The sequence below is a fragment of the Syzygium oleosum genome, unplaced genomic scaffold, assembly GCF_021117445.2.
Source record: "Syzygium oleosum isolate NSW1041296 unplaced genomic scaffold, Sole_v2.1 Sole_v2.02, whole genome shotgun sequence".
Lineage (NCBI taxonomy): Eukaryota > Viridiplantae > Streptophyta > Magnoliopsida > Myrtales > Myrtaceae > Syzygium > Syzygium oleosum.
In genome coordinates this window covers 3168193-3238240 of record NW_026607486.1, presented here as the reverse complement: position 1 = coordinate 3238240, position 70048 = coordinate 3168193, and the positions used below count along the sequence as shown (strand labels likewise).

Here is a 70048-nt window from a genome sequence, read left to right as displayed (position 1 = left end):
CTATAGATATGACCGATAGTTTGATTTGTATGCATAATCCGAGTTTGAAACAAATATGGCGGATCCCGTGGACGTTTTGAATGTGGTTGCTATCCTTGTTTATTTAATTGCTTTCCTTTTTCAAATAAACAGAAAATTCAAAAAAAATATTAATTAGATTTGAATTAGAATTTTTGCATGTCTAGGAATCCTAAATATATCTAGAAGATAGAGTAGTTATTTAATTTAAATTAGGACTTGAGATGATTTATTTCCTAGTTTAAATTAAGTAATATTCTAATCTTAATAGATTATTCAGGTTATTTTATTATTTCGAATTTCCATGAAAATCCCAAGAAAAGAAGAATGAATTGTTTTAGGATAGATTAGGATAGATTGTATTCTTAATTTAAGCAATTCATTATTTCGAATTTTAACAAAAATCCTAAAAAGAAATCATGCTAGGGTAGATTAAGTCATCATAGTTTGCATGTTAATTTAGGCATTTTTATTATTCCGAATTTAAATTGATAAAATACCAAAAATAATCATTCGTCCTGTCATTAGAAATAGGTCACGTCGTCGCACGACATATAGTTTGCATGCTAGGTTGCATTAATCGCATGTCATTTTCGCATGTCATTGCATATAGGCTAGATTTCATTTAAATAAGTGAAAATTCAAAAAAGAAATCGAGTGAATTGCTTGTTAATTAGAAATCATATTAGGATGTCAATGTGATTTTCTAGCTAACAATGTAGATGCTTACGTTGCTTCCAGGTAAGTAATTCTTCCAAACTTGCAATTTATTTAATGCTTTCTGGGTGTTAAATTGGTGGTTTGCGCACTCGCATGAACACCTCACATGTTAGTAACTAAGTTGAAATGGATCTAAACTGCCTGCTAAAACATTTTTGAAAAGAAAAGGTACCGAAAGGGCGTTAGACCAGATTTAGCGTAATCAAGTCCCCGGGCTTAGAATCTCTGGTTCGTAGGAATAAAACATATCTCCCTATGTTTTATTTAGGTTTCTAATCAACCTACCATAAATTGATTAGTGGCGACTCCGAGCATAAAAACTTTTGCATGTTAAAAACTTAAACCCTAAGTTGCGAATTGGTAGGGCTTGGGAGGGCCCGAGTTAGGCTTAGTCTTAACAATCCATTAGCCTGAGAGGAATTTTAGGTCGCGACACCGGCGAAGCTCGTTCTCGCCGATCTGGCGAGGCTCCAGCCTCGCCGATCTGGCGAGACTCGAGCTCGCCGGCCTCGGGCGAGCTCTACCTCGCCGGATCTGGCGAGGTGGAGCCTTGGCCGAGGCCGGCGAGCTCGAGTCTTGCCGGCCTCGGCCAAGGCTCCACCTCGCCAGATCCGGCGAGGTCGTCCCGCCCCGGTGGCCGGTCGCCGTGGCCGACCACCGGGCGGAATAAAAAAAAAAGAAAGAAAAAAGAAAAAAGAAAAAATAAAAGAAAAAGAGAAAAAAAATAATTAAATTTCGATTTTTTTTAAACATTTTTGTAAAGAGGGAGAGAGTGTGTGGATGGGTCTAGTAGGTGGGTTGGACATGGGTTCTAAACTCAACCCATTTAGATCAATTTATCTTTAAGCTTTAAAATTTAAAACCCATTTAAGGTTGACTCTTTAAAATTAAAGTGACCCATATATGACCCATTTATTTTTAAATGGGTCATATATGGGTTTAAGACTCATTTTGACACCTCTAGTGGCTGGCACCAAAAGAAAAGCCACCTCCATGAAAAAGACTCGACTGGGTGTGCACTAAGTAGTCAGGGGTGTATGTGGTGCACTAGGTGCGAAGTGCACGTGGTGCACTAGGGTTGTCTCCAGCTAGGAGACCGTGATACCAAGTTGAAGATAAGAATTGTAGAATTTTATGTATATTTCGATATATATATATATATATATTAATAAAGAATACATTAGCATAATTATTTTCTTTATTAGATAACTATTATAGGATAATATCTCGTTCAAGATATGCACAATTAAAGGAAGATATATGTGCAATATATGTGCAGTCGTGTAAATCATGTGCAATATACGTGCAATCTTGAGAGATACGGATAATCAATATAATTATCATAATATTTCTAATAATGAAAATTATCCTAGAGAAATCCATAATTATCTCTAACATCATATGACAAGTGGCGTATAAACGAAGTCACCACTCAATTCCTTATACTATGATGTTCACTGGGCCTAGGCATATATCTTATGCTTAAAAAAGGCATAAGCATCTTCACATGGCCGCCTTAATTAGGAATACGCGAAGGTCGTGGTCGATGAAGTTATAGTATATAATAATTCGTTTCTCGTTTTTTGCTGGTTCGTTCGGTAAAGATAAATGCATTTTCTTTTGACAAACCAATTGTCATTTAGTGATTGTATGTTAGGGTTATTAAATAAATTGCATGTCATGTAGATAATTGCATGTTAATTTTTGCCGGTCATTAGAGCTAGGTCATTTAATTAAAATCGCATGTCATATATCTTGCATGTTAGGTTTATTTAAGTAGAAATTTTATGTACGTCATTGTATTTGAAGTAATTGCATTACATGCATTGCATTTTAGCATTAGTTTTCATTTAAATATGAGAAAACCCTAAAAAGATTTGAGTGCAATCGTGTGTTAATTTGAAATCATATTTAGGATGTGATTTTTTAATTAACCTCACAGATGCTTATGTTGCTTAGAAGTAAGTAAATTGCTTCCTTACCCTTGCAATTTATTCATTGCTTTGATTATTGGTGTTTCATTAATGGTTACGCACTCGTATAATCACCTCACATGTCGACAAGTAAGTCTAAAATTAATTCAAGCTGTCTGCCAAATATTTTTTGAATAAAATAGAAAGGTACCAAAATGGCTTTAAAGTAATCTAGTGTAACAAAATCCCTAAATCCAAGTAAAGTAAATCTCTCAATACTTTACTTGAGTTTATAATCGACCTAGCAAAAAAAGAATTAGCGGTGACTCATAATTGAAAATCATTCTCATGTTAAACACTCGAACCTAAGTTGCGAATTGGTATGGGCTTGGGAGAGTCTAAGCTAAGTTGAGACTTGGTAATTCATTAGCCGAACCTTTAGTTAGTGCACCATTTCGAGGAGGTCGGAACACCCGTAAAAAAAAAAAGCTTTGACTTAACTAGTTCATGAGCCTTCACGTAGTAGGGCATCTACACTCGTGCCCTTGAATTATTGAATAAAAGAAAAGAAAAAAAAAAGAACTGGGATTAACTTTCTTTGACCATGTAGTGAGTACCGGCTCCTACCGTCCTGGTGCTCGTATCGTGTATTCCGTTGCTGAGCATTTAGAGGCACTAGGGAAGAGTACTTAAATACAAAATAACTTGCTTTGTTATTGTTGACACCAAAATATTGCCCAAGTCTCCTATTGTGGACTCCGACTACGAAAGATCGAGCAAGACGTGACGAAGTTAAAATTCGTTGTGTTGGGAGTTTTTAGTGAGCAAGTATAGATGGTCGACGGGATGATTAGTATTTGCTAAGAACAAATACAAAGGAAAATTACTAAGAGTGTGTTTGTTTCGGTTTGGGGGAAAGTCTCTTGGAAAATACAAAAGCCTTTAGCTTAAATGAGTTTTTTGAAATTCAAGTGGTGTTTGGCAAATTGCAATTATAAAATGCATTAGGAAACAACTTTGATTTAAATAGTGATTGAAAAAATCACACTCTGTAAAGGAATTTTATTTATTAAAAAAAAAAACTCAAAACTGACCAAGGACTCAGCTGTTGGCAGTGGCCGACGAGGCCAAATTTAGCTACCGGCGAGCCAAATCCGGTGTCGCCTGGGTCACGTGAACCAAGGCGACAGCCGCTTGGATTGTGCGAACCCATATGAAGCGACCTAGGTTCGCACGGCCCAAGCGAGGCGGCTGCTCGCCAGCAACGTTAGGATTTTTGAGAACATATCCTTAATTATGAAAGCCATAAGCCTTTTGGAAATGTAACTGCATCTTCTCTAAGCTTTCCAAAAAAATTGTTTAATGATATTTGCATTTACTCTAGGGACTTTGGAGCCCAAAGCCTCTTGGCAAAGCAGTTTCCAAATGCACCCTAAGCCCATGAAATTCAGTTTAGTCGACAAAAGGGCCACGGCTAATTAACACGAATGATGATGAGCTGGGTACTAGCCAATGACCTCAGTAATGGGATCAATAATTTCCATATGCAATTCGCCTGGGTAAATCGATATGGTATGGAGAAATGGAACCGACAAGATCGCGACGTAGTGGAGCCGTGGATTTTGGAAGCCAATAAGCATAAATGTTGAGAAACATAGGTTGTTGTCATAACCGTCGAAAAGTTGAGTCGCGGGTTGTAGAAGTAACTGTCGCTGTTGGGCACGAAAGAGGGAAGAAGCAATAATTGTCGAAGCATCGATCTGTTTAGTAACTGTTGGTAAATACATGTCGCTACATACATACATGAGGTGCAATTCCATCTTTTATTCTCCCTCCCTCCCTCCCTCCCAAGTAACTCAATGTTTAATGTCAAAGGAAACACATGCGGTTAAGCGGAAGAAGACAAGAAGAGCACAAAATGAAAGCGTGCGATTTCACTGAATCAGCATCTTCGGAATTTTAGTATTGCACGAGTTGCCCCAAGCATCTGGGAGACAGATTCCCAGACATTTTCCTGGGATACACTCCAGAAGCCTTTCAGCCAACCACCTAGTCGTCTGCTGTCGATATTTGTTTACAGTCCTTTCCTTTAGGCGGGCGCATGTGTTTGGGCAATTGAAAATGGCTGTGGAAATACAAAAGATCGACTTATGAAGGTGATTTACAGAACGACGCGATACCGTATGAATGGACATTTAAGCAACTGAGCTCCACCTAGAAAGGATGCTTTAAGAATTGAATCGAATCGTATTCAAACGCCCTTAGTATGCCTTTACTGTAAACCATTGAACGGATTGAATGTTTTTGACACTAACGTCATGATTGTTTTCGAACGATCTTATTGACTACAAACAATTATCGGCGAAAAAATGATGAAAGTTGAAATTTTCAATGCCTAAAGTCATTCAGTGTGTTCGATGATGTTTAAGTACACCTAAGTTAATTAATCTAACCGTGATCAATGGTGGAGGTGACGGCGATGATGGTTTTTGAAATGTTGGTGTTGCAATTGATGAAAGTGAAATTGACTACGATGCATAGCCATCGCTCGAATGATTAAATTCCGAATACTCGCAAGCACTTTTAGTAACTACAATCGATAGTTTTACGACGGACAACATCAAAAGAAAATTTCCTCTCTTCAAGCGTAGGTTATGATCACGGCATTTCGAGATTTCGCAATCATAATAAGAAGATTGGATTTGGAGGTTTTGCGATTGCGCTTTGACTTTTCAGGACTCAAACTACCTTGGTTTCAAATTTCACGAAGAAACGTTGAAGCTTAAAATTTTCAAAATTTAAAGGGTGGTATTTCATATTTTAATGGGAAAACAAAACAAAGAAAAGAACCTTTAATGATATCAGTAGCTCTAAAACGTTTGTCACTTAATTTCCAACTTTATGAAAGAGTATGAAATCCACTGTTCAAATAAAGAAAGAGTACGAAATTTACTGCGCCGGATGAGTCATCAATTAATGATATGGAGAATGGGAAAAAAGATCCAAACTTTTGAAGTCAGCGGGATCGTTCTATTGTTGCTCCTCCTCCTCCTCTCTCTGCTCTCACCTCGGCGCTCCCGCAAATTCCAGCAATCTCACTGGTTCTGTCTCTGTCTTCTCTCTCTGTCTCTCTCTGTCTCTGTGAAATATATGTAGATATATGTATGGATACAATATATGTTATTTACTTGGCTTGCTAATCTACGGCGTGGGACAACGTGTTTGTCGAAATGCTTCACCCACGTGCGATTCCAGCTTGAGATTTATCCCTCGCGCAAATTGGCATATATATACATCGTACGACCAGAAGGGTCTGCGAATTTTAACTGCCCTGAAAATATGGGATCCGTTTACTGGGGATGTAAGAGCATATGGCAGCTTCGCTAGATGGAACCCAACTGCGAAGAATGAAGATTCCCCTTGAACATCAAGGTTTGTCATCAAGCTCTCTGTTGCTTATGCCAAGATAGTAAATACATATTTCTTTCAGCTTGACTTCTCTATTGCCTACCACTATGTAACTGCTGGTCTGGCCTAATGAGTTGACATTGCAGCATTCGAGTGGCATGGTTAATCATCCATCTCCTCCTTAGCATGGTGTTTAGTGGCTTGACATTGCGGTCTCAGTTATGAATCACCACTCTATGTGGCTGGCTCCAGTACAAGGTAATTTAGGTCTTCTTGTTTTTGCTTCCTGATTACAGGTTGTCATTGTCAGCTACTTTTTCCCTGTCTCTAATTGTTAGCATCCTCTTTGTTTTCCTTGTCCCTAGCGGAGATTAACTTGCATTGGAGTTTGAGTTAAGAAGAAACTAGCGAATAAAGCTGGCGAGTTAGTTCTTCAATTATTGAACCTATAGAGTTTTCTGGCTTCATAAACCTAATTGTTTACTATGTGCGTCGTGCAGTTGTTATATCCGTATTTTGCAACTTTAGAAGGCATTTTGTGTCTCATTGTCTTTAAATCTGTTTGATACTCTCTCTCTCTCTCTCTCTCTCTCTCTCTCTCTCTCTCTCTCTCTCTCTCTCTCTTTGTGTGCGCGTGCGCGTGCACGTAAAACACTTTTATGAACAAATCGATGTAGTCTATATAATGGCTGATAAACTACATCTTAATGCAGGTGCTGCTGATTATTCTCATACTGTTCTACCATGACACTCTCACATTCCTATAATCTTGGGTTGTCTTCTCCTATGTCAGGTTTCTCTCTCTCTCTCTCTCTCTCTCTCTCTCTCTCAGACACACACACACGATATTAAAGATTTCTGGCTGCTCAGCTAATCGGGCTTTTGAGTGTATCAGCTTTATCTGATCCTTGCACATTCCACTGGATATGAGCAACATTAAAGTTTCTGCCACCTCTTCATTATGTGCTCATATATGAGCTTTCTGATATCATGTTTGAGTTTTGACAAATACCATCATTCAGTGATCGTATAAATAGAATGTGTCCACCAACGTAAGTAAGCATATGGAAAAGGGAAGTCATAAAGATTAACCTAGTTCTTGCTGCTTTGTGGGAGACCGGAGGATTGGGAGTGCCAATAAACTGGCTAACTTGCAGAGGATATCTTTATCTTGGAATCTTCTTCCTCTTACAGAGATTATTCTAGGTGTTTTTACACATAACTACCATCATATTTGAAGTTTCTAGCCCGTGAGGGATACCCAAGTGATACCTTGACTCTTGTTTTCCAACAGATTTTAAAATAAACTATCTACATAATGACGCATAATGAGCAAGATGTTTTCATTGATGAGGACAGAAGTTTCGGAAGTGTGTTGCTAGGCAGGGAAGCTACAAGTGAATATAGGTTCTTCTCAGAGCTAAATAGTGAAAATGCAACTTTTTTGTGTGTAGGCCTCATGTTGATGGGGTTAGGGTCGTGGCACTTCATTTGGTTCTGTGCATGATTGTTGTTTCGAGCCAGTACTTCATCAAGCAGTGGAGGGCATGGCATTCTTATTTAAGTATTGTATCTCCATTACTCATTCCATAAGCTCTGGAATTTATTTCTGTGCATCTTCCATGATCTCTGATGCTTACTTCCCTTATCAAGTATTGCCGACAGTCTAAACTATAAATCATTCAAGTTGCCCTTTCTGGGGTCCTTCAAAGTTTATTCTTTCGTTAATTCATTCAATCTTAATTCTTTGCCAGGAGCAGTTCCTTTGGACTTTGGATTAAAATCGGTTAAACAATCATCATCATGTGTTGCCATTGCGGTATGATGATCTTACTATTTGTTGTTTATAGCTTATATTCTTCCTAAGTCGATATCTAGTCAAGGATTTGCATGAAAATGTCTGTTTGTCCTTGCAGTTGGCCGAAGGAAGTAAAGAACAAATAAGTGATATGTTTAACAAGGTTGAACTCTCTCTTTCTTCATATGACACTGCTTGGGTGGCTATGGTCCCTTCGCCTTGTGCTCCACAAAGCCCCCATTTCCCTAGGTCTTTGAGTTGGTTGATGAATAATCAATTATGCGATGGTTCTTGGGGTCTCCCTGATCATCATCCATTATTAATCAAGGATGCTTTGTTATCGACTTTAGCATGTGTCCTTGCACTTAAGCAATGGGGAGTTGGTGAAAGGCAGATAAACAAAGGTAAACTAGATTTTTCTTCCCCATTATCTTTTTCATATGTATACCAATTAGTAAGGATGACACTATGATTGCAGGCCTTGAATATATCGCTTCAAATTCTGCTTCTGTAACTGATGACAGGCAACATACACCAATTGGATTCAATATTTTGCTTTCTGGCATGATTGAGCAGGCTGATTGCCTAAATTTAAACATTCCCTTGAGACCTACAGATGTAGATTATGTGTCTTCCAAGAGAAATTTGGAAGTGAAGAGGTAAAAGATATTACCGATCTTCCCCTTTTAGTTTTCTTTCAATTAAACAATGTGCAAAGCATCACCTAAGTTGTTCTCATAGTTGTTGATCAATGCTTATTCTTGTATCGCCTGTGAAATATTTTATGCCCAAAACTTATAAAATAGTGAAAGAAGTATAGGAAGTTCATTCATAGGCATCAATAAATTATGTGCTGCTTTGTCTTATTAGAGGTTTATCAGGGATTAGTGGAAGATACTTGTCTTATGTTGCGGAAGGAATGGGAAGTTCAGCAGACTGGGAAATGATTATGAAATATCAACGGAAAAATGGGTCAATATATAATTCACCAGCGACCACAGCTGCTGCTCTAACTCACCTTCAAAATGCCAGTTGTCTACACTACCTTGAATCAGTACTAGAGAAATTTGGTGATGCAGGTTACTCCTTTGCAGAAGTCTTCAAATGATTGTCTACTCTGTATAAACTATTGACATTTATGTATCTACTTATGGTCAGTTCCAACAATCTATCCTTTGGAAATATATGCTCGTCTATGCATGATAGAGAATTTGGAGAGATTGGGCATTGATCATCATTTCAGAAAGGAAATAATTCACGTATTGGATGACACGTACAGGTACTGTTCTTTTTTAGTGCAAACCCACTTGGTATGATTTATTTGCAACTAGTTCTGAGGATCAATTTCAGTCTAGTATTCAAAATTTATACCTGCCAAATAAGCAAAGCATTAGCTTTTTAATCTTATGGCATTAGACAACAAACAGATGCTGGCTGCAAGGCGAAGAAGAGTTATTTCTGGACATTGCCACCACCGCAATGGCATTTAGGATACTGCGATCCTATGGATATGATGTCTCTTCAGGTATGATACTATGCTGGACTTTAGATAATTATTTATGTTATGGATCGATGAAACGTTAATTTTGCTTTTACATGTGGTGTAGATGCATTGAGTCAATTTGCCGAAGAGGATCATTTTTGCAATACACTTGAAGGACATGTGAAGGATGCTGGCTCTGTCTTGGAATTGTATAGGGCTTCACAGCTGATCATCAATGATGATGAAATTATTCTGGATAAAATCAATTCTTGGACCAGTGAATTTCTTAGAAAGGGTTTACACACTGGTGAAATGCATGCCAATAGACTTAAGAGTTATTTAAGTCGAGAGGTACTTTTTCTCCTGAGGTTGTCACTATTATATTCCGATGTCACTTTCTTCATGCTGCTTTTTTTTATGGTTAGTTCCATTGGAGCAATTATTAGTAAACATTTCAGGTGGATGATGCTCTGAGATTTCCTCTCCATGCAAACTTGGAAAAGGTAGCGAACAGGAGAAATATAGAGCTCTACAACATAGACAGTACGAGAATTCTAAAATGTGGTCTCCGGTACTGCCCTCTTAATTGCTTTTATCTTTTTTAGTTTATCAATGTTCCATTATCTTTTATACTCGATTGATATGATACCTGTCTCCTATGCTAGGTCCCATAATTTTTGCAACAAAGATTTCCTGAATCTGGCAGTGAAGGACTTCAACAACTGTCAAGCAATATACCAAGAAGAACTCAAATATCTGGAAAGGTGTACATTTCTGAAACCATCATGGTAGATAGATGTAGAAACAGTCATTTTATGGGATTTTTTGGCATGGCAAAACTTGATTTTGATCACAGTTTCAAAAAAAAATGTTAAATTTGCTGGGGCTTCATGTCTGATAAGACTTTCGACATCACCATAACTGCTAATCGTATGTTATTTAAATGTGTATAATCTAACATTATGTTTGGTAGGGGTGACTAGAAAGGAAAATAAAGATTTAACTGATTAAGAGGAAAAAGAAGGGAAAGGATTTGAAGAGATTAAGTTGTTTGGATGAAACCTCTGAGATGGGTTTGTCATATTTATAAGGGAAGATATGAATAGGAATATATGGTCTAGGAGCACAGGAAATTCTACAAATGCTACGGATATTTGGGGTTTCTGGATCTTACGAAAAGAAGTGCAAACCATCATTTGGATCTGGCTCACTGGACCAGTCAGTATCACTGGTCTCCGGGAATGATTGAATGGCACAGATGATTGTTTTGAAAGGCTCATCTTCCATAGAGAAGACTGATTCAAAATCATCTTCTTGGAGGGATACTCCCGTCTTTTTTTTCAATTTTTTGCAGCATATGCATGCCTTTCCTTTTAGCCCAAGGACAGTTTTTGGCAAAGTGTCCTTTGCGTCCGCAGATGAAAAATCTGTCCTTTTTCTTCTTGCCCAGGCATCTCCTTTTGCGAAGAAATGTCCATTTTTATTTTCTCTGTCTGGAGGATTTTAAGTGAAATTTCTTATAGTGCCTCTTCTTCTTGCTGCGGAATGTACTAGAAGAATCATTATATGGGCACTTAATTTGCAGGCCGGGCTTTTGGCAGGCTTTGTCGAATTCCCTGTTATCATGCAAGTAATCCCTAATGGCTTTTCTTCAAAGGCATATATCTTCTATGGCAATATGTATTGAAATGTAAAATAAGGGTTTGAGTGAGAAAGAAGAATAAGTTGTTTATTAATACACAAATCATTCCAAATCCCTCCACCAATGGAGAGACTCGAAGGGTTTTAAACGTACATAAAAGTGAACGGACCGATTGCTCCTAATTCTCCTCTTTCTTTTCCCCTCCATCCAAATGCGATTGTGTTTGTAGCATCCTTTCTCTTCCCTCCCCTAACAAACATAGTGGAACTCTCCTAAAGGGCTCCGGCATCTAAGAAATTAGAATGGGAATCGGCACCTTTTGTATTATTATAGGTTCCATTTCCTTTCTGACAGATGGGTCAAAGAGAAAAGGTTAGACAAACTGAAATTTGCCCGACAGAAGCTGGCATATTGTTACTTTTCTGCTGCAGCAACCTTTTCAACCCCTCTACTAGCAGAGGCTCGCATTTCTTGGGCCAAAAATGGTGTCCTCACAACAGTGGTTGACGACTTCTATGATGTTGGTGGCTCCGCAGAGGAGCTTGAAAATCTTATACAGTTGGTTAAAAAGTAAGTTTGGCTCTCTCCATCTCTTTCTGTGTGCGCATGCGCCACAACTTGACTAACTGCATGGAGATGGATTAATTCAGGTGGAATGTAAACTTCAGTGCTGACTGCTGTTCTGAGCAAGTTCAAATCATATTTTCAGCACTTCATTCTACTATTTCTGAGATTGGAGACAAAGCAGTAACATGGCAAGGAAGAAACGTGACGGGTCATGTGGCTCAAATTGTGAGTGGACTTACTGATCATCTCTACTTTATCGTGTTTATTCTAAGATGTATGATGTTTTTCCTCGAATTTCTGCTTAATTAAGAGTTGCATATGGAAAGTGCAATTATAATTTAATGTCAGGTGACATTACGGACGACAACTTCATTATCCTTTTATGTTCTTTTTGTTTCCCAGTAAGCACCCTTTTCTGGATATGTTCACCCTAGGATTTTTCTCTGCAGTGGTTAGAATTGCTCGACTCTATGTTGATTGAGGCCGAGTGGACAAGAAAGAAGGCAGTGCCGACAATGGATGAATACATGGCAAATGGATTCGTCTCATTTGCTTTGGGACCTATTGTTCTCCCGGCTCTCTACCTTGTTGGTCCTAAACTTTCGGAGAAGCAGGTCGAAAGCCTTGAGTACCACAACTTATTCAGGCTGATGAGCACTTGTGGGCGCCTTCTGAATGATATGCATGGTTTCAAGGTCCGAGCTCTATTTCTTAGAAGGAACTAGATAGAGGACTTACCAGCCTCTTGATTAAATCAGTAGCTCTCGATATTCTCTTAGGTTTTGTCGTCGTTGCTTTGCAGAGGGAATCCAAGGAAGGGAAGTTGAACGCCGTGACATTGCAGATGCTTGATGGGAGCAGCACCAGCGAAGGAGAGGCCACGGAGAGTATCGCCAGTATCATCATCAGCAAGAGGAGGGAGCTCTTAAAGCTGGTTTTGCAAGAAAAGGATAGCATGGTTCCAAGAGCTTGCAAGGACTTATTTTGGAAAATGAGCACCGTGTTGCACTTCTTCTACATGGATGATGATGGCTTCACTTCAGATGAGAAGACTAGTGCTGTTAAAGCTCTCCTTGATCAACCAATCACTCTCAATGAACTGTAATTATCTTGAGAGAGCATGCCGAACTCTTATAATACTGCTGCTTATGTAAGTGTGAATATCGGTTGTGCTCGTCTATCGCGTGACGATATGAACTAACATTTCTGCACCTAATGACAAGGGCGCGATCATATCCTACTTCATGATCCTTGTTTTTCAGTTATTTGTGTTACGATGCTTTTCTAGTCTTCATATCCTACTCAGTTCTAACTCCATGATGGTAAAGAAGAATTTTACCTAAGGACAGGGACCCAAAATCTAATTCCCTATTTTTCCCCGCCTCCTATGTAAATGTTAAATTAAGTTGGTACCATTATTAATGCATAAATATGTGTTAGTCAAAAGAAAATTTTGATTTTTTTCTTTCAGAAATAAAAATATAAACTGATTGTTGTGATTTAAATTGGTGATGATATAACAAAAAAAAGTTGGTAGTATCTTCGATTTGACACCAATAGGTCTCAATAACCAATACTATATAGCTTTTGTCCCACAAAATTGGAGATTGTCTTTTTTGTTAATCAAATTGACATCGATAAATTCGAGCATTAATTGAACTTTTTGGTTGGTTAATAGCCAAGTAATCTATCATTTAGCTAATCTAATGAAAGTTTAGGGCTAATACCATAAAAAACCTTAAACTGATACACATGTGCCACATTTATTCCAAACTAATTTTTGTGTCACAAAAAACTCATAAACTAGTACACATGTACTACGTTTAACCCAAACTAATTTTTTAGTTACAAGAAATCCCAAATTAGTACATCCGCGCCGCACTTACCCCAAACTAGAGCACCCCATACCATATTTACCCCAAATATTGGTAAATCTGAGATTTGTGTAGAATAGGTGCATCGGTTTGGGGGTAAATGCGGCACATATATATCACTTTAGGATTTTTGGTGACATAAAAATTAGTTTGTGGCAAATGTGATGTGGGTATACCAATTCGAGAGTTTTTGTGACACAAAAATTAGTTTAGGATATACTAATTTGAGGTTTTTTTGTGGTATTAACCCTAAAGCATTCAACACCAGTACTTGTCGAAGATTTGAGTCACGGGCTTGTGGAATTTTGCAGACTCTTACTTTATTCCTTGTTGAATAGATTGACCAGAACTTTGTACACGTTAGTAATGTAATTCCAAAACCGTCAATTTTGCAGCGCAATCTCGTATGCACTCGACAACTTTATGACCCATACGATTGTCGACATCGACCTTTTTATATCAATGAGACCGAAGATGGTTAGTCGTTGGGTTAGTTGGTTTTACAGTCTTAAAGTCCAGATGCAGTCGAAGTACGACCCTAATTGAATGTAGCACACAATGCTTTGCTCAAAAAGCTCAAAGGTGACCAAGTTACACGTACGCTCGAAAATGGGATGATCTGCCCGGATTGCTTTTACTTTTTATGTATCGTTTAAGTTAAATCTTACGGCTCAAACACTTTTTCGAACCTTCATAAATTCTCGCAATACTAGAACATTTACACGTAAGTTTACATACATAATTATTTGAAATTTGATGGAGAAGTCAAATAAAAAAAGTACCTTTTGTGGTTGACTAAGCGTAAACAGATACGAACTGGCTTCATTTATATCGCAGAAAATGAATAATTTGGATATATTTTCCTGAAAATGGTCATTTGTATCGTTTGAAATAATTAATTGATGTTATCGACAATAATTTATATCCAAACATTTTCGTAAACGATGAAATATTTTTCATTCATTCATTTTTGTAATCGAACGAGTGATTATTTTTAGGAAAATATTTCTCAAATTATTCATTTTCCTTGAAACGCACGGACCGGGGTATGTTTGTTTGAGTGAATGAATTTTCTGCGAATAATTTACTAGACCTTCACGCATTAGGTTTGTTGAAAATGATTGGTTAATGGAAAACCATTTACTGTCAAAGAAAATAGGTATGCTTAAAATTAGGAAAATGAATTCTCTCTAATTCGAAAAAGGAAAATATAACACACCCTAAATGATTAAGATTGACAACTTTTCACGAGGTTCAGTTTTCGAATTTATTGTTGTACCAAACGTAATACAAAATTGTTTGTTGTAACTAATAAAATTAAACTGAAATAATAACTCCAAAAAAGCGATAACAAATTTAATAAAAACAAAGTAAAATTGTAACAGAATTAAATAGGAGGTGAGGTACAGATTACCGAATCTCCTTAAGGCGGTTAATTCCTGCTAACGGTGCTTAGTAGATTTACGAAACTGTCTCTCAAGATATAACACATCGAACCTGTTTGGACTAGCATCATGCAAATAGGACTCAATCGAACCTTTACTCAAACCGGCACACTTAGAAATTTAACCAAAGAGAACATTGAAAACGTTGTGTTTTGTTCTCTACTTCTTTAAATAAAGATAGTTGATTACAATTTATAGAGATTGAAAGGACATGATATGAAAAGACATATTCATGTCTATTAAAGACGAAGAAAACTACTGCAGGAAATGATGTGAAGTGACATGTTCGTGTCTATTAAAGACACATGTTCATGGGCAAAAGTACACAAGAAGTGCCATAATTTGTGTACGGCGATCACTTTGGTGTCATAACTTTTTTTTGGATCACTTTGGTGCCAAGTCGGAGGAAAATAGACCACTTTAGTGCCAATTTGGCCGGAAATTCGACGTGGCATTTTTTTATTCATTTTTTATATCGACGTGGCTCGTCGGAGGCTGAGTCAGCATGTACAGTCAGCATTTTTTATTTTAAATAAATTTTTTCAGCGTGTACAGTCAGCATTTTTAATTTTAAATATTTTTTTTCTTTTTTTTTTCTCTTCTTTCCTTTTTCTTTTCCTTTCTTTTTTTTCTTTTCTCCCCTCGCCGGCCGGTTGCCGGTGGCCGGCCGGCCACCGGCGAAGCCCGGGAAGTGCTGGGCGAGGGCGGCCTTGCCCATGGCCGGCGAGGGCGACCCTCGTCGGCGTCGGGCGAGGGAAGCCCTCGCCTGACGGGCGAGGGTCGCCACGCTCGACTCGGGCGAGGGCTTCCCTCGCCCGACGCCCGGCGAGGTCGCCCTCGCCGGATCCGGTGAGGGCGACCCTTGCCGACGTCGGGCGAGGGTTGCCCACGCCCGACTCCGGCGAGGGCGACCCTCGCCCGCCCAGGCGAGGGCTTCACTCGCCCGACGCCGCGAGGTCGCCGGCAGCCGGCGAGGGTCGCCCTCGCCGGATCTGGCGAGGCGACCCTCGCCGGCGTCGGGCGGGGACCGGCGAGGCGACCCTCGCCGGCGTCGGGCGAGGAAGCCCTCGCACAGGGCGGGCGAGGTCGCCCTCGCCCGAGTCGGGCGTGGGCGACCCTCGCCGCTCAGGCGAGGGCTTCCCTCGCCCGACGCCAGCGAGGGTCGCCCTCGCCAGATCTGGCGAGGGCAGCCCTCGCCTGGGCCGGCGAGGCCGCCCTTCGCCGGCCATGGGCAAGGCCGTCCTCACCCAGCCCTTCCCGGGCTTCGTCGGTGGCCGGCCGGCGAGGGGAGAAAAGAAAAAAAAGAAAAAAAAAGAAAAAGGAAAGAAGAGGAAAAAAAAAAAGGAAAAAAAATATTTAAATTAAAAATGCTGACTGTACACGCTGGAAAAATTATTTAAAATAAAAAATGCTGACTGTACACGCTGACTCAGCCTCCGGCGAGCTACATCGGCGTCAAAAATTAATAAAAAAATGCCACGTCGGATTTCCGGCCAAATTGACACTAAAGTGATCTCTTTTCCTCCGACTTGGCACCAAAGTGATCTGAAAAAAAGTTATGGCACCAAAGTGATCGCCGTACATAAGTTATGGCACTTATAATGTACTTTTGCCCATGTTCATGTCTATTAAAGACAAAGAAATTGCTACATGAAATGATCTAAAAGAGACATGTTGAGCGATTAAGCCACCATAATTACAACAATCCCCACATTAATGAATCAACAAAAAAAGTTTGATTCGAAGAATTGTAAGTGTTCCCGGGGAAGTACACTACATCAATATGGGTAGCTTTCGCTTTAAACCTTCTTTAGTGAAAATTTATCGAACTTACTTAACTTATCAATGGACGAAGCCTTGAATCGCTTGTGTAATCCTTGACAATAGACCTCACACAGAGTCTCCAATTTAAGATTGGTTCTTGGTTATGTTCATTTTTTCGGCCCTAAACCTCTCGAGATTTATTTATGTTTTAGAAAATCTAGCCTTTAAAGATCTTCATAGAGTTGGCCTATATCACACATATAGATGCAATCCTACCAAATGAATCATAACATTCCTTGCTAGGATGACGAATTCTAAGCTATAGCAATCCTTAAATGCATGACGTACCATGTTGCATCATAAGAATAGGAAACAACGCTTACACTAGAGTTTTTAAAATTTGCATTGTCGTATCAAACCTAGTCAATAGGAACTCCAATTGCTAGGTTAGATTTCCACATTGGAACCTCTTTATTGAGTTAAGGCTTTTAACCCTATTCCTTTATATACGCAATTCCCTGCTCTCTTAACAAACCTTTTATTAGCTGATTTGCAATGTTTTCCTTTGATTTCAAATAGTCTAAAGAAACTATTCCATTCAAGAGAAATGTCTTACATTATTATGTCGACGATGAATGTGTTTAGACTCATTGTTATATATCACACTCTATGCTATTGCAATCACTGATTGATTGTCATAGTGTATGCATACTATAGGCATAGATTTTGACCACAACGGAACACCCTCTAAAAAGTATCGAAACCACTCTATTTCTTCGGTAGCTTTATCCAAAGCAATAAACTCAGATTCTATCGTGGAGCATCAAAGTTTGCTTTGAGGATTTCCATGATACTGCGGCACCTCCTAGCGTGAACACATAATCGCTAGTCGATTTTGACTTGTCATAATCCAGTTGGCATCACTATAGCCTTCCAAAATAGCTAGATATTTGCCAGATTACAGAATATAGTCTTTGGTTCTTTTAAGATAACCTAACACCCACAACAGAGTATTCAAATGCCTATGACCAGGATTATTTATATATCTTCTCAGTTTTTCTACTGAGTACGCAATATCCAATGTAGTGCAGTTCATGATATACATGATGCTGCCGATTACTTAAGAGTACTCCAGCTGCTTAATTCTCTTTCTAGTATTCTTTCTTTAAATTAGGCGTGGAAGAAAAATGATTATTCATATCTATACCCTTTAAACCTCTCAATTACCTTTTCAATGTAACAAGAACATGCTAAACGTAAACCATCAAAACTCTTTAGAATGTTGATGCCAAGTATAACATTTGCAACACCTAAGTCTTTCATATCGAAGTTTTTCTTAAATTTTTTTTTTTGTGTTTTTGATAATCTCAATGTTATATCCAAGAATCAGCAAGTTATCGATATATAAATAAATAAGTACACATCCATTTGACGTGGATTTAGTGTACACACATTTGTTACACTCATTGATTCCATACCTATTTTGGATCATTGCATGGTCAAACACTTCATGCCATTGTTTAGGAGCTTGTTTAAATCTATACAATGATTTGACAAATTTACACGCTTTGTGTTATTGTCCTTTGACCATGAATCCTTTATGTTGTGCCATTGGCATGGATTTCCACATTTTCATATTTGTTAACAAAAAATATGTATGTGCCGCTATATTGATTATAACCAATTAATATGTAATCCCCCGTTTTAGGTTCTAACTGAGTTTGTATAGGAGGAGGAATTGCTACCTTGGCTAGTCACCCCACACTTTCAAAATTTGTAGGATGTGACCTTGTTGGTTCAATAGGACTTGGCCCATTGGCCATGGCGGGCCTAAGCAACAACGACCCGTTGTCCTTCCATTGTAGCTAGAGGGAGGTTTTCCCCCCTCGAGCGCTCTACTCTATTACACACAAGGTCTGACCCTTTGCCCTCGAGCCATTGCTCTAACCACGTGAACCAATTCCCGACTTGGAACAGGCGGGCTAGGAAAGAGCCACAGTAGGATTGATCCAGAGGATCCAAGCCCACGTCCTATCACCTTGTTGCCTCCACTAGGGTTACAAGCTCGTGGTACTGAGCTCGGCGGTGAAGTCTATTGAATCATCCCTAAAAAAATGGAACCATATGCCATATGGCCTTTATTGTTTTGAAAACCAGTGCCGGATTTATCAGCCATGCGACTTGTACTTGTACCACCATAGATGGTCTCGACCCGAAAGCCCATAACATTTGCTGCCACTGATTGAATCGACCATAGGAACGTCTCCAGAAACATCATGGATATTATTGGATACTTGATTGTTATTCGGCCATCTTTTTTTTTTTCTGATAAACCCAATAAATAGTTAGAATATAATCGTCTTATGATTATTTTATATTATTCTTAACATTTATTTGTAGTAGTAATTATAAGTGCGGACCTTCAACATGTGGGAATCATTCGAAATTCCTTATTAAAAAGTGAGAATAATAATTACAGGTTGAAAAAATTAGTGAACGGCTTCTATAATCTTCTCACACCAAAAGAAAAAAAAATAAAGAAAAAAGAAAATGAAAAGAAAAGGAAAGGAAACTCCGGATTCAAAGGAGACGTGGCGGGCCCGAATAAACCGCAATGGAGCTCAATGGCGTAAGCCAGCAGCAACTCTTTTTATAAAAGGCATCTCTCTTTTGGAAGATGCGAATGATTGTCAGCAAAACAGCGATTCCAGCTCAGCCAACTCCAAATCAGCCTAGCCAAGCCATCTTCCTTCTCTCGTCTCTTCTCTCGTTACCTCCTCTTCATCTCCATCCCCATCGCCTTCTCCTCTCCCGAATCCTCCAGATCGCGCTCCGACGATGGCGTCCGTCGCCGAATCGCTCTCCAGGCTCGACATCGGCGGCGATTGGGTCGCCTCCGCCCCTCCGGGCCTCCGGCGGAACCTCTTCGTCCTGTCTCCTGACCAGGTACGCTCGCTTCTGTGGAGTGGTGAGCGGTCGGTAGCTTCCTTCAGTTCGGTTCGGTTCGGTTCAGTTCAGTTCCGGTGAGCGCGAGCGTCGGTGGTGATTTTTTTTTTTTAATTTTAACGTGACGGTTTGGGCTTGGTTGCCGGTGGTTGTGTTGCTGGTCAGGTGGAACTGGCGAAGCTGCTTGTGGAGATGGGGCAGAATCACGTGTTCGAGCACTGGGCGGATCCTGGCGTCGATGATGATCGGAAGAACGCCTTCTTCGAGCAGGTACGTGAAGCGGTGGTTCGGTGGTGGATGATTTAATGTTTCCGGATCGAGTTTCGTGGAGGATTTAGATTGATTATCCTTCCTTTGGCTTGTGGTATATAGTGGACTTACGGTTTGTTTGTGTCTGTCTTCGGTCAGAGAGAGAAATGTGCGGCGTAATTTGCAATTTAGTTACGCCCTGTGTATTTAGATTATCTTCTTTTTTCAATTCAGATGATCTTTAATTAAGCGGAACTTATTTGTGTTTGTGTTTTTTTCTGTGCTTTTTTTTCTTTTGCTGATGTTGGGAAGTCATTTGGTTAGATGGTGATCTTTTGCCGCAACATTTGCCGTGTCAACTTTTGCAGTTTTATTGATTATCTTCTTTAACAGTAGAGCGCGCGGGATAGGGATACGCATCAATTATCTGATTTGTCCAATTAAATGAAGTTGTAGATACCAGACATGAAACTATGCTTGCTTCTTCTGATGCTGTCCTGCATTCCTGTTACTGTTATATATGTCGTGCTTTTAGGAGTGCTTGTCACCTTTCGGACCTGGTTTATGGTTTTACTACTTGATTTTCGGAATCTGTATTAACGATCCTGTATGCATCGAATATGGAAAAGTTTGAAGCCTGAACTTGCTTGTCCTTTTTAGAGAATGCTTTTATATTTCTTGAGTCTTTGTCATGTGGTTGTTTTCTCCAGGTGGCTAGGCTCGATACAAGTTATCCAGGAGGCTTGGCATCGTACATAAAAACCGCGAGGGAACTCTTAGAAGATTCAAAAGCAGGAAAGAACCCATTTGATGGCTTCACACCTTCAGTAAGTAATGATGATTTGATATTTTTTAGTACTGCTTAATTATATTCCTGGAAGCAAAGAGCTATAAAGAATGGATTTTGACTGAATGAAGACTTTCCACTAGATAGTTTGTTTGTTTCTTAAGTATGAAATGTTTGCTTACCGAACAGTCAATATTTACTTGTTATTTACTGAAAAGAAGACTGCTGCTGCATTTTCATTGGCTTCTTTAAGAGCTACAACGCGTGAAGTGCAGAGCAGTAGATTGATGTAACTGAATACCTTGATGACGAAGCTTCCATTTCTACAAGTTTGATTACATGAAGAGTTTCAGTGTTCTTGGTTTGGATTTAATGTAGTTACTGTGATCATAAGTGGCCAAGAGTTTTCTGGTCAAATGGTTTTCTCTTAAATAGATGAAGTTTCCTTCTTTGAGATGCATATTTACAATCTGCGGCCCCCCCAAAAAAAAAAAAGCCAATATGTATTCCAAGTAGCAGTTGCTTTTTGGGCTATAGAGGGTTGAACTACCATAGGGAGGTTGCTTTCTACTTTTCTACAAAACCCTTTCTTTTCTGGCTGTAAACTTGGATATAAGTCAAATTTCCCCATGTTCAAATGCACAAAGACACCTGTTCAAAAATACGACAGAGTTATATACTAGTGGTGTGATGTAGTAGAGGATTATAGCCGCATAGTATATCCATGTATGAGTTGTAGTTGTGATAGATACATGTGTGAGAGAGGCTTGTAAGATGTCAAACTCCGAGCTTATTTGATAAATGAAGTTCTTAGTTAGGTTCCAATCTTAATGGGTGAAACTGAGGCATTGACGAGTCAGGACCTTTTTGTTTGCAATTGTACTGGGCTGCTTTCATCTGATCCCTGATAGACCAAGACTGTGTACTTGGTTTAGAATTTGGACTGGTTTTTTGTTACATTTTTCTTTCCACATAATTAGGTTGGAACTTAATCATACCTTTGTGAAACTGTTTATGACTCTTGAGAGTAATTGCTTTGTAATCTAGTTTTGGTCTTTTGCAATATTTGTTTTTCCATACACAAGCTTCTTGGTTCTTACCACACGTTTTGAGTTGTCAAATTCAAGGTTTCATGTAACCTCAATACAGAGTAGTGGGTATATTTTGTTGCAGAGCTTTCTTTATGATTTTGCATAATCATTCTTTTCCATCAATAAATGGATGTTTTCCTCTTTGAAATTCGTGGATGATCTTTAGCATAACTTTTCTCTTTCCCGCTTGCGAAGTGCTCAAACTGTTTGAAATGATCAACTGAACATGACAGCTAAATTTTATTGCCCTCTTCTAGGTTCCAAATGGAGAGGTTTTAACTTTTGGCGATGACAGCTTCATCAATTTTGAGGAGACAGGGGTGAAGGAAGCGCGAAAAGCTGCATTCGTCCTTGTTGCCGGTGGACTTGGGGAACGCCTTGGATACAATGGAATCAAGGTCTTAACAAAGCTATGATCTTGCTAGTTCAGCTGCTTCTGTATTCCTTCTTGTTGGTTATACATAATTGTCTATATTATTCTTAGTATTGTCTACATCTTGCAGGTGGCTCTTCCAGCAGAGACTACTTCAGGGACATGTTTCCTACAGCATTACATTGAATCCATTCTTGCTTTACAAGAGGCTAGCTGTAGATTGGCTGAAGGTTTGCTTTGTTTTACTTCTCCTTTATACATAAGGGATTTTATTTATAGAGAAAACATTTAGTACGTCATCAATGTACAATGACAAAGATGAAGAAAAACAAACAAGCAAAAGGAAGACATTACATGACTATAAGGAATCAGAACAAGGAGACCAGAGCTGAATAAAAGAGGATGGCACAGAAGCCACTGAAGATTCTAAACATTCAAATTATTGTTTTTTGTGTTCTCTCCAAATCCACCACTTGAGACAAAGTGGTGCAGTGCTTCAGGAGTTTTTCAGAAATTGAGTGTCCTACATAGTTATTCCAACAGCTAAAAAGCTGGATGGCATGTCTTCGCTAGAAACTGAGTCTCCAGCTAACTTCATTTAGTGTTCTCTACAAATTATGGACTGTAATGCCAGTATTAATTAGGCTAATCAGAGGATGGGAACTGAACTACTACCTCATTTGGAATTGTTTGGACATTTGTTTTGAGCTACTCATCTTTAATAAGGGAGAAAAAATCAATTTCTTTGTTTTTTTTTTTGATAAGTTAGAGAGATTTTATTGCACAAGCCAAGCATGTGGATTAATCCTTAGAAAAAAAAACCTAAGTTTCATCAAAAGCAACCAAATAGCCTTGTCTGGGTTCATTGAATCTATCAATAACACGCTCTTCTTGTTATCTTCTATACCAGAAGGAAACTGTCGGTCTGTCGGATATGATCTTTTGAAAACGAGGTTCTAGAACTGGATAAATCCAAAAGTATTGCATGACAACTTTTCTATCTGGTTTATTAAAGTTCACTATAGAGACAGGCTGGCTAAGAGCATCTCTATCTAAAGAAATAACAATAGTTGTTTGAGTTTTCCCATCCTGAGTCTGCAGAATCCCTCAAATTATTCTCCTTGTTAACTTATGTGTCATCGTGAACCAAAATTGTTTCGGTATCAACATTTCCTTCCGAAGTTCGTCCGAATTTCTGTGAAATTGATGTGTCTTTGAAAAGGATTTGCTTCTATTTAGTAACATCATTATGCATGTGTATCTGTAGATGGATGTGGCACCCAGATTCCCTTTGTTATCATGACATCTGACGATACTCATGTACGGACCTTACAGCTGTTGGAATCAAATAATTATTTTGGAATGCAACCTTCTCAAGTTAAACTTTTGAAACAGGTAATTTTTTGCTCATTCACCACATCTGCCAGGATTTTCTAATATGCTTATGCATTCTAAAAGTTCGCAGTCTGATTGCTACTAATAATGCAGGAAAAAGTTGCATGCTTAGAGGATAATGATGCCAGGCTTGCACTGGATCCCCATGATAAGTACAAAATCCAGGTAAGGCTAAGTCATGAATTTGTAAGTGAAGATTCGACATAATTTGAACTTGAAGCTCTATGGCTGATTCCTTTCATTTATTCCCTTTTTAGACTAAACCTCATGGGCATGGTGATGTTCATGCACTTCTTTACTCCAGTGGACTTCTGAATTTGTGGTACACGATCAAACTATACCAGTGTATCTACTTTTATTTTCAAAACATTTGTTATCGATCGAACTATACCAGTTTACCTGCCTGCTGTCCTTCCACTAGCCTATCTTTTTACAAAGCATTTAAAATGCCATTCCATACTTTTAGTTATATGAACCCAGCAGTGGATGGTTTTTTGCTGGGAAAACAGAGAACTTGGCAGGAAAGAATGACGTGATCTTGCTTTCTTGCTTAAGTTGCTGTATTGATATCCTCAGTCATTGCTACAAGCAAAAACATCTCACCGGGGATTTTACCTAGCTTAAATATGCTTAGAAGATACAGAATGTTGTGGCAAGATGTCTCTTGAGAAGCTATTTGAGTTCACTCTTCCTAGACTTGAACTGTTTTTGGCATTTTTCCCAGGCATGATGCTGGTATGAAATGGGTTCTCTTTTTCCAAGATACAAATGGACTTCTGTTTAAGGTATAGTTTCTTTTAAGTGGATTAATTTAAGGTATGTTTCTTCAGGTTCAGGTTCAGGGTCAGGGTCAGGGTCAGAAATTAATAGATAGCTGACCGACTGGTTTTTTTACACATGTGGCAGTAAAACCGACTAATAAACTCCTCCATCATGTGTAATGCAGGCAATTCCAGCATCTTTGGGTGTCAGCGCCCTCCGACAATTTCATGTCAACTCTCTTGCCGTTCCCCGGAAAGCTAAAGAAGCTATTGGAGGAATTACCAAACTTACTCATGCGGATGGTACTTACTGTTGAAAGCAGTTATCTAATTGTTTATAAGAACCATCTAACTGAAAAAACTGTTTATAAGAACCCAGAAACATCCCAACACTCTGGCTTATAAAGACTATTCTGAAGGACTTTCACTCCTTGTTGATTTTTCTTGCTATCTAATCATCAGATATCTGTTTGTAGGCTAAGATTCATATGACTCTGGTTGAGTTGTATCAGTGCCATAGTGTTAACTGAGAATAATATGTGGAATTTAGTTATGAGCAACCTAGGCTTGAGCAGTTGTTTCGCTCTGATTCAACTGACAAAATTATTCATTGCATATTTTAGGGATGTGATATTATGAGATACTGTCATAAAGAACTGTTCTGAAGGACTTTCACTCCTTGTTGATTTTTCTTGCTGTCTAATCATCATCTATTACTGTGTATTGGCTAAGATTTTGGTGTTACTGGTTGAATTGTGTCAGTGCCATAGTGTTTGCTGAGACGTATCTGGAAATTTAGTTATCAGCAACGTAGGCTTGAGCAGTTGTTTCGCTCGATGTCAACTGACAAAGTTATTCGTTGTAAATTTTAGGAATGTGATAGTATGAGATACTGGTATTGCATTGATATCTCAATTGTCAGTGAACGATGAAAACAGTTTGCTGAACTAGATGCAAGAATGTACAATATATTCTGAAGATGTACGCTTGAGATGTTCAGATGCTGCTTCTTCATTCCTTAATACTATAGTTATATGTACTCTCTTAATGATTATATTCTTAGCCCATTCTCCATGACACGTTTGATTCTCGCCTAATTTTCTTTCCTCAAAAATCTATTTTAGGGAGGACAATGGTAATAAATGTGGAATACAATCAGCTGGATCCCCTGCTTAGAGCAACTGGTTATCCAGATGGAGATGTGAATGACGAGACTGGTTTTTCTCCTTTCCCAGGGAACATTAATCAAGTAATTTTCTTTCCAAAAGTTTATAGTGTGATAACACGCTTGTTAAATTGAACTCTTATGTTGATAAAAATGAAAGAGGTCTTTATTCAGTTTACATTATGAATAGGCTTTCTACACTTGGCAAGGGAAGTAATCCTGTATGAGCTATTAGGATTCATTTTGCCATTACATCAACACTCCACTGTAAATCACATTGTACATGCAGAATGACATAGTCCAACATGGCTATTAGACACTAACCATAGTTCTTCAAAATCAGACTAACTGACCAGAGTAAAGATACCCGATTTATCATCTTTCTGTTTGTTTTAAATATCTCAAGCTTGATAGATGAAAAAGGAATTAGATTGTCTAGAATTCAGAGAAGATTTCTGTGTTGCCTGGCTATATTAATAGGTCTATCAGCTATTAGTTTGATATTTTTTCATGACCCTAATCGAAAGAATGCTGTTCTCTTATACTTTAGAATTTAGTGGCTTGGTTTATTTACTGAGTCTAGGGTTGTATATTGCCAAGTGATTCTTAAGACTGCATTTTTCTTCTTTTGGCAGTTGATATTGGAACTTGGTTCATACATTGAAGAACTGAAAAAAACAGGAGGTGCCATAAAGGAGTTTGTTAATCCAAAGTAATCTCCTTTTTACCTTATGTTGTTACTGGTCAAATTTTTAACATGACTGCCGACATCTGGGATAGCTTTTCAGTTGATTGTTTGAAAGATGATATTATTTGGAGCAAGCAAAATCGAAGTTGAGATCTCTGTCTATTAGAGTTGGATGTGGCTGCATCTCATTCCAATTATATAGAGAGAAAAGAAGTGTGGATCTTTTCTTTTTTTTTGGTTGAAGGGGAGTGCAAGATATTCCTCAAGTTACGGATAGGAGTCTTGTTGTTTGTTTGCAGTGAGGCTGACAAAGCCCTTATATTTGCAGTATGACGATATCTATAATTGTTATGGCCTGGCATTTTATTTGCTTTTCATTTATTTTACGTTCTTATTATTTATGCAGGTACAAAGATGCCAGCAAAACTTCATTCAAGTCCTCTACCCGACTAGAATGTATGATGCAGGACTACCCAAAAACATTACCTCCAACTGCAAGAGTTGGATTCACGGTAATTTCATCAATTTAAGGGAAAAAGAATCAAGATATTAGGATGCAGATATTATACGAACTTGTTGGCATAGTCTAAATCAGATATGTTGACACCAAATTACTGTTTAGGTGTTGGATGCATGGGTTGCCTATGCACCAGTCAAGAACAATCCTGAAGATGCTGCAAAGGTACAAACTATTGGTTTTAGTTCCTGATGTTTATTTTGCACTGATTCTGGACTCCAGGATTGCCTTTCTCTTATTTTCTACAATGAATTTCTTTAATTGTTGTTTCTATGTCAATAAAATCCATGATTACTCAATTTGATTAGGTTCCAAAAGGGAATCCATATCATAGCGCAACTTCTGGAGAAATGGCTATTTATCGCGCAAACAGCCTTATTCTTAGAAAGGTAACTACTTATCTTCCATTGAAATGTATGGAGATATTAATGTTGCATAAGTGTTCTTTCCATGTAATTCGATTTGCAAGCTTTAGCATCATCTCCAGTCTCCAGTTTCCCGTATAAGTTGATTTCCGCTCCAGTAACTAAATGATTTTGCTGGTCATAAAATCATGACATGCTTCAAGAAAGCAAAACTACACATGTCAATATATATGCCGGTTTGAGACTTTGATGTGAAAGTGGACCTCTTTTGAGACCTTGTCCAAATGCACATTCATCATGGTCCTATTTTCCCATTGTCTTGCCTTTCTGTTGGTGCTAATTTTAGTTGTAATTCAGGCTGGTGCTCAAGTAGATGATCCTGTGACGCAAGTTTTCAATGGGCAAGAGGTGGAGGTATGGCCTAGAATTGTATGGAATCCAAAATGGGGGCTGACTTTCTCGGACGTGAGAAAAAAAGTCAATTCGGGCTGCTCTGTTTCTCAGAAGTCCACCCTGCTCCTTAATGGGCGTGATATTTTTATTGAGGATCTCTCCCTGGATGGAGCTCTCATCATCAATGCTGGAGAAGATGCAGAGGTATGTTGTGACAAACTAAATCATGCATCAAGAAGAAAGTTCCAAATGTACAAGTCGTGTCTAGAGCACATACTTGTCCTTTCCTCATTTTTTCTTTTCACGCAAGACATACAACTATAACTAGCATTTATCTAAAACTCTCTATGTGGCTCCCAGCAGAACAATTTTTCTCTTTGTTGCGTTGAATATTTCAAATAGCCCTTGTTTTTCCATTCTACCCAAATCTTTGATAAGGAAACTTATTCTGTTCCCCTACTATTGGGACGAGTATTTCCAAGTCTTGTAACAGTCTGTCTCCTGTCCATTGAACATTTTCCCTTTTGTTCTTTGATTGACGTTATTACAAGTTCAAATTCTTATTATGGTGTCTGTTACGCATGAACCCCGATTACTGTGTACGGCAAAAACTTTTGGAACTCTCCCTTTGTCTCATCATTAGAGGTCCATTTTTTCTCCTCACAGGTTACAGCGAAAGGTAGGGTCGAGAACAAAGGGTGGATCCTTGAGAGTGTTGATTACAAAGATGGTTCGGTGCCGGAAGAAATCAGGATCCGGGGCTTCAGGATCAACAAAGTCGAGCATCTGGAGAAGACCTACGACGGGCCTGGCAAGTTTTGCTTAGAGGCTTGAGAGGGTGGTGTTATAATAATCAAGACAATTTTTTTCTTTCTGCAGACTATTCTAACTGTAATCTTGATTGATTGTAAGAGTCTTCTTCTGTCCCTTCGCCAGAGTCCTTGTTGTAGCAGTTAAAACCAGATTTTGTTTCCTTGTTTTGAGCCTGAAGTGCATCCTGGTTAATTAGAAAAAGATTATGAACAAAAAATAAAATAAAAGAAGATGACTCTGCCTAGGTTTTTGCGTTATTGCTTACCATTCTCTAGGGATAATGGGGAGTTAGCCCTTGTACTCTGCAACAGTAGGAGCTAGAGGAAGAGTTTTTGCTTGAGTTGCAACCCCTTCACCATCCACCGTGAAAATGCAATTGAAAAGTGTTTGTGGAAACCATCACCTCCATCCACGATGTTTAAGAATTGGAAGCCTATGTTAAATTTATGACCGGTATGCTTCGTGTAATAGATTTTTCTTTGATTGAGATGTTATCCTGGATAAGGGCAAATGATGTTTTGAGTTCACTTGTAGCCTGTTAAGAAAGAAACGCCTATGCGTGATGTTACTTTATCCCATTTAATCTAACGAGCGTCTAAATATTTATTTCTGTCCTACTATCGCAAGGCAATGCTCTCAAAGCGTTGGCGTATTTGTGACAGTTCCGTTCCATGTCATAACATTGGAAATGGATTTGGGAGCGTTAAAAGAAAACCGAAAACTGATAAGTCGAACCAAATCGATCTAGATCAATAAGTTAAGTTCATTGATTCATCGGAATTATTCTTTCTAATCAGTTTGTCCATACGGTTTCAAATTAAACCGTTGAAAAAAGGGAAAAAACCACCAAAAACCCCAAACTTTCCCACTTGTGACACATTTACCCCGAACTTTTTTTTGTGACACCAAAAACCCCAAACTTTGTTATTTGTGACACATTTACCCCGATATACATTGTCCATGGGCATTTTCGTCTTTTTAGCTTTTTCTTTTTCTTTTTACTTTTTTTTTTCTTTCCGGCGAGGGCCGCCCTCGCCGGCGTCGGGCGAGCCTCGCCCTCGCTCGCCCAGGCGAGGGCGAGCCTCGCCCGACGCCGGCGAGCCTCGCCCTCGCTCGCCCAGGCGAGGGCGAGGCTCGCCGGCGTCGGGCGAGGCTCGCCCTCCCTCGCCCAGGCCGGGGCGAGGCTCGCCCGACGCCGGCGAGCCTCGCCCTCCTCGCCCGGGCGAGGGCGAGGCTCGCCCGACGCCGGCGAGCCTCGCCCTCGCCCGGGCGAGGAGGGCGAGGAGGGCGAGTCTCGCCGGCGTCGGGCGAGCCTCGCCCTCGCGTCGGGCGAGCCTCGCCCTCGCCGGGCGAGCGAGGGCGAGCCTCGCCCGACGCCGGCGAGGGCCCCCTCGCCGAAAAAAAAAAAGTAAAAAGAAAAGAAAAAGCTAAAAAGACGAAAATGCCCATGGACAATGTATATCGGGGTAAATGTGTCACAAATAACAAAGTTTGGGTTTTGTGTCACAAAAAAGTTCGAAATGCAATGTCATGAGAAAGTTGGGTTTGGTGGTTTTTTCCCTTGAAAAAAATAGTAAAATTGAACCGAGTATCATTTTGTTCTATTTGATGCTAAAAGCCTACTGAAGCGGGTACTTCTCCGTGTGTCATGAATGCAGAACAAGGCTTTTCGTTCCATTTATATGCTCAGCGGGAAAAATATCAAATAAATCGTGAACTTATTATAGATATATTAATTCAGTTTTAAATATTTTAATTTTATCAATTTAGTTTTAAATTTTTTAATAATTTTTTCATATAAATTTTCCGATCAGGGAAAAAATAAAGTGAAGATCCGGTAAATATGAACTATCTTACATGGCTCGACGCGCGTGTAAAGTAGATAGACAACCTTAAAGGAAATGAGATCGTTTTGGTTAGTTTTTGATTTTTCTGATTTTTTTTTTTTTCTGTTCTATCGTTTTTCTATCACCTTCAGCCTCAGTTCTTCAACTTCCAACGCCGCTCTTCAACCCTCCGGGAACAGCGATCGGCCGGGAGCCTCCGCGTTCGGGCTCAAATTCGAGAAGCAACTGTACGGATGCCGGCTCGGCCCTCCGCCATGACTGTTCATCTTTGTCCAGATGAGCAAAGATATGAAAGTAAGTTTCGAGGACTTACGGATCTGAGAGGTTCTGGGTCTCGAGGACCGTCGTGCAAAAAAGCGATTATCTAACTTATAATATCTAGCAATCGTCCCTACATGCCGCGGCGGAGCTCGAGCCCTCCAGATCTCCGGCCTCGAGCTCGACGTCGCGGCGGAGCTCGAGGTCGTCCAGCATGGCCGAGATCTCGAAGGCCTCCAGAGTCGTCCGGTGAAGGATCGTCTTCTGGGTTCTTTGAGTCTCGAAGGGGGTCGAAGACTCCATCTGGGTAAAGTTTGGTTGCTTTTCTTCCTCCCTTTTCTCGAAGGTGTTTGGTCGCTGGGGAAATGTGGGCTTTTTGGGGAGACGCAGGGCTTGATGGCGGCTGGAGATGGCGGCAACGGGTGGATGAACTGTAACAAGTAGCTGAGGAAGAAGATGAACAGTAACTAGAAAAGAAAAAAAAAAGGAGAGGAAAGATACCAAAACTCCGTAAAATTACCCGAAATGAATTCATTTGTCCACGTCCGAGACAATCGGAAGTAATTTTCAGCGGCGATTGGTCATGACAAATTAGAAAGTTTAAAGAATAATTTGGTAATTTTCTCTGCGTTTGTGTGTCGACTTGATCTTAATGAATTGAAACTGAACCAAAGGAAGTTTGTTGGCTTGATTTATGTTGTGATAAAGTTGATTTGGTTTGTACTTGGATTGAGAGTATTCCAAATCGATGGATTCGGTTTGGGTTGGAAATGTCTCCTATCCGAACCAAATCGTACAATGAACAACACTCTTACAAAATACAGCCACTTTGCTTATTATAATATCAGAGGTAAAAGAAACATCATGGAAGCCCCGGTTTCATTTGTATGAACAAACCGAACACACTGGCAAAAGCATACAACATCACATCCTTATGACAAGAGTCGACACTAGTACTTTAACCACCTTAATGTATCTATTGACTCGACGATACATGTTTAAGCACGGACACAAATTACATGACATATACACTTCGTAATATCAACACTACTTAACTGTTTCCTCGACATGAACACTGGATTTACATCATGACAGAAAGAGATATGACTATGGAATGGAGCCAAAGCAGCCTCGGTGCTACTTAGGTTTGCCGCAGACGATAATCTTCAATATGCTGCGCAGTACGCCTCCCCTACGACCGTTGGGCATCTTGGAAGAGAGAGATTAACTTCTTTGGGAGAAGGGTAAAACTATTGAGGAAGATGATTTCTGATGGAAGACGCAAATGTGATTTGGGTTGGATGAGATGATGCAAGATATTGCCTTTGCCTTATATAGAGGAGTATCAGTGTACCTAAGGCCAACATTCCATTGAAATTCTTATCAACTTCCACAAATTTACAGCGAAATTCTAAGGTTATGGCGGATATCTTTTCACCTCTGTAATCTTGGGCGCTAAGTTTTAATGTGAAAACGGACTATAGCAATTGCATGATGCTCTCTTTCCTCTCGCATAATATGCCAAATGGTGAGTGTTCATCAACTTTTTTTGCTGCATTTCCAACGATGCGATGTGATTGAACTTTGCAGACTCATTTTTCTGATTGGCATTTCTTGTGCATTTCTCAATCTCTTCTCTGAACTTACGGCAAAGATGAGAATGTGCCCTCTCTCTCTCCCTCTCTCTCTCTCTCTCTCTCTGAATGTCTTGGGTTCACGCTTTCTCTTCGCGTCTTCGCATGGAGTGTTGACGTGTCCCATACACCACCACCAGGGACATCCCCTAAACGAACATAGGCACTCACAATTCCAAACCATTTCATCAACGTTGAAGTCGTCCACATAATGTCAACATCCCGCAAGGAATGAAGTTGCTCGACGCGATTCTTGAACGTATCATCGCTGTTTCCAAATCAACTTTTAGAATGTGAAAATATTAGAGGAAGATTATTATTGTGAACCCATCGTGGCCATGTTAAGAAAGATGACATTTACACGAATTGCCGATACCAAGCAAGTGAGAAGAACGTTCATCCAGAATACGAGCCTGCAAGTTCACTTTGCTTGGCAGATGATACGGTCAGTATTCAGTGTTTCTCTTGGGTCGCCACCACCGTCGGATTGTGTGAGCCTCGCGTGGGATCCACACAATCTTAAGATGTGATGCATTGGGCTCACGTCAACACGGTGCATCCAATAATGGGGACAAGAAAAGCACAGGGAATGTTGCCCAGAAATTTACTGAATATGATCAGTTTTTCATCATGTTCACATGGGACAAAATGGTAGATTCCCATCATAATTGGCATTATGCAATCACAAAGATTGAGATACAAAAGCAGTGAAAAGAGCACTCTCCGCTTTTTTAAGTTTGATCTCACGTAAGGTTGCGGAAGATGGCGAGAACTGCTGTGGAAATGTTTACAGAAGCTCATATCAGTTTCTTTTTCCTCACGGCACAGTTACTTGTATAAATGTAGCCGACGCCTTTCACAAGATTGCGTCAAGCAAGAGCTCTTGCATCACTCCTCGTGGCTTCCCATTCGAATCCATCTTATAATCTTCTCTCTCGGTTCATTTCTTCTCCACCAGATGCCTCATAGCTCCGGCGCCCCCCACCGGGGAGGCGTCTTGCCGGGTATATTGAAGTGCATCTGCTGCAGTAAACCCAAGACAATGGAGATCACCCTGCTATTGATCGACCTTCGACTTTGGTTTGTCTAGCACAATGTAAGCACAACATCTAAGTCGATTCAAGGATGGGGTTATCGACACAGCATTAGGATCACATAGTTCTTTAGGCATGGGCGTGCAATGCACGGTGTAACAATAACTTGTCCTAGTCTTTTCTTTCTTTGTCAGAGCCTACCGCTATGTAATATGATTGATGAATCATGTACTGTCGACCAAGCTAATCATTATGTATTATCATTTGTATATTTCCAATTCTACATGGCAATTTTTCTGTTCAAGTTTGGGTGCACTTAAATAAAAGATTGTCATCTTATCATCCTTTTGATTTTTTTTGCTTTTGAGTTTGGAGATTGTACCATGTCGTTGATATGGACCTAAACCATGCAGCCATGGGGTTGCGGTACATCTAATATCTGAATTCGCGTATATGGTAAGATGTTTTTCTTTGGTTCAGAGGTAGGCCAAATGATATTTTGAGTGCACTTGTTGTTTGTTAAGAAAGAAATATACGTATGTGTGATAGTACTTTTTGGCATTTAAACTTACGAGCTATAAATATTTGTCTGTCTCCTACTATCGCGGGACGACGCTCCCAAAGTGTATTTTTGACGTCTCATTTCATGTAACATTCGAAATGATATTGGGGGTGTTAAAAAAACTGAAAAGTGATGAATTGAATCAAATCGATCTAAACCGATAAGTTAGGTTTATTGGTTTATCGAAATTATTTTTTCTTATTGGTTTGTCCATACTGTTTCAGTTCAACGGTAGAAAAATAAATAAAATCAAACCAAATTGATCACGTAAATTAAGCATTTTTTTGGTTCTATTTGATGCTAAAAGCCTACTGACGTGGATACTAATCCGAGGATCATGAATCTAGTGCAAGGCCTATTATTTGATTTTTTGTTTATACATTGAGCTATGCTTCTGTTCCTCTTTTGTTCAAAAGTCAAGGAATGTCGTTAAGGACAATTTTGTATTTTTTCAATGGTTATGGTTGCATGTTGCATTTTAAATTATTGATGATCAATCTAGATTGTTAAACAAGATTTAGAATTTCACTGGGGTAAGAACAGCATTGGTGCCAAAACTTGTGTACGGAGGCCACTTTGGTGCCAAAAGTTTCAATCGGATCACTTAAGTGCTAAAAGTTGTGAAAAACGATCACTTAAGTGCCACTTCGCCGGAAATCCAACGTGGCATTTTTTTATTAATTTCTCAAGCTAATGTGGCTCGCCGGAGGCTGATGTGGCATTTCTTTTCTTTTTTTTTCCTTTTCTTTCTTTTTTCCTTTCTTTTCTTTTTTTTTTCTTTTTTTTCTTCTTATTTCCAATGGCCGGCGTCCGGCCACCGGCCATGGCCGGCCTCGCCGGGCGTCGCCTTCCTACGAGCGAGGCCCGACGAGGCAGCCGTGGCCTCGGCGAGGGCCGGCCTCGCCGGATCTGGCGAGGCGAGCCCTCGCGGGGGCTCGCCCTGCCCAGGCGAGGGCTTGCCTCGCCAAATCCGGTTAGGCCGGCCCTCGCCGAGGCCACGACTGCCTCGTCAGGCCTCGCCCGGAGGAAGGCGACGCCCAGCGAGGCTGACCATGGCCGGTGGCTGGCCTCCGGCCACCGGCCATGGTAGAAGAAGAAGAAGACAGAAATGAAAAAAGAAAAGAAAGAAAAGACAAAAGAAAAAAGAAAATAAAGAAAAAAATCAGAAAAAAATATTTAAAAAATTGAATTATACACATGAAAATTCCATGTGTCATTAAAATTTAAATATAAAAGCCAAGTATTAAATTTGGTCGGAATTTCTCGCCGTTGGCACTTAAGTGATCGTTTTTTTTCCGATTTGGCACTTAAGTAATCGCCGGCGTAAACTTTTGGCACTTAAGTGATCCAAATGAAACTTTTGGCACCAAAGTGGCCTCCGTACACAAGTTTTGGCACCAATGCTGTTCTTCCCCCGAATTTCACTAGTGTGTCGACTTGATCTTAATGGTTTGAAACTGAACCCAAAAAAAAAGTTGCCGACTTGATTTTAATGTGATTTGGTTGGTTTGCTTTGGATTTGGATTAGATTTTTCCAAATCGATAAGTTCAGTTTGGGTTGGAAATATCATGAAACAGTACAATGAACACCCCTACAAGTACGTCCATTTTGCTAATTGAGATGTAAGAGATGAAAAAACATCATGGAAGCCCCGGTTCTGTTTGTAGGAACTAATTGAACACTCGAGTAAAAAGCATTGCATCATCTTGACAAGAGTTGGCACGAGTGTATCAACCACTTCAACAAATCAATAAAATCGGCGATGCTGTTTAAGCACACACTAATGGTCTATTTGGTTGAAAGAAAATTGTTTCCAGAAAATTGTTTTGGAAAAGTAACCGATTTACAGAAATCTATCAACATGTACTGAAAATAACAAGCTTAGATTAGAGAAAAACGACTTCCCTTTCTGGTAAGAAGGAAATTGCTTTTCCTAAATCACCAAACAAATGGAAACAAACCATTTTCCTCGAAAATAATTGTCATGAAAAATATTTTCCTTTATAACGAAGTTTTCAATGAACAAACGCGGCATAATTACATGATACTTAAACATTCGTAATATCAATATCACCTAACTAATTCGTCGACATAAACATTGTGTCTACATCATGATGAAAGAAAAATGATTATGAGTCGAGCCAAGGCTGCCTCATTGCTACTTTGTTTTGCCGCAAACGATAATCTTAAATATCCTGCGCTATACGCTTCCTCGGCGACATGAACCCGAACCGTTGGCCATCTTTGGAAGAGTAACTTCTTTGACAACAGGGTAAAAGTATTAGGAGGATGATTTCTGATGGGAGACACAAATCTGATTTGGGTTGAGATCTAGCAAGATGCATCACCGATATAGGAGTAGAAAAATGTCCATCTCAGCTAACATTTCCATTGCAATTCCCCAAACTTTCAGTGAAATTTTAGGTTATGGTGGATATGTTCACTTCTGTTATCTTGGGTGCTGATCAATTTGTGAATACAGACTATGCTAATTGGATATTTTCTATATATCTTCCCTCATGCGAAATATGCAGAATGGTGAGTGTAATTTAACTTTTTGTGGCTAACATTTCCTTTGCAATTCCTACAGTCTAAATCGTCAACATCATCTCCCATGTGATTGAACTTTGCAGACTCATTTTTCTGGTTGGCATTTCTCCTGCATTTCTCAATCGTCTTCTCTGAACTTACCGTAAGATGCGAATGGGAAAAAGTGTAAGAAAAAAAGTCTAAACCTTTTGCATTTGTGCCAATTTAGTCCTAAACCTCTTTTTGGTGCTAATCCAATCCTAAACCTTTTGTTTTTATGCCAATTCAGTCCTTTCGGCTATTTTTTGCCGGATTTTGCTGACTTGGACGCCGGCCTACGTGGCACAGCCGACGATGACGTGAACAACTTTTAATAATATTTTAATATTTTTTGATTTTTTCGATTTTTTGCTTTTTCTTTTTTTTTTTCTTATCCTTTCTTCTTCCTCCAGCCAGTCGCCGGTCCAGGGCCGACGAGCCCCACCGGCCACTGGCAAGGCTCGCCCTCGCCAGCGACGGCGAGCCTCGCCAGCGGCTAGGCGAGGCACGACCTCGTCGAATCTGGCAAGGTCGAGCCTCACCCATGGTCGACAAGGCTCGACCCTTACCAAATCCGGCGAGGTCGTGCCTCACCTAGCCCAGCTCGAGGCTACACTCGCTGGGTGGCCTCGAGCTGGGCTGGGCGAGGCACGACCTCGCCGGATCTGGCGAGGTTGGGCCTTCCCCGTGGCCGGGGACGCTCGAACCTCGCCCAGCCCAACGCAAGGCTCGAGCCCCCGCCGGATGGCCGCAAAGACGGCCTCAAGCTGGGTTGGGTGAGGCATGACCTCGCCGAATCTAACGAGGTCGGGCCTCCCCCATGGCCAATGGGGCTCGACCCTTGCCGGATCCGGCGAGGGCGAACCTCGCCCAGCCCAGCACGAGGCTGCCCTCGCCAGTGGCCGGCGAGGTGGGGCTCGCCAAAGGCTGGCTGGAGGAAGAAGAAAGGGTAAGAAAAAGAAAAGAAGAAATAAATATAAAAATTCGAAAAATCTTAAAATATTATTAAAATTTGTCCACGTCATCGCCGGCAGTGCCACGTAGGTTGACCGGTGTCCACGTCAGCAAAATTCGGCCAAAATTAACCGGAATGACTGAATTGGCAAAAAGACAAAATGTTTAGGACTGAATTGGCACAAAAAAAATATTTATAACTGAATTTGCATAAATGCAAAATATTTAGGACTTTTCCGACACTTTTCCCAATGCAAATGTGCCCTCTCTCCTGGTTGTCTTGGGTTTCAGCTTTCTCTTAGTGTTCTCATATGGTGTGATGACGTGCGCAAATGCCGGCAGGGATTAAGGTGCATTGGGCCATGCATGTATTTAAATCCTATGTTGATTATTTTGCTTCCCAAACTATCCTCGAAACCCAAAAGGCACACCGCATTACGTTCAAGATTACGACACGCAATTTTTATGTGGGTCGTGTGCAAGTTGAAAATCTTAAATCTCAATTGCAATTGAGCTAAAAGTGAAATTGTAATGGTAACGGGACTCTACATTAGGTCACTTCACTTCGCACTTAGTTCTCTTTCTGTCTGACCAAATTAGTACTCCGTCTCTATTTGGTAAGTCGAGGCAAATAGATACAAAAGGTATATTCGATTGACAAATTGTAACGATCCGAGAGCGGGGAGTGGTCGCCGGGGCCAGAGGGCTTAGACAAGAGCGGCTCTTGGCAGGCTTTTAGGATGAGGAAGGGGGCAGAAATGAATTGAACTGTGCACCGAACGGGGGGGAACGATATTAAGATATATATGTAAAAATTGGAATTAACTCATGGAGGCACCTTTTGACGTAACGGCAAGCTTTGCTTTGAAACTCCAAAGTTAAATGAGCCTAGGTTAGAGCACTACTAGAATGGGTAACCTCCTGGGAAAGTGACTGCATGTATGCCAAATAACAAAATTGTGAGGCTCGGTATAGGATAAGTCAAAGCAGACAATATCTCGAGTGAGGTAAATTTAGGTTGTCAAAATATGGTATCAGAGCGGAACCCCCTCCAATAGGTGTGTGGTTTGGAGACAAACCAGGTGGAAGCTGGTGGGTTTGTAACAACCCGGTCCAACAAGGGTGGGAGCGATCTTAAGATATATATGCGAAAATTAGAATTAACTTACGAAGGTGTCTTTTGACGTAACGGTAAGTTTTGCTTTGGAACTCCAAAGTTAAGCAAGCCCAGGCTAGAACACTACTAATAAGTGACCTCTTGAGAAAGTGTCTGTCTGTACACCAAAGAAAAAAACCGTGAGGCTTGATATGAGACTGGTCAAAGCAGGCAATACCTCAAGTCAGTTAAATCCAGGGCGTCACGCAAATAATGCCAAACTTGCCTTGCCATGGAATGAAGTTGCTCAACACAATTCTTGAACTTGCCATCACTCTTTTTCACAGACTTTAGAATGTGAAAATACCAAGGGAAGATTGCCAAGAGAGAGCCGAATACCTTCATCCAGAGAGATCGCTAAGAGAGAGTCTAAGTTCGAGCCCGTCAACATATCTAGTTAGACCTACATTCACTCAAAAGTTTAAGCTAATGGTCAACTTAAGGGCCAACTTGGACAATATTAATTGCTCCTGTCTGCTCCCAACACCGGAGCAGATTGGAGGGATCGTCAAGAGAGAGCCCAAGTCTGAGCCATCAATATATCTAGTTAGATCCATCTTCACTCAAAAGCTTAAAGTCAATGAATTATAGGCCAACTTGGATATATTAACTGCTCTACATTCCATCACTTATCCGATATGGGACTTTTCTAACAAAACTCACACATGCACTTCAATAATGGCCATAGTAAGAAAGATGACATTCACATGAATCGCACGTGCCAAGCAGGAATGTTCGTCCAGCAAATGAGCTTGCAAGTTCACTTGCTCGGCAGATGATTTGGTCAGTCATTTCTCATGGATCATCACAACCATCGGATTGTGTGAGGTGAGGCTCGCATGGTGTGTGATGCATTGGGCTCGTGGGACCTGGTGCACTGACAAGAAAAGCTGAGGAAATGTTGCCCAGAAGTTTACTGTCTCGCAGGTTTTCATCGTGTTCACATGGGAAAATGTGGTGGATCCCCCATCCCTGTTGGCATCACGCAATCACGCAAAACAAAGATTGAGAAGCAAAAGCAGAAAAAAGAGGAACTAATCTCTGCTCTTTTAAGCTTAATCTCATGTAAGGTTGGGGAAGATGATCAGAACTGTAATGGAAATGTTGACAGAAGCTCATGGCATTTTCCTTTCCTGGCCCAGTAACTTTCTATTTATAGCTAATAATGCCTTCCACAAGATTTCATCTGGCAAGAGCCCCTGCATAGCTCGTCGCGGCTTCCATTCGAGTCCATCTTAAAAATCTTCTCCTCTCTGTTCATTACTTCTCCACCAGATGGGTGATAGCACCGGACCACACCGCCGCGGAGGCATCCTGCTTGGGATACTGAAGTGTATCTGCTGCGGTAAACCCAAGACGACCGACATCACCCAGCTACTGATTAACATTCTTCATGCGGTTCCTTAGAAATGGGTGTGAAATGCTTGGTGTAACAAAACTTGTCCGAGTCTTTTCTTTTCTTTTTTTCTTTGTCAGAGTCTAGTATTGAAGTAACGAATTAAAAAGAAAAAGATCGGCATGGTTTATAGTGCAGAATCTTCGACAAATCAGCATGGACGTTACACATCGAGGAGAGCATCCAAGAGCTTATCATTTGGAGATTCTTTCCTGATTTGTTTTTATTCAATTTCCATGTAGATCAAATATCTACCACTTGATTTGTAAAAGATTCTGCACTATAACCATGATGATATTTTTCTTTTCGATTTGTTACTTCACTATCTACCCCTATGTAATGGGATTAACGAATCATGTATTGTTGACCGACTTATTCATTGTGTAATTCCATTCATGTATTGTCGATTCACATACACTATACTACGTCGCAATTTTCATTTTGAGTACGATTGTCATGAGACTTATCATCCTCTTAATTTTGTTTGCTTGAATTTAGGGATGGAACATGTTGTTGATACCAACCGAAACGGTGCAGCCACGGGACCGCAGTACATTTAATATACGAATTCACGTCAATGATACATGAAACATAGATGCGAGAACCATTCCACATAGAAGGGCTTGTTTGTTTACGGAGTCCATGGATCATCCACAATACGGTGGTCTAAGATTTGATTCTGTTGCGACATATCACTGAACAAAAGCATCAAAATTGAACTTTTGTTGAGTGCTCAATCATTTGCCCTGAGGTACAATGTGGACTTTACAGAAGAATATCGATCCGGTATGGTATTTGCCTTACGAGTAGACAAATAAAGAAACTCGAGAGCAGAGAAGTCTGCTGCATGATCAATACAGCCGAAAAGGGAGCTCTTACTTCACTGATCAGAAGCGAACAAGGAGAGCATAAAGATATAAGAATCTTTGGCAGCCGCCCACCTTTATCTTTTCATTCGACAAGAAACATTTAGGCTTGATGCAAAGACAGGATCCGCTTCGAGTCATTTTCTTCCCGTGTTCCTCGGATGACCTAAAAATGATTTGAACCGTCGAACTGAAGGTTCGGAGAGGCTTTCGAGAGGTTTTGGAAAAACAGTTCAAAGCCGGTGCTTGAACATCTTAACCAAACCGGAACAGGCATAGTGCTTCCCTTACCATGTTAGCTTTCATTGTTTCTCCAGTTAAAATGAAACTGATGCTACAACTACTCAGCTCTCTCAAAAGAACTCATTTAGTTTCCCTCTTCTACTTCGGTTCTCCACCTTCAGCCAGCTCGCCTCCGCTCTAATACTGCTTCTCTGCTCTGTCTCAGCTCATCACTCCACACACATTTTTTTTCAGCCAAAGGAAAAAAAATCTATTTTTTCTTGTCCATGGTTTTCAGATCTTAATCAAATAGCTTTGATATGGTTTGGAAGTTTTCAGAGATGATGGATTGCCCCTTCAAATCAGTATTGTGAAGCATATCAACTTCAGTTCAATGAGTGCAGTAATGCAGCGAAGCAAGTCGGACTGTTAACATGGAAATGGAGTTACAAAATGGAAAAGAAGTGAAAGATGAATTACGAAAAGCACAAAAATTAGCACAAGAGTCCTTCATCCTTGAAACGGCACAATGTATGCACGGATGGGAGCTCAATAACGTTGGTAACAGCTTTAGTTTAAACAGAGAGAGAAATGAGATTTCAGTTCTAATGATGAGTCCAAAGAAAGTGCCAAACATAGCCTCTGGAAAAGAGAATGATGTCACAAGTCTAGTATATTGCAACGAGATATTGTTTGTACACTCTGTGCTTGTTCATGGAACATCAAAAGTCTATATACTAATGAAGTACCCCAGACAAAGCTTAAAGCTCATAAAAACATATCAAAAGAGAAACAAGAAAAGGGGGGGAGACAGATCTGTACATGATGAGCAGCATTGTCATCATAGAATGACAGGTGGAGGCTCTACACGGGTGGTATGTTGGAGAACGAGAAACCTTTATACCCCTTGTATGCGTAATAAGCAATGCGAGTATAGTAGAATCCGGGAATGAACAAGATTGACCCTAAGATTGTGAAGAACACCCCTGGAAAAACCATTTTAGTTAACAAGAATAAATCGTGTGATTCTGATAAAGAAAATGAAAGAGAAATAAAATTGCCAGAAAAGTGGTATCTGTGCTTATGTGTACCATGGGTTCGATCGCCACCAACTTTGTAGGAAGCCATGATAATGCCCAAGATTATGCCAATGCTTCCAAAAACAAGAAGAGATACAGCAAGGGCAATTTCTCTGATTGGGGGCCTGTTATTTACAGTATAAGTGGTCTCCATCATCATGTCCTCATCTGAAATTGAGAATGCATGATCTACGTAAGCCATTTCTTGATTTGGGCTGAAGGTGTTCAACGCTGAAAGATGCTGCTGCTGTTGTTTCTGGATATCCAGACAAAGAGTTAGACGGCCCAATTTCCAATTCCCAATACCACTGTTCTAGCTAGCGTCACTGTGCATAATTCAATACCACATTCCAATAGAACTCAATATAAATACTTCATTTGTGCTAGTCTCTGGTAGAATATGCCCAACTGTTGTAGGCTCCACAACCAGCAATAAAAGGAAAAAAAAAAAAAGGAAAACTAGATGTCGCACGCCTTGAGTATATACCAAGAGAGAAATCTTCGATGGTCAAACAAGTTCGAGTGAAGAATAAAAGTAGAAAGAACAAAGTACACCAACTCCAAAACACCCGTTGATATTAAGAGAGATAAAAAAAGATGTCCTATAATATAGTCAAGCCCCTAAACCTTCAAAGCTTAAGCATAGAGACCTTGGCTCCTTGTTAGCTTTCCTCAGAAAAGCATGTTGAAGACACGTGATAATTAAAAGAGGAAAGCTGCTCCCGAATTTGTTGGGGACTTCTATAGTCGGCACGCCATGCTCCCCCGATCTCCACATTACAAGACACAGTATTCGAAGAAGGATATATCGGAATTGCTTCCAAGTGTGAGAATATATATATACCTTAAACTGCTCTAACAACTCTCTTGTGTTTCCCTTCTTTCAAGCAGGGAAGGATGCTCAAATCGTTCCATTTAGATTCGAATGCAATATTTATGTTCAAGACAGCCAAATGGTCTTTCAAGATCTAATTTCGATAGCAATTCCTCCAGCTACGATCTAAGTACCCCACAGAGGAATGCTCCTCGTGTATTTCAGTATTTCCATCAAAGACAGAGCAGCACTTTTCTTGTCCTGTACTTACCGATATCACTGTTGTTGCACTGATCCTCCCAAAATTCGACATCTCTCTTAAATTTAACATTCCACATCTTTAAGAAGAATCATTCAGCGTTATTATTGACCTCCATTTTGGGTCTAAAAGACAAACTTTACCCATAACGTTCCAGCTCAACCATTTAACCCCATCCCCCTTAAAACTCAGTTAGCTGCCTCTCATAGACACAATCTGCCCACGGAAGCATGACAGAAACAAATCCACCGCGAACAAGAATCGGACTACCAGCACTCAAATCGTCATCTTGCACAAACGAAAACGGTCAGCCCAACGCGCCCATCCTCAACGCACCCACACCCCCCCCCCTCAGCCCTAATTCGATCTCACGGATCGCCGAAGGGAGCAAGCACAGAGCTCGATAGAGAGAGAGAGAGAGAGAGAGAGAGAGAGAGAGAGAGAGAGAGAGAGAGAGAAGTACCGGGAAGCTCCTAGCGGTGCGATGCAGCTGCTGCGATCAGGCCTGGCGAGGTTGGGAAGGTGTTGATTTCGGTTCTTCGAAAAGGAGAGAGATTGGCTTTGAAAGTTTCGAGCTTTAGGGTTTCTTCGGGTACAAGGAAGAAATGCCCCTTGAAAGTGACGCATATCCGATCTCATCTTTAGCGAAGATGTCATTATAACAATTTTTGCTGGATTGCATATTGGAAAAACATTGGTCGTCATCCGTAATCGAATGTTCTCCTGCGGGAAAAGGACAGCCGTGTCCTCTCTTTGGCATTATTGCCCCCCCACGCGCTCTCGAGGAATGTTGTTGAGCCCCTTGTTGTTGGTCGTCGCTAAGGTCAAAGCTAGCGACGCCTAATAGGCGCTCGTGCGACCCGGAGAGGTGACGACTACAGTCGTGTGATCTCAGCTGCTAATCACCGAGGCCACCTGACCGCCGCTGCTGTTGGTCGCCAGGTTCACGCTATTTTTATCGTCGGCTCGTCAGCCGACCCCCAGGTGAGGTCCGGCAGAGACCGCCTGATTGCAGCAAATTTAAGCCCGGGTCAGACAATCTAGCCAACTAGCCTTCGTCGTCGGGAGACCCCTAACTTAAGAGCCAATGGCTGGAGGTCACATGATGCCATTTTCTTGAAATTTCCGTTTCCTTAACTTTTGATATTTATTCTATTTTTTTTTCTTGTTCTTTAAAAAAAAATTTAAGTATCGGGTAGGAGGACTTGTCAGCATTTAATGGCGACTTAGGGCATGTTTGGTAACATTCCAGATTCTCTTAGGGCGCGCATGGAATCCATTTTGGAGTAGAAATTCTGCTCCAGAATGCATTCCGAAACAGAAATGCGTTTGTTAAAAAATTTCCGGAATGCACTCTGGAGCAATTTTTGCATTCTGGAATAAAAATGCGTTTGTTAAAAATACTTGATTCCAGAATGCACTCTTGATTCCAGAATGCATTTTTTATTCCAGAATGAGTTTTGGGCAAGAAAAAGAGAAGCTACTTTTTGTAGCTTCTCTCTTCCAGAATGCATTCTCCCTATTTTCTCTCTTTTTCTCACTAATTTTTTTTTTTCATAAAATGCATACAAATTGAAAAATTCTAGAAAAATTCATAAAAATTTCCAAAAAATAAAAAAAAAGTCAGATTTCGGGAAAATAGGAAATTTGGTGAATTTTTTTCAAAAAATATAAAAAAATCAAAAAATTCAAAACTTTACAAAATAATTTAGAATATCTTTGGGTACCCACTTTGAGTGAAATTTAATTTTTTTGAGGTGCCCAAAAAAATCAAAAAATTCAAAAATTCACAAAATGCCTTAAAATACCTTTAGGCACACCACTTTGAGTGAAATTTATTTTTTTTGAGGTGCTCAAAAAAATCAAAAAATCAAAATTTTCAAAACATCACAAAATGGCTTAGAATACCTTTGGGCACCCACTTTGAGTAAAATTTAATTTTTTTGAGGTGCCCAAAAAAATCAAAAATTTCAAAACTTCACAAAATGGCTTAGAATACCTTTGAGCACCCACTTTGAGTGAAATTTATTTTTTTGAGGTGCCCAAAAAAATAAAAAAATAAAAATAGATTTCTGTTCCATAAATCAATTTCTGGAACAGAATTAGTCATGTTTTATCAAATAGATTTCTCCTCCAAAAATCAATTTCTGGCAAGAATTTCGGAAATCAATTTCTTGCAAGAATTTGATTTCTGGAGCAGAATGGTTACCATTCGCGCTCTTATTCTATATTCTTTTGTTCCTTGGAACGAAAAAAGACTAGAAATCCGTTTGGTAACGTCAATCAATTCTTTTGTTTCCTGGAACAGAAAAGTGGCCAGAGAGTAAATTTGGAATAGAATCAAGAAGCTTGATTCTATTCCAAATCTACTCCCTGAATCCTAAAACCCTAAATTCTAAATTTCAATACCTAAACCCTAAACCTAAAACTCAAAACCCCAAACTCTAAAACCCTAAATCCTACCCCTAAACCTCTAGACCCCAAACCCCAAAATCAAATCCTAAAACCCAAAACTCAAAACACTATACCCCAAACCCCAAATCCCAAATCCTAAACCGCAAAACCGCGAACCCTAAATTCCAAACATCCAAACCCCAAATCCGAAACACTAAATCATAAAACCTTAAACTCTAAATACTATACCCAAACTCCAAAACCTAAAACCCGAATCCCAGAACCCCAAACCCTAAAACCCCAAAACCAAAATCCTAAAATCATTAACCCCAAACCCCAAACCCTAAAACCAAAATCCTAAAACCATAAACTTCAAATCCCAAACCCCAAACCCCAAAACTCCAAACCCGAAATCTTAAAACCCAAACCCTAAACTGCAATTTCCTCGACCACCATCCGATATTTAATTTGTTTATAAAGAGTAATTTTCTTTATGATTGTATTAAGGTTATTCAATTCTATATCATAATATATTTTTATTCTAGTCCAATTTTATCCAAACATGAAGAATTGTTAAGTCTTCACTCACATTTTACAATTAAATGAAAAAATTTGGGAGTAGAAATTTTTAAAGTCGTAGCAAACGCATTTTTGTTCTTTTTGTATTCCGATAATAGAAATTTTGTACAGTTATCAAACGCATTTTTTTTCTCAGAAGCTGTTTCCGAGAACAGAATTAGAAAAAACTATTTCTGAATCCAGGAACAGAAACATTACCAAAGAGACCTTTAATGATCCCGTCCGTGTTTTTGTTCATAATTTTAACGGAAAGACCTATATAAATAAATATATAATTTAAGGACTTGATTATATAATTTGTAGAAGTTGAAGTACCTGCTGCAATTTGAATTAAAATCTTAAAACGAACAAAATAGAGAGAGTTCGATTCTAATCGGTTTCTGCCCCTCCTCCTTCTCTTTCTTTAAACGACCGAACGCCACGTCCGGCGATCCAGCTCGCCTGCCATCCTCCGTTTGGAACGCGCGGACGAGATCGGCGAACCGCAGGCCGACGAGCGATTTCGGTAACCCTGCAATCCGTGCGTGTTTCGAGGTTTTTCCGATTCGCCCGGGCGAATTCATTGCTGGTTGCGCAAACGTGTAGGGGGGTCTAGCGATGGGGATCAGCAGGACCGAAGTGAACCTGAGGAGGTTGCTCGCGGCTGCACCTAAGCAAGACAATCAAGCGAAACTCGCCCACGTACGTCTTCCCCTCTGAAAGCCAGGCCGGTCGTTGCTCTCTCGTCTTTATCCGTTGTCAATTTGAGCACGGCTGTGTTTTTTTAGTGATATTTTTTTTCCTGGCGGATTCATTCCGATGAGTAATTTGCTCCGACGAGTCCGCATTGCGAGGGTGTGCGGACAAAGCTAACTAGGAGAGAAAACCCGAGATGAAATGAGCAATCAAAGACGGGGAAAAGATTGGTCGGAGCTTAACACGGTTCCTCTTGAGAAAGCAAACTCTGTTTTGGGAAGGAAAAAGTTATGATTCTTGAGGATAGGAGCTAGCCCAAATTGAAAGTTAGGCTACTTACTCGAGACAATTAGTGTTTGATGATTCAAGACAAGGAGGTTGTTACTTGGAGGAAGCGAATGGAGGTTCTTTGGACAAGTTCTCGATACAGAATGTGGTGACTTTTACTGTGACTGTGGGAAACGACCAACGTGAATCTCTTTGTTGGCAGCCATATGGCGGTTACTGTGTCCTTCTGTAGTTTTTTTTTTTTTATGGTAATAGATGATTGCTCGATTTTGACCTTAGCGGGCGCGGGATCCTTTTAGTAACCCCAGAGGTTGTAACTGTTGGTTGCCCCTCCCGCGTATTTTCCTAGCCAAAAGAAGAGGAAAACTAAGTGAGATGACTAACTTGAGATATGTTGAAGTTCCAAACAAGTGCTAAATCTAGAAATTAATGACCAGTTTAGTGACACGTACTGCAGTTCACCTCTATGAACTTAATCTCCCAGGAGATGATTAGTTTAGGACGACTTAGTGTCCTTTGTAAAAGTAAGTTTAATGTATGTTTCGTTCAGGTGTGCTCTGCTGTTTACCTAGTTAGTGACTTTCTCATTTCTAGTCCTTATTGTTCTCTGAAGTGCTAGATGCATCTCTTCAATTTTACAATGCTGTTGTCATGTTGGCTTTGTAGTATGTTGCTACTTTAAGAGAACAACTGGAGCAGCTGGCTGAGGAGAGAACCCCAGATGGGTTACCAAGGTCCTTCGCATGTCCTTTAGAACTCTCTGTGATTTACTGTTGTTGTTGAATGAGATGAGCATTTCATCTTGGATCTTTCATCTTTGAACATTGGACTGCTTGTTGGAACTTTTTATATGAGTTTTCTGGTTATGGACCCTACGGCACGGTGTTGTTGGCTGGATCACAGACTGCTTGTTGTTGCCTCTTATATTTACTCAGTGGGACTAGCAGGAAGAAGACTATTGCCATCGACCGTTTAACCAATTAAATATTGCAAGCTATTCTGAATTTTTTGTTGATTCCCTGGTTTGGTAGAGTTGCTAGTCATGTTATTTTGAGGGAGGGAGGGAGGGGGATGTTTATTAGGTTCTGGACAAGCCTTTTTCATGTGGTCTATCTGTAACCAGGACAGTGAGATAAACTTATTGAGCTTAGTGTTTTGGGTGATATGTGCGTTGAGAAGTTTAATTTCTTATTCATAAAGCACAGAAGTAGAGAATATTTGCTTTTTGGGTAGGCATTGTGTAGGTTGATGTTTCAATTCGTCTTAGAAATTTGAGAGGATCTGTGAATGGGTGAGTGATGACCTTCCATTGTTTTCGTAGCTTGTGGAATTCTTTTTAGCTGTTAGTCCAAATTTTATTATTGTTATGATGAGGGAATTCAGTGATGCGATTAATGTTGTAATTAAGAAAAAATTTCTTGGGTGTTATACGTAAGCACGAGCTTGCGTGTGCGCACACAAGTAAGCATGCCTTCACAGCTTCATGCTTCAGAATTTTATTTCAGTCGTCATTTGTTGCTTAGCAGTAGATGTGAGTATACGAAGGATAGTGACTCTGTTGGAAGACGTTAAACTGAAATTTAACCTTGTCTTTATTGTGTCTTTGAAGTGAACATACTCGTGGTTGAATCAGCACGCATCAGATTTGCTGCCTTGATAATTGCATGGATTTGTTGGTGCAGAGTTCCAAAGGCAATGGTGATTGATTATTCTGAAAAGATTGAAGCAATTGCTGCTAAGTTATCAGCTCCTTTGGTGAGTGCACATGACCTTTAGATTTTTGTGTTGGTTTTCTATATGACAGCTGAGATTTGATTACTGCTGGTTTTCTACATGTCTCTTGGACATGTTTGATTTGGTCCCTAGAGTTATATCACCTTTCTTCTTCCTGCAATTACTGAATATTGTTAGAGGTGGCTATCCTTACTTTTGTCTTCTTGATTGCTTTAAGTGCAAGTCTAGAAGCTGAAAATAATTAAATGGATTAAATCTTCTTGTCCCCTTACAGACACGAACCTGGGTTTTGCAGTTCTCGATCATTTCATGGTTCTAGCATAGTCTGTGCTGTTGTGGATGGAACAGAATCTTACATTCTTTAATGGCATAGGAATCCCTCTTAAATTTCTGTTCAGAATGAGTTATACTTTCAAGTATTTGGCATACAGAACTAGAACAGTTCTGTGTGTCAGTCAGAGCTTAGACGGTCCGCTATTTTGTTATGGATAAAGGTGAAGCCCCTCAGTACCTTATTAGCTAGTTTTGTTTTGTTCATTTAGGAAGACAAAATTGTGACAGAATTGATGGAGACGCATGAATAGCTCTATTCACAATGTTTGGAATTGTTTTTCATATTTTACATGTTCATGACAATTTCCCATTTAATATAGTGAGCACCAAAAAAGCATTGACTGGCAATTCTATGATTGGACCAGAGTTATTCTCAATTATTCGTGATAGAAATAGAGAGAGGGTTTTTTTTTGGTGGGGGGGGGGAGAGGTGTTGTGGGGGTGGGGTTGAGAGACACACAGAGAGAGATTATACTAGATGGTTACTAATTGCTGCTGGTTGCTGCAAATTTTTTAGCTTTTCTTCATGCAGTTGTCTATGATGTGCCTATGAAGGTTGTTACCTCACTCATCTAATACTTTTTAAGTGCACTTTTTAACTGAAAAAGTTTGAGTTGCTTTCCATCGGGTATGAGGTTTCATGAGATGGTATTCTGCTTGCATTTCTCAGCATGATGTGCAAGAGTCTCAGGAGCCCTTTCCAGGAAGTTCTTCTGGAGAAAGCCCTCATAAAGAATTGGAAGATCCAGTTACCCCAAAATCAGGATTAAGAAGGAGATTTGCGTAAGTGAATCTACTACAGTGATGATGTATTTGTTTTATGTAACTCTTAATAGTGTGCCTTTTATCGCAATAATAAGTTATCTACATGAGCTATTACCAATTCGTGATTGTAATTTGTCACTTAGATTCTTTAACAGGCCAACCTCAAGTACTGCGGATACAACTCAATCCCGTAATGAAGTTGATACTTCAGGACCTGTCAAACTAGATGCTGCAGCGCAAGCACACATTGAAAAGCACAGGTAGGTTTTATCATTATTGAAAAGCACAGGTAGGTTTTATCATTCTCGTTTGTCAGTAATGACAAATAGTCATGATTGTGTTATTACTAGACAACTTTATAGTTTGGGGTTCCCATACCCAAAACTACTGATTAGTTCGTGCATTGCTTCTTGTCCTGTTTTGAAAATGTTTTCGTCCCCGGACACCTGATTATGGGGACACTGTGAGAACTTAGAGAGCTGAACCCTACTAGTGGGGAAAAAACTTGGTTGTTATTTGTCGTCGTCCTGAGAACTCAAAATAACCAAGATTCTGTAAAGGCTGGAATGTAATCTGGTCAGGTATGAAGATTATTGAAATGATGCACACTGAACCATATCACATCACAACAGAATAAAGTAGAGTAAAATTTCAAGACTCTGGTGTCAAGTAAAGTTGAAGAAGATATGCTACAAGACTAGTGTATGGCTCTTATATGGTAGAAACAAGGTCGAATCACGTTAAACTTTCTTGGGCTTAAAAGTAGAGTGATTTAGTTCGCGAGTTAAGATGCCTCCGTGAGTGTGTAGTTTTTTTTATCTTCAAGCTAGTTTTCCCATCTTCCACATTGAACAATTGGCTTACTTTGTGGCTACTGTTTGAAAAATTTGACCAATATTTCGGTGTTATGATTGTCCTTCTTTAAGTATATTTAAGCAGATACTGTGATTGCACCTTTTCCTTTTCAACAGAAAGCTTCAAGAGGATCTGACGGATGAAATGGTTGGTTTGGCACGGCAACTGAAAGAGAGTAGCCTCGTGATGAGTCAGTCCCTGCAAGATACAGAAAAAGTAAATTTTGATTCTATGTTAGGTGTCTTTTAATTTTTCCTTATCTTAATTCCTTTCATAATGGCAATTCCGGGATGTAACTTGAGCGATCTGCTTCAATCTTGCTAGTCTGTTGCAAAACAGCTGCTTTAATCGTGACATTTCCCTGGGCAGTGGCTATTCCATCCAACTCAACAATATACTTAGTCTGACAAGATCCTTATGGGTTGCATTGCAGATACTTGATTCAACAGAGAAAGCTGTTGAGCACAGCTTGGCAAGCACAAATCGGGTTAATGTACGAGCAACGGAGATATACTCAGAAAGCTCTAAGACTACATGCTTTACTTGGCTTCTGATCTTCGCGATGACATGCATCTTTATTATGGTTGTGCTGTTGATTCGTGTCACTTAAGACAATCCTATTTCAAGTTTTGTCAGTTGAGTTATAGTACTTCCTGTGATGTTGTCGAAAATGTGACACTGTCGATATATTCAAAAGAGTGTCTTCGTCGGCACAGTTTTAGTGCTGCAATTGTTTCTTCAGTTTTGGATCTTGACTGCGATAATTTTTTTGCACTTGGCATCAGAACAAGCTAGGTATGCAAAGGGGAAGCAACTACCATACTGAAAAACCGTATACTAAACCTGACGAGTTGCAAGAAGCGCTATAAGAGCTGTATAGGGTGGGAATGTCCTAGCAGAAGTAAATGCTGCTTGGGCACAAGGAACCTGTGCTCATGCAAAGAACAATGACGGAATTATTAGGTACCTTTCAAGTTCTAGGTGAATCAATTCACTTCTGACAAGTAGCGTGCTCCTGGATTGAAACTATTCGCGATGAATGCCCTGAAAAATGGCGATAGTGCTCTGTGGATTACTATGATCTTGCAAAAAAAAAAAAAGAGTGACTAACAAAAACATTAGTGTAGGCACCATGATCCATCAGAGTACAAACGACTCTCCACATGTTCCATAGCCGTAGCATCACGTCATAGCCACAACGACAACTGAGGATGCTCTGTGAATTTACATTCTTCGTTCAAGCATCGTCCTTTATCCTTTTTCAGATGATGATAGCGTTATGCTGAAAGGAATTAGTACAATAACATACAAGAAAGATTCAGGAGACAGCAGCCAAGAAGAACTAAAAGTCCTAGTCGCAAGGGTGAGAAGGCTAGATATCTAAAGAGACCAGCTTTCAATCGGGTGAGAGGTGACATCCTCGTAACTTTAGACCTCTAGTTTCAAACAAGGAAAGTCGGACTGCATAAATTTTTCTTCAACCACCCTGCATCTTCTTAAGAGCTTAACAAGGTACAATAGCTGCTCAGAACACGTCAAAGCTTTATATACATAAGGGCCATAGGCTCCTCCTCGAAAGCAAGAACTAAAAAAGTTCTTGTAAGTATCTGGACCAAAAGTCATTCTTTATCTCCAACCACAAAACGGTTTTTTGTTGTGCTCACGCCCGATAAATGCAGCTGCTTTCGCTTCTTCACAAGATGTAGTGCAGTTCTCCTGTCATCTTGAGCTTCTTCACAATCCGGCTGCAATGTGGAGGCTAATTCATTAGTATCTTTGCACACTAAAGCTAGAAGAACAACAATGATCAGCAGCAGACCTTAAGAGACAATGCTCTATCGAAACTAGCAATGGCACTATCAGGCTCTCCGAAGTTTAACTGTGCTCTACCCAGGGTGATCCATGCCTGCATAAATTCAACGCTCCACACGGAAAAAAAATTATTGAATTATCAGTACGACAAACTTCTTTCAGCAAGAAAGCTAACAATAATGAATATACAACAGAATCAAGTGAACACAATAACTTAACACGCGATAAATGATAACAACTTTGTTCTGTTCAACAATTAACATATTAGATAAAATATAATCGCCTACAAACATAGCAAATTCACATGCCTCCATGAATTAAGGGAGTAATCTCCTTGAAGTCATCTAAAGGACATGAGAAGACAATTGTGACCAAGAAAAAGAGACCTATTCCAGCTAATATCACAAGGAGTTCGTTCATTTCATTTAGCTAGTACCCGTGCATCATTCTCTACTTGCAGAATCATGTTTTTGCACCCTTCTGGACTTATATTCTTCTATATTAGATCCTTCAATTGGATACCTTCTCCATACACAACTTAGTACATTCAATTCCATCCACTTGTTGTTCATATTAAAAAGCAGATAACTTAGTAGAAACTAATAAGGTCGAACAGCTACTCTTGGTGATACTCCTTATAGCCAAGGAACATTTTCAAGAGGTAGCTGAAAAGTTGTCTGGAATAACTCTCCTTAAAGATAATGAAGTTAATTGGCTATGATCAATGATATTGATAAATACTTATCAACACCTCTCATATGAACATCGAAGTGAATAATTTTTAATAAGATCTGCTGCTTAATGAAAAAGCCATGAAGAAAAGAGAGACCACATGATATATTCGCATTCTCAACACAGAAAACAGAAAGCAACATAATGGGGTAGATCTACATGGGAAGTACAGACATCACCTTAGGTAAAATGTTGATGAGGGGGATTCATGCAAACAATACATATGCTTACAATGGAAAAGTAGTGTGATAATGCACTTGGCAACACATATTATATACTAGAAGACTTTCACCAAGATCTACAAGCTATGACATAGTCAAAACATACAACATGTGAGAAAATAACTAACTCCAGACATACCTCAGCCCAAGATGGATCCAATTCAGTGGCTCCTGGGGGAAAGGACATTTGTAAGTATGTTGAGATATTTATCAGCAGAGGTTGAAGAACTTCTAAGCTTGTTAAAGCTTTTAAGCATGCGATACTAATGTTGCCACACCAATGGTCAAGGAAAAGGACATACGTGTCGACAATATTTGCAAATTTTGGAATGTTTGACAAACACATGGAGAACATAATCAAGAACAGAAAGAGACTCGAGAAGAAAATCGCTGTATATATAATTAGTTGACACTGCTGCTGTCGTCTGATGAAAGCTATGAAGAAAGAGTAAAAAAAATTGGGATCTGGGACGCACTAATTGCTGCCTTCAGAGCACCCCATGCATCGCCTATCTCAAGCAAGACTTGTGCCTTTTGCTCATGCAAAACTGCATTCTCGGGTATCAAGGTAAGAGCAGTCTCCCACTTCCCTAGTGCTTCCCGGTATTTTCCCTCCTTCAAAAGTGAATGAGACATAAAAATGAAGTCCAATAATCATACACAAGTAAACTACATCAAAACCCTTCATTACGGCTACAAACTAGGGAATGATCACAATCTCAACAATGATGAGAAAACACCCAGCAGCAGACAAGCCATTCAAAATTTTCAGTTTTAGATATCAACAGGATGTTACAAGAGTTCCTCTTGCCAATGAGCCAAAAAAATCACTTGCCACCAAGAGATATAGGCAGTCCTATTAACTTATAATCTGATTATGTGATGCTGACACGAGTTCCCCAAACAATGTTACAGTAGGTTAGCCAGGAGCAGCCAACAGTAAAGTTGGAAACTCTTAAAGCCAATTCGAAGGCTGCCGAGTCCACAATTAGGAGTATCACAATACCTGAAACAAGTAGCACAAATTGACCAATATCTTCAGGCTCAGATTACCAAAATGGGACGACGGGCTTTTAATATTATGTCTACCCAATTGGGAAAAAAAAACCTTAATATTCAGCAAATCAACATTAATCAAGTAACTGCTGACCATATCGTTCATGTAATTCCATATCCCCAATCATTTCATTCCATTCCCTCTTCAGCACATAACCCCAACCCACTCCACTGCTGGAAACATAATTCTGCAAATAACATATGCATTGGACATTTCATTCCATTCCTACCATCGCCACCACCACCACCACCACCACCACCACCACCAATAACATAGTGGACCTCAAAGAAAAGAGGAACCAAAAACATATTTGAAAAATTATTAAGAAAATTCACTCTCTTTGGAAAGCAAAGTTCCAAAGAACAAAAAAACAAGGACCTTGAAGAAACTTCCCCTGCAAATAAATGAAGGTTAGCTTTTCAATTATTTTTATCCAAGCTCCCGCATCGAAAACGGCACAATCCCAGTAAGCAACCTCTCAAATCAAACAGATTGGACAGGCTAAAACATTCGTGGGTAAGCAGTGAGCCATTTTACATGTCACTTAAATTCGTCTTCATCAGAACAGCATCAGAATTTTCAAGAAGACAAAAGGGGCAAAAGAACGGGGATTCACCTCAGCGAGCTTGTCGCCTTGAGACTGAAACGATCGGGCCAATTGCTGGTGATCAGGCGACGATGACGGGCCGTCCTCGTCCAAAGCTGCGGCTTTTGACGCGGGTCGTTCTCGATTCCCCGAGACGCTGGCGCCTTCCCGGTCTTCGCCCGGTGGGTCGTCTTGTTCGTCGAAAGGGAGATTTGGGTACTTGGAAATGGCGGCGAAAGAGCGTTTGGCGCTCGCGTTCTTCTTCTTGTTCCACGACAGCTTCATCCTCGTCCTCAAAGACGTCGCCGCTATGGCAATGCCCAGTGATCCAGAGCTGCGTGGTTCGGCTTCAATTAGAGGAGCGAAGAAGCTGCGAAGGTTAAACTGTTGATTGAACCGAGCGTGAAAGGAAGGTCGGTTTCCATATTGGCACTTATAAAAATATATTTATTTATTTATTTTTAATCACTTTAAAAAAATAATAAAATCGAAACCTTATTATTGCATAAATATCTCTAATACATCGTATTAGTATCACTATTTAAGTATGATTAATAGATGATTGAGATTTGAGGATGCAATGGATGGTTACATAATTTATAATTTAAATTCACATGGGCCGATTTGTCCAAAAATTGTAGGAACAAAAAACTCAAAGAAAGTACTACCCTTGCATATCACCATAGGTATCGTTAGCAAAACCTATGAAATTAACGAAGAGATTTTATACTGTTTAAATTCACTACTTAGGAAAGGTTATGTTATTTTGCCTAGGAGACATAAGTTAGAATCCAAGTAAATGAATGTTTCATTGATTGTCATAGTATTAGCAATACTGATATTTTTATAGGCAGCGGCAAGCCAAATTGTTGTCTTTTTAACAATGAACTTCAAGGCTAAAAATACTTAAATTTGCTTTTGAAATTCACAAACCAAGAAAAGAGTTAGAATTGGCCTTTTCATATTGTCTAAATATCTAAAATTAATATGCAAGTGGAGTTTTTGAGTACCCAACAACTCTAACCAATTTTAAAAATAAAGAGAGAAAATCAAAACAACACTCCAAGCATATCACATGACCATTTCAGTATTCATCACCCAACAGAATTTATAAGAATATTCTAAGTTTCGTTGCTAGTAAGACTGCTTCTTAAACTCAACTCGAGACGCTTGTTTGCGAAAAAAAGGTTAATTTCTTTTCCCTATCTAACTTGGACATTTGGGTTTAAATCCAATTATAGCTTTTAAAAATCAAAGTTTAGAAGACTAAAACTGGAACCACCGGCAACGAAGGCGAGGTCAAGTAGACCTCTACCCTCCACAAAGATCAGCGAAGGAATAATTTAACAGCATGAATTAATAAAACGAGAGGATTTGATTGCACTAATTAAAATTAGCGGATGAAATCGCCAAAAATTCAGAGCTTGCAGTGCTAAAGAGCAAAAAGTAACTAATCTAAGAATTTATGGCATCTGGTAAGTCACTACCCTTTTTGGTTTCTTCTTATTGATTCGTACACCTTGACCGTGGGCCTGTTCTCCTGTTGGCATAGGTCATGTCATTGGAATCGTGTCGAAATTGCTCATTTTTATTCACTCCCATAAATGGGTAAGCAAACTAACTTTCCCTCATTTACCTTATACTCAGCTTCTTCTCAATGACGCAACATGTTTCCACTGGGATCATCAACTTTACTTTTGTTTGGGGTCCGTAGTTACATACCTAGACTAAACTCCAACCGAGATCCGCAATCCAATCGAGGCGAATCGTTTACACCGAGATAAACGGTTTCTTTAACATGTTTCGAGAAGCTGTTAGATTCGAAATTCACACTCCTAATGGGACAAAAAAGTTACTGTCGTCTAATCGAGTCATCTAACTCATTTGGAGTTGTCGCATAGCTAGTTATAGCCAAGCCCCTCCTAATGAGTCCTTGAGATTAGATATGGATCAGCATCTCCTAATCATGACTGCTTTCTTAAATTCCAAATGGGTGAAGACAAATGTTGTTGCGTTTGGATTCAGATGTTGGAGCATCACTTCTTATTTCTCGAGGGGCTTTGACAAAATCTAGTTACTTCTTAATCATCGATGCGTCTTGTTGCTACAAGACAATACGGTGCTTCCTCAAAGCCTCTTCCGATCCGTCATGACTGCGTAATTGCAATGCAAGCAGCTAAAGCGAAACCCTTTTCGTGCTATAAATTAAGCTTGATGGGTCTTTGTTCCATCAAGTGTATCCTAAAAATTCGCACGACACATCAAGCAGTGCCTCAAGTTACAGGCTCCGGCGTAGCTGTCAAGACGAAGCCGTGCCACAACACCCCGAGAAAGAGCGCCGATTCGATGTCCGCCGAACAGGATCTATCGAGAGGAACGAGCTTCGTGATCAAAAAGTGGAGTGTGATTCCGCGAAAGAGAAGGTTAGTGAAGAGAATGGCGGTCGAGTACTTGGCAAATTGCGTTGCTTCTTCTTGGCTATGGCTCACAAAGCGCAATGATCGGCGTTCCTCTTCGCCGACTCCGAATCTGAAGAAGAAGATGATGGAATCAAAGTAGACGGAGAAAAAAAAATGGAAGTTGTCGCACTTCCAATATCTAACTGAGCAAAGAAAATCATGAATCCTGGTCATGGAATATAGAAGAAGTTGGTCTTATCTCTTTGGCCTTTTTTACGATATTGTAAATTAGTTTACTAATGGAATAAGCGGACTTTTTGAGTTTGAGCATGAATCCTGGTCCTTGTTGAAACGGCAAGTATCTACACGATCTTTGGAACATGCAAAGTCGATTCAAGGATTAAGAATGATGACACTTTAAGAAACTGATGACAGGAGCATGTTACGATGGCTTCTTTCTTTTCAATAAAGGGTAAAGGAGAATAGGAATATACCCCCCTCAAACCGACAGCAGAGTCCAACCATTCTAAGTAAGTTCGCGAGCGGGGACCATTGATTGGCATTGTCGTGCCAATCTAATCAAAACAAAGATCCGATACGACGTCTAGGAAGATGTGATTGGATATTGCGTCCTACTTGCAAGCTCCTAGAGAATTATCTCATGTGTTTGTTTAGTGGTATAGTTGGGGCTGTAGACTTTAGACTTTAGTTTACTTAGTTTGTACTTTATGTTTACCAAAAAAAAAAAAATTTGCGATGCAACTTTCGTCATTCCAAGTCACGAATTATTGAACGAAATTTGTTCAGGACGAAGTTGTTGTTAGTGCACAAGAGTGTCGCAAAGGAAAGGTCTCCGTCCTCGGAATTCGTTAAAAGAGCCCGACATAGATTCGCCTCGCATGTCATCGAGACCGATATGATTTTAGCTTGCATTTTATTGGATTTTATGATATTTTGCAGCATTTCATAAGAAAAGAGAAAAGAAATGAGCCGTGATCCATCTATTTTCTACGGCTTTTTTTTTCAAAACAAACCATTCGCCTTAGCGATGTTGCATTAAGGCAGTCGATAATATTTTTCACCACCGAGGGCGGTGAATAAATCGTAAAATAGCACACCATCACCAGCGATCTTTTAGCCAACTTGTGCCTTGAACATTTACTACAACGTGTGAAGAGATCTCCATTATCCGATACGTTTATTCCTCCCCGCCCTTTGCTCATTGAAATTTTAAAACAAGCAGAAATATCTTTCATTCATTTGGTGCGGATTCCTGATAGCGCTCCAACTGTACTAATTGGTTTGAATCTCTACCCCACATGATTATGTAAATGGAAATTAAGGACTACAATTTGCTAAAAGAAAGTAAAAAGCCCATTGCTGAAAGAGGAAGCTCCCAAGGTGTGCGCAAGTGTATGACAGGTTGATATGAATTGTTAAGTCTCACATCGAACAGAGGTGAATGAGTGGAGTATCTTAAAACGCAACGATTTTCAAGGTTTGCTATTTTATTTTGACTATCACATGCATGTCTTACTAGATTTGGCGGTCCTGCGAACACTTTAATAAATTACGTTAATAAATTCATGCTATGATTCTCCATCAGGAAGTCTCCATCAGGAGATGGAGATCGCTAATAAATTCACGCTATGACTCTCCAACTTCTCCATCAGATGGGGACTTATCCATTAGATGGAGTATTTCCTCCCGCCAGTCTCCATCAGGAGAAACCCCCTCGGTCCAAGCAGCTTCGTGCTTTTGTATAACCGGAGAGAGGGGGAGGGAGAGAGGAGCTTTATAGGCACTCGCATTTTCTCAAAGATAAGAAAAAGGTTGATCAACGAGGACCGTGATCGAGAGCGATGGAGGAGGGCGAAGGTCGTGGCGACGCTAAAGGGAGGGTGCTGGGCATCATGGAGGAGGGGAAGACGTGGATGTGCGGCGGAAGGAACAGGGGCGCGTTCCGGAGCCAAGGGAGGAAGGGTGATGCCGGCGAAGAGGAGGCTGGTGAAGAGAATGATGTGGGGACCGCGCTGTGAATTGGGTCTCTTTTGCCTTGGGTCCTTGTTTTGGATCCTCCGCCACTCGCTGGGAGCCGGTTTGAGCCAAGGAGACGACGGTGGGAGTCGCAGAAGTCCTTCCTCTGCCCGGAAAGCGTTAGTCATGCTGATGAAACTAAAAGACTCTTTCTTCTGTCATCTCTCTCTCTCTCTGTCTCTCCCTCCCTCCTCCCTCCCTGTGTGTGTCTCTGTGAAATATGGGGACTGTGACCAGTACTCGGTACACGGTCCCGGAGAAGAATTTCTGCCGAACTGTTTGTGGAAATATAATGAATGATCTCGGTTTTCGATGTCTGGGTCCGAGGATGTTTACTTCATGGAAATATAATGCCGCGGCAGGTGGAGCGCCGTGAGCGGCGAGCGCTAGGGTTCCAGGCCAGTCGGGTCGGCAGCTCGCAGCCGGGTCGGGTGCGCGGGTCCGACCGGGTAGGGCTTTTTTACTTGGGCCGACTTTAGATTTATCATACTTTAATGGCTTTGGGCTTTTCTTGGTTTAGGACTAGAAATTTTTTTAGGTTTGGGTCATTTCGTGGATGGGCTGAATTGGATAAATTGGGCTGAAGTGCTATTTAGGCTTTTTATTCCTAGTGGGCTGGGCTTATGTGTTTTTATTTAATTGTTTTATTTGGGTTGTAGGGTATTCCGAATTGGGCCTTCGCGGAGCCCACCTCGCAGTGGACCCGGGTCGGATGTGGAGATCCGACCCGGGTCCGTTTTATATTTATTTATTATTATATTAAAAAATAAATTTTTATTAAAAATTTAAAAAAATTTCGAAAATTAAAAAAAATAGTATTTGGACTTTGGAATGGCCTTTTTTTTTTTGGCTCTTTTTGTGTGATTAGTGCCATGTTTGATTGCATGTTGTTTGATTCACACATTTTGAATTGCGTGTTTAATTTAACCTTGCATGTGGTTGATTAGGCATGTTAGGTTTATGTATTGATTGTTGCTTCTCTTAGTATGGTTAAGTGGAATCTTAGCTTTTTCGATAGGCTGCCCGGTACGTTGGTTTGCGAACGTTCAAGTTTAGGTACCGAAATGACACTAGTTAGATTGCTAGTGTAATCAAGTCCCCGATCTTTAGAATATCTGGTTTTCGCGTATATCAAGACGATACTCCCACATCTACATTAGGGTTTCTAGCCAATCCTTGATTATGGCTAGTGGCGACTCCAATCGAATGCGTAGATTAAACAATTCTTGTCGCGCGAAGTATGAGGTTTGAGAGTGCTCTCGGTCCTTGAATTAATGAACTATTTGATTTGTCGTTCAAACAAATCAATTAACGTTCACATCCTTCGATAAATACTTATTGGCCTAACCTATCATTTTTTTATAACCAATCAGGACCGGTAGGTCACGATAATAATTTTTTTTGTAATTTTTTTGAAGTTTTAAACTATAAGTACGCATTTTCTTATAGATATAAGTAGAATATGATTGATTCTGTAGCCTGAAAGCTGTTCCATCGGACCGTACTTGTCTCTTCTTCTTCTTCTTCTTCTTTGTCTTTTCTATGGTAGAAAGGGGAAAGAAAGGGTGAGCTGAGAAGACAGAGACGCAACCTTTCCACTACCCAAATTAAAGAAAACTTAACCAAGGCAACCATGGAAAGTTTTCGGATCCTAAAACGATGAAGCCATCATGAGGTGTGTTCTTTTGTTGCCATTACCCCAAAAAAGACAGACCGTGCAGCTAAAATGACCGAGGATCTGAGGCTGACTCACGATATCTCATTCAGTGAATCTAGGATTACTATATGGGTTTTTCATTGCATACATCGATTGAATTAGCACCAACTCTAATTTCTTGGGGGATAAATACCTTTCATCGTGAGTCGCAAGCAATTGGGCTAAAAGTTTAATCAGGTATTCCATTATGGAAAATAATATTAATCGGTTCATCTCACGATGAGCTTTCATAATTTTTAAGAATTACGTGCGATATAATCGAGTAATTTAGAAGAATTTAACCCAATTCAGACCCCGACTACAACACCATTTCAAGAGTAGCCCCAAGAGTAACAAAATATCATTAACTAGCCTAAAATGGGGTTAAGGAGCTTTAGTTTGGCTTCATTCAATGGATGATCTAGAATAGATTCTCTTTATGATACACACACCCTTAGCTGTTAGCCACTTGCTAAACTTACTTTCTTTGACAATTTCTATGATAATCTTTTCGCTACGGTCCATTAAAAAGCTTTTTTCCTAAGGAAATTCCTGGATATGACACAAGAGGGTCTCCATGATGCCGAGGAGCAAGCCAAATCTAGATGTTGATGTAGACGGCACCAAGGTAGGACCACTCAAGCATTGTTTTCATGTCATCAGAAACTGCACCTACCGTTAATATAAGCTACTTGATTGATAAACGAATTGACACGTCGTACAGTCAGCTATTATTTTCTCAACATACTAGCGATGATTAGATTTGATCGTATCGCCACTTTAGGTAAATTGAAAAGACATCCGGTTTGCACAGGTCCTCAAGTCGATCATGACCACCCAAGAGACAAGGGTGGTCCCAACTACGAAGTCACTGCCTCATTGATGGAGCGAAATAAACTCGTGTTATATACACATTATATGCCATCGAAGTTTAACATTGATGATCTTGTGAAATCTCGGGTTTTGCGGTTATTGGTCGACCCTAAAAAGCAAGTGGAGAAATGTATTGTCAATCAGAACTATAACAATAGTTGGCAACTTCCCCAAGGAGAATCTCCATCGATTTTGGTTTCATGAAATTCCATGCGACCCCAACAAGGAGGGAAAGGCTAGTTTGTTTTTTAGGGAACTCTTATTACTTCGGACAAATTCCATCAGGTGTGGAGCCTCTTGCTAGCATTAAAAAATTCGTTTAGCACCGGGCACTCAAAACCAATACGGTTCATTACGAACCCCTCTTATTGGCAAGAATCTTCCGATGTGGAGATTGGATTTCAATTTCATGGAAGCTACCCCACCCTCGAATTTGGACTACAAACTGACGTTGAAGAACTTCCAAGCTTGTCAAAGCTTTTAAGCATGCGATACTAATGTTGCCACACCAATGGTCAAGGAAAAGGACATACGTGTCGACAATATTTGCAAATTTTAGAATGTTTGACTAACACATGGAGAACATAATCAAGAACAGACAGAGACTCGAGAAGAAAATCGCTGTATATATAATTAGTTGACACTGCTTCTGTCATCTGATGAAAGTTATGAAGAAAGAGTAAAAAAAATTGGGATCTGGGACGCACTAATTGCTGCCTTCAGAGCACCCCATGCATCGCCTATCTCAAGCAAGACTTGTGCCTTTTGCTCATGCAAAACTGCATTCTCAGGTATCAAGGTAAGAGCAGTCTCCCACTTCCCTAGTGCTTCCCGGTATTTTCCCTCCTTCAAAAGTGAATGAGACATAAAAATGAAGTCCAATAATCATACACAAGTAAACTACATCAAAACCCTTCATTACGGCTACAAACTAGGGAATGATCACAATCTCAACAATGATGAGAAAACACCCGGCAGCAGACAAGCCATTCAAAATTTTCAGTTGTAGATATCAACAGGATGTTACAAGAGTTCCTCTTGCCAATGAGCCAAAAAAATCACTTGCCACCAAGAGATATAGGCAGTCCTATTAACTTATAATCTGATTATGTGATGCTGACACGAGTTCCCCAAACAATGTTACAGTAGGTTAGCCAGGAGCAGCCAACAGTAAAGTTGGAAACTCTTAAAGCCAATTCGAAGGCTGCCGAGTCCACAATTAGGAGCATCACAACACCCAAAACAAGTTGCACAAATTGACCAAGATCATCAGGCTCAGATTACCAAAATGGGACTATGGGCTTTTAATATTATGTCTACCCAATTGGAAAAAAAAACTTAATATTCGGCAAATCAACATTAATCAAGTAACTGCTGATCATATCGTTTCATGGAATTCCATACACCAATCATTTCATTCCAATCCCTCTAAAGCACATCAACCCCAACCCATTCCACTGCTGGAAACATAATTTTGCAAATTACATATGCATTGGACATTTCATTCCATTCCTACCACCACCACCACCAATAACATAGTGGACCTCAACGAAAAGAGGGACCAAAAACATATTTGAGAAACTATTAAGAAAATTCACTCTCTTTGGAAAGCAAAGTTCCAAAAGAACAAAAAATACAAGGACCCTGAAGAAACTTCCCCTGCAAATAAATGAAGGTTAGCTTTTCAATTATCTTTTTCCAAGCTCCCACATCGAAAACGGCACAATCCCAGTAAGCAACCTCTCAAATCAAACAGATTGGATAGACTAAAACATTCGTGGGTAAGCAGTGGCTAGAAAGGGGCGAATTAGGAGGACCAAAAAATCAACATGAACCCAACATGGTAACAGATTTGATCGCCCCAATGGAACATCTTTGGAATGAGCAACTTTTACACAACTTATTCGATGAAGAAGTTGTGAATGAAATCCTAGCTATTCCACTACCATCTACCCCGAAAGAAGACTCACTAGTGTGGTCATTAAATCGGTCCGGTTATTATTCTGTCAAAAGCGGATACAATGAGCTACGAAAGAATGAGACCACACATGGCTCTGGGCAGCCCTCTTCTTCCTACCAAATACCCAATGATCTATGGAGCAAAATTTGGAGGCTAAAAACACTTCAAAAAGTCAGACTTTTCATATGGAGCGTCTGCCAAGATGCATTACCTACAAGGGTAAACTTGTTCAAGAGAAAAGTATTATCTGAACCTTTTTGCCCATTGTGTCAAAAAAAGCCCGAGACAGTCAAGCATCTATTCCTCCTCTGCGACAAGACAAAGCAGGTTTGGTCAAATCCCTATTTCAACATCCACTTTTCTCACCAACAAGCCACTAGATTTGAGAAGTGATTGCAAAACTACAATTATATGACCCAGAAAAACATACCGTTCGAGATCATCGCAGTTACCCTCTAGAAAATTTGGTTAGCGCATAACACCTTAGTATTCCATCGTGAGTAGACGGATCCAATCAGCATACTTGAATAGTCTCTAGACATGCATTGTAATTACGTGAGCTGGAATAGAAGCAACTTAAAGCATGAAGGAGTACCACTGAACTTAAAACCGAGATGGAGACCACCAGACCCTGGTTTGCTGAAGATAAACATCGATGGATCTCACCTCTCAGGGACCATGGAAGGGGCAATTGCATGCGTATGCCGCGATTCAGAAGAAAGATTGATGGAAGGCCTCGCCCGACCAGTCCGAGCATCTTCTGCCCTTCAAACCGAAGCCCTTGCCTGTCTCTATGCTCTCAAACACTTTGCTGATCGGCCTCATTTAAAACTAACGCTGAAGTCTGACTGTTCAACGTTGATAAGCTGTCTAAGAGATTCTTCCCTCTGTCCTTGGGATGTTGAGCCAATTATCACTGATTGTATTGGCCTCTTGGCTTTTTTTGAGAGTCTAGAATTGGTCCTCTACACCCGTAACTCAAATAGATTAGTAGACTGGGTTGTAAAGACGTCAAGGTATAAGACTCTCCCCCGAAATTGGGTTTGTAACCCCCTTTCCCTCTTTGGGAAATCTTGTATTTTGATTCCCCTTACTCCCGTAGGTGGGCTCGGGTTTAATGAAATGATATCTCTATTTCGACAAAAAAAAAAAAAAGCAGTGAGCCATTTTACATGTCACTTAAATTCGTCTTCATCATAACAGCATCAGAATTTTCAAGAAAACAAAAGGGGCCAAAGAACCGTGAATCACCTCAGAGAGCTTGTCGCCTTGAGACTGAAACGATCGGGCCAATTGCTTGTGATCAGGCGACGATGACAGGCCATCCTCGTCCAAAGCTACAGCTTTTGACACGGGTCGTTCTCGATTCCCCGAGACGCTGGCGCCTTCCCGGTCTTCACCTGGTGGGTTGTCTTGTTCATCGAAAGGGAGATTTGGGTACTTGGAAATGGCGGCGAAAGAGCGTTTGGCGCGAGCGTTCTTCTTCTTGTTCCACGACAGCTTCATCCTCGTCCTCAAAGATTTCGCCGCTAAGGCAATGCCCAGTGAACCAGAGCTGCGTGGTTCGGCTTCAATAGAGGAGCGAAGAAGCTGCGAAGGTTAAACTGTTGATTGAACCGAACATGAAAGAAAGGTCGGTTTCCATATTGGCACTTACAAAAAATGAATATGTGTGTATGTGTATGTATATATATATAAATTATAGAAGTCAGTATATGATTTGATTTTAATTCACTTAAAAATAATAATAAACTTATTATTGCGTAGATATCTCTAATACATCATATTAGTATTAATATTTAAGTATGATTAATAGATAATTGAGATTTGAGGATGCAATGGATGGTCACGTAATCTATAAATTGTAGGGACAAAGTACTCGGAGAAGGTACTAATCTTGCATATATCCATAGATATCGTTAATAATGCCTATGAAATTAACGAATAGAGTTTATATTGTTTAAATTCACTGTTTAGGAACGATGCAGATTAGAGAAGGTTGTGTGATTTTAGTACCTAGGAGACGTAAGTTAGAACCCAAGTAAATGAATATTTCATTGATTGTCGTAGTACGGTAACGATGATATTTTTTATAGGCAGCGGCAAGCCAAATTATTATCTTTTTAACAATGAACTTCATGGCTAAAAATACTTAAATTTGCTTTTTGAAATTCACAAACCAAGAAAAGAGTGAAGAATTGGGTTTTTAATATTGTCTAAACACCTAAAATTAATATACGAGTGGAGTTTTTGAGTACCCAACAACTCTAACCAATATTAAAAATAAATAAGAAAATCAAACTAACATTCCAAGCATATCACATCATCATTGTAAATCACTTTAATGTATATAGAATTTATTAGAAAATTCTAAGTTTTATTGCTAGTAGAGACTGTTTCTTAAACTCAACTCAAGACGCTTGTTTGCGAAAAAAAGGGTAATTTCTTTTCCCAATCTAATTTGGACATTTAGGTTTAAATCCAATTTTAGCTTTTAAAAATCAAAGTTTAGAAGACTAAAACTGGAACCACTTGCAACGAAGGCGAGGTCAAGTAGGCCTCTGCTCTCACAAAGATTAGTAAAGGAATACTTTAATAGAAAAAGAAAATATTTGGTGGTTGTAAAGCGCCACGTCAATCATTGAAGTAGCATACATTTTTATGCTATCAAAACCCTTGGTTGACATGTGTCATCTATCTCCACAAAGATTAGTAAAGGAATATTTCAATAATACAAGAAATTATTCAATGGTTGCAAAGCATCACGTCAATCGATGATATGACGCGCATTTTTTACTCACATCCAATAATAAGTTGACAAGTGTCAGTTGAGATGGATAAAAAAATAAAATTTTGATTTTTATCTTCTTCTTCTTCCTCCATTACAAAGCACCACCACTTTGGCCACCATCTTCACCCCCTTCCGGCGTCGCTTGCGATCGGTTTTCCTCCATCACAGAGCACCACCCCTCCAACCACCATCTCTATCCCCTCCGACATTGCTCGCGGTCATCCTAAGCTACACCTCCGTCATTGCTCGCGGTCGGCTCCATTGTTGCTTGTTAAGATCTGACCTCGCCCATGGTTGAGATCGAAAGCTTTGTTCGTTCATCCACTGGCGGCAATGATACTGCAACGAGCCATGACTGAAGTTTGTCCATCCACCGACGGCAACAACTACAAGCAACAAAGTCTTTCGGCATCGCTTGCAGTCGTGCCAAGCTACACCTCCGTCATCGCTCGCGGTCGGCTCCACCATTGCTCGTCCCGATCTAGCCTCGCCCATGGCTAAGAGTTTTGCTCGTCCACCTACACTGGTGCGTTTTCGCCTTCGTCGCTCGCCTTCGATGCTCCACAGTAACAATTACAAGCATCAAAGTCCAGATCCGGTCGCCAAATCCAAAATTCCCCAACCTCCTCAATCGGATCCGCCTACACTGCTATGCTTCCGAGCCGAACACCCCTTCGTCGTCCTTACTCGTCCATGGCCGGTGTTACCGGATCTGAAGAGTCGGCAAAAAAGATGCTTGTACACGGCACCGACGGCCTTGGATGACAACCAAGAGGAAGAAGAAGATAAAAATCAAATTTTTATATTTTTTATTCCGCCTCAACTGACAAGTGTTAACCTATTATTGGACATGAGTAAAAAATACATGCCAAGTCAACGATTGACTTGGCCCTTTCCAATCACTGAATAGTTTCTTGTAAGGGTAGAAGTATGTTAAGAGCAGAAATTATTGAAAAAGTAAACTCCATAATAAATACTAATTATTTGTTTTTTATTTTTTTGCAATTGAGAACAGTCAGTTGATCTTATAGTGAATTAATGACAGTTACTTAATCATTTTTCTTTTCTCCTTGTCCCACCGAATCATTAAGTGGTACGGAGTTGCTCAAATAGCTAGTTATAGCCAAGCCCGTCCTAACGGTTCCTTGAGGTTAGATATGGATCAGAATCTAGTACTGACCAAAAGCAACTTATCTGAGCACCTCCCAATCATGACTGCTTTCTTAAATTCCAAATGAGAGAAGACAAATCTTGTTGCGTTGGATTCAGATATTTGTGGTCCAATTATCCTTCTTTCTCGAATAAGGAGGGGCATTGACAAATCTGGAATCTGGTCCCTTTAAAATTATCGATAGGTCTTGTTGCTTCAAGACAATAAGCAGGGCATTGCTGCACGTCACGATGCTTCCTCGACGCCTCTTCCAATCCGTCATGACTGCGTAATTGCATTGTAAACAGCTAAAGCGAAACCCTTTTCGTGCTATAAATTAAGTTGATGGGTCTCTTTGAGTTCCATCAAGTGGATCCCAAATTCGGGTGACGTCCAAGCAATTTGGATGAGTAATTTGACACATTCTTATCCACACATCAAGAAGTGCCTCGCGTGGCTCTGGCAAAGCTGTCGAGACAAAGCCGAGCCACAACGCCACGAGAATGAGCGCTGATGCTATGTCTGCCGAACTGGAAATATCGAGAGGAACGAGCTTCGGGATCAAGAAGTGGAGTGTGGTCCCGCGAAAGAGAAGATTAGTGAAGAGAATGGTGGTCGATTACTCGACAAATTGCGTCGCTTCTTCTTGGCTATGGCTCACAAAGTGCGATGGTCGGCGTTCCTCTTCATCGACTCCAAATCTGAACAAGACGATGATGGAATCAAAGGAGACGGAGACAAAAATGGAAGTTGTCCCGCTTCCAATACCTGACTGAGCAAAGAAAATCATGAATCCTGGTCATGGAATACAGAAGTTGGTCTTATCTCTTTGGCCTTTTTTACAATATTGTATATTAGTTTAGTAATGGAATAAGCGGACTTTTTGAGTTTAATTATCGATGTTTTTCTTAACCTTGTTGGAACGGCAAGTATCTACACGATCTTTGGAACATGCAAAGTTGATTCAAGGATTAAGAATGATGACACTTTAAGAAACTGATGACAGGAGCATGTCACGATGGCTTCTTTCTTTTCAATAAAGGGTAAAGGAGAATATACGCTTGAAACCGACGGCAGAGTCCAACCATACCAGTAAAGGTCGCGAGCGGGACCATTGATTGGCATTATCGTTTCAATCTAATCAAGACAAAGATCTGGTACGAAGTCTAGGAAAATGTGATTGGATATTGCGTCCTACTTGCAAGCTCCTAGAGAATTATCTAATGTTTTGTTTAGTAATAAAGTTGGGATTGTAAACTTTAAACTTCAATTTACTTAGATTGTACCTTATGTTTACCAAAAAAAAAATGCCATGTAACTTTCATCAGTCCACGTCACGAATTGTTGAACGAAATCTGTTCAAGACGAATTTGTTGTCAGTACACGAGATTGTCGCAAGGAAAGGTCTCCGTCCTTGGAATTCGTGAAAGAGCCCGACATAGATTCGCCTCGCACATCATCGAGTGGATTTAAACCAATTCAGATTTTAGCTCGCGTTTTATCGGATTTATGATATTATTAAGCATTTCATAAGAAAAGAGAAAAGGAATGGGCCATGATCCATCTATTTTCTACAACTTTTTTCCGAACGAATCATTATCGATGTTGCATTAAGGTAGTCGATAATATTTTTCACCATCGATGGCGTGATCCAATCATAAAATGGTACACCATCACTAGCGAACTTTTAGCCAGCTTATACCTTGAACATTTACTACATCATAGAAAGAGATCTACCGCATCTAATACATCTATTCCTCCCCGCCCTTTGCTCATTAAAATTTCAAAATAAGCAGAAATATTTTTCATTCATTTGGTGAGGATACCCGATAGTGCTCCAACTAAATTAATTATATCGAATCTCTACCCCATGACTATATATAAGAAAATGAAGGACTAAAATGTGCTAAAAGAAAGTAAAGGTCCATTGATGTAAGAGAAAGCTCCCGAGATGTGCACAAGCGTATGATAAGTTGATATGAATTGTAAGTCTCACATCGAATTAAGTATCTTATAACTTGATTCTACGATTCCTAAGGTTAGCTATCGTACTAAACTAAAATTGTCGACTATTGAAATTGTGTATTCATACGTAGGTCTCACTAAATCTGGCGGTCCAGATTCAACTCGATACAGACATTAAATTCCGTTGATAATTTATGCAATGACGTAAGTAGGTGCTAAATTCACCATTAAAAGCCAGGAAGGCATGCCTGGCTGGACTGCAGCTTGGTCTACTTAAGAAATAGTTTCGTGACTACAGAGTCTCATAGGCTTATGCCTCCT

At 40.0% G+C, this 70048-nt stretch overlaps 5 protein-coding genes across 12 annotated transcripts; 3 read left to right on the top strand and 2 right to left on the bottom strand.

The window, feature by feature from the left end:
* The first annotated feature begins 5512 nt into the window (after window positions 1-5512).
* LOC115664161 (ent-kaurene synthase TSP4, chloroplastic) lies at window positions 5513-12814 on the top strand. Of its 5 annotated transcripts, XM_056303313.1 has the most exons (18): window positions 5514-5752; window positions 5907-6083; window positions 6206-6317; window positions 6425-6479; window positions 6773-6852; window positions 7814-7878; window positions 7976-8261; window positions 8336-8516; window positions 8728-8936; window positions 9016-9136; window positions 9285-9382; window positions 9465-9691; window positions 9799-9911; window positions 10006-10104; window positions 11337-11552; window positions 11633-11774; window positions 11999-12244; window positions 12352-12814. In XM_056303313.1, the coding sequence occupies exons 5-18, from the start codon at window positions 6804-6806 to the stop codon at window positions 12652-12654; spliced, it is 2355 nt and encodes a 784-aa protein (XP_056159288.1). In that variant the 5' UTR covers window positions 5514-5752; window positions 5907-6083; window positions 6206-6317; window positions 6425-6479; window positions 6773-6803; the 3' UTR covers window positions 12655-12814. The 5 variants fall into 5 exon arrangements, with proteins under 5 accessions (XP_056159300.1, XP_056159288.1, XP_056159298.1 ...); XM_056303325.1 differs by having other exon boundaries at window positions 5513-6083; window positions 7820-7878; XM_056303323.1 differs by lacking the exon at window positions 5907-6083.
* A 6503-nt stretch (window positions 12815-19317) lies between these two features.
* On the top strand, window positions 19318-28419 carry LOC115666037 (UDP-sugar pyrophosphorylase). Its single transcript, XM_056308581.1, has 17 exons — window positions 19318-19578; window positions 19744-19848; window positions 20538-20654; window positions 21963-22103; window positions 22209-22308; window positions 23346-23473; window positions 23567-23638; window positions 23731-23795; window positions 24198-24258; window positions 24420-24537; window positions 25359-25483; window positions 26035-26111; window positions 26494-26599; window positions 26710-26769; window positions 26913-26993; window positions 27327-27566; window positions 28029-28419. The coding sequence occupies exons 1-17, from the start codon at window positions 19471-19473 to the stop codon at window positions 28194-28196; spliced, it is 1872 nt and encodes a 623-aa protein (XP_056164556.1). The 5' UTR covers window positions 19318-19470; the 3' UTR covers window positions 28197-28419.
* A 12909-nt stretch (window positions 28420-41328) lies between these two features.
* LOC115665896 (uncharacterized) lies at window positions 41329-43444 on the bottom strand. Its single transcript, XM_056305200.1, has 3 exons — window positions 43289-43444; window positions 41765-42008; window positions 41329-41659 (listed from the first exon to the last, which is right to left on the bottom strand). The coding sequence occupies exons 2-3, from the start codon at window positions 41952-41954 to the stop codon at window positions 41538-41540; spliced, it is 312 nt and encodes a 103-aa protein (XP_056161175.1). The 5' UTR covers window positions 41955-42008; window positions 43289-43444; the 3' UTR covers window positions 41329-41537.
* A 2709-nt stretch (window positions 43445-46153) lies between these two features.
* On the top strand, window positions 46154-51189 carry LOC115661371 (uncharacterized). 3 transcript variants are annotated; one of them, XM_056308264.1, is made up of 8 exons: window positions 46158-46303; window positions 46384-46479; window positions 47428-47495; window positions 48444-48516; window positions 49499-49611; window positions 49737-49853; window positions 50565-50664; window positions 50882-51189. In XM_056308264.1, exons 2-8 carry the CDS (start codon window positions 46396-46398, stop codon window positions 51056-51058), a joined length of 732 nt encoding a protein of 243 aa, XP_056164239.1. In that variant the 5' UTR covers window positions 46158-46303; window positions 46384-46395; the 3' UTR covers window positions 51059-51189. The 3 variants fall into 3 exon arrangements, with proteins under 3 accessions (XP_030439517.1, XP_056164240.1, XP_056164239.1); XM_030583657.2 differs by having other exon boundaries at window positions 46154-46479; XM_056308265.1 differs by having other exon boundaries at window positions 46157-46479; window positions 49749-49853.
* A 471-nt stretch (window positions 51190-51660) lies between these two features.
* LOC115661372 (uncharacterized) lies at window positions 51661-65472 on the bottom strand. 2 transcript variants are annotated; one of them, XM_056308266.1, is made up of 5 exons: window positions 65073-65472; window positions 62569-62707; window positions 53353-53384; window positions 52268-52354; window positions 51661-52193 (listed from the first exon to the last, which is right to left on the bottom strand). In XM_056308266.1, the coding sequence occupies exons 1-5, from the start codon at window positions 65325-65327 to the stop codon at window positions 52068-52070; spliced, it is 639 nt and encodes a 212-aa protein (XP_056164241.1). In that variant the 5' UTR covers window positions 65328-65472; the 3' UTR covers window positions 51661-52067. The 2 variants fall into 2 exon arrangements, with proteins under 2 accessions (XP_056164241.1, XP_030439519.2); XM_030583659.2 differs by lacking the exons at window positions 62569-62707; window positions 65073-65472 and adding exons at window positions 53690-53828; window positions 54887-55277 and having other exon boundaries at window positions 51801-52193.
* Between the last annotated feature and the right edge of the window lie 4576 nt (window positions 65473-70048).

What these genes read in the sequence shown, in the direction of transcription:
- LOC115664161 (XM_056303323.1), top strand. Translation starts at nt 6,804, where the DNA reads ATGACACTCTCACATTCCTATAATCTTGGGTTGTCTTCTCCTATGTCA. An exon ending in TGAAAGGCAGATAAACAAAG is followed by an intron (nt 8,262 to 8,335) that starts GTAAACTAGATT and finishes CTATGATTGCAG; the next exon opens with GCCTTGAATATATCGCTTCA. An exon ending in ATGATATGCATGGTTTCAAG is followed by an intron (nt 12,245 to 12,351) that starts GTCCGAGCTCTA and finishes GTTGCTTTGCAG; the next exon opens with AGGGAATCCAAGGAAGGGAA.
- LOC115666037 (XM_056308581.1), top strand. Translation starts at nt 19,471, where the DNA reads ATGGCGTCCGTCGCCGAATCGCTCTCCAGGCTCGACATCGGCGGCGAT. An exon ending in ATGATAAGTACAAAATCCAG is followed by an intron (nt 23,639 to 23,730) that starts GTAAGGCTAAGT and finishes TTCCCTTTTTAG; the next exon opens with ACTAAACCTCATGGGCATGG. An exon ending in CAAATGGACTTCTGTTTAAG is followed by an intron (nt 24,259 to 24,419) that starts GTATAGTTTCTT and finishes TGTGTAATGCAG; the next exon opens with GCAATTCCAGCATCTTTGGG.
- LOC115665896 (XM_056305200.1), bottom strand. Translation starts at nt 41,954, where the DNA reads ATGGCTTACGTAGATCATGCATTCTCAATTTCAGATGAGGACATGATG. An exon ending in TGGTGGCGATCGAACCCATG is followed by an intron (nt 41,660 to 41,764) that starts GTACACATAAGC and finishes TGGTTTTTCCAG; the next exon opens with GGGTGTTCTTCACAATCTTA.
- LOC115661371 (XM_030583657.2), top strand. Translation starts at nt 46,396, where the DNA reads ATGGGGATCAGCAGGACCGAAGTGAACCTGAGGAGGTTGCTCGCGGCT. An exon ending in CTAAGTTATCAGCTCCTTTG is followed by an intron (nt 48,517 to 49,498) that starts GTGAGTGCACAT and finishes TGCATTTCTCAG; the next exon opens with CATGATGTGCAAGAGTCTCA. An exon ending in CCCTGCAAGATACAGAAAAA is followed by an intron (nt 50,665 to 50,881) that starts GTAAATTTTGAT and finishes GTTGCATTGCAG; the next exon opens with ATACTTGATTCAACAGAGAA.
- LOC115661372 (XM_056308266.1), bottom strand. Translation starts at nt 65,327, where the DNA reads ATGAAGCTGTCGTGGAACAAGAAGAAGAACGCTCGCGCCAAACGCTCT. An exon ending in TGCTCTGAAGGCAGCAATTA is followed by an intron (nt 53,385 to 62,568) that starts GTGCGTCCCAGA and finishes CCTTTCCCCCAG; the next exon opens with GAGCCACTGAATTGGATCCA. An exon ending in TGGATCCATCTTGGGCTGAG is followed by an intron (nt 52,355 to 53,352) that starts GTATGTCTGGAG and finishes GAATTTATGCAG; the next exon opens with GCATGGATCACCCTGGGTAG.